Genomic DNA, 72,089 nt, shown 5'->3' with positions numbered 1-72,089 from the left:
GAGGTCTCACTGATTTGGTCTTCCCCTGGCTGTCAGTGACAACTTCTGAGGAGGGCTTTAGAAAAAAATGGTTTTGAAAAGATTGAGTCAGATGATCTCTAAGACTTCGTCCAGCTCTAACATATCAGGAATGTATTCCGTGTCATGATTCCATGAATAATACCGAGTGCATGGCTTATTCCTCAGAGCCCTCAGCTCCTACTCATGAATACTCTGCCCAAACCAGTATGTATTTGTGGCAGGTAGAATAGACCGACTTACCAAAAATCTGTTTCTGCCTTTCTGATTTGCCTTCCTGGCTGGCTGAAACTAGAGAGTAAAAAACTACACTTCCAAGATTGCTTTGCAGTTTGGGTTCTGGTGATGAATTAAACTCTGCCAGATACATTTGCTCAAGCATTAAACTGCATTTAAGTGGGGAGAACGGTGATAGTGCATGCAACATGCATGCACTTTCTTTTGCCAGTGTGAATCTAGCAGGTGCAGTTTGGCTCTGGAGTCACTATTTGCAGTGATGACTTCCTGATTTGCCAGCTTCCTGATGTGGCAGAGACAGCAGCTCCACTGGCAGACCAGCTCTGAAGTGCTGTCCTGAGCCCAGCATAATGTGAGGAAGGGCAGAACACGCACACTGCAAGTCTTACCTTCTATGCCCTACTTTGGGCTCGTTCCTCCAGCGTTCCAATGATTTTGTAAGCGTCTAATTCTCTGTACTAAATTCTTTACTGCTTGAAATAGCTAGGATGATTTGTTTTATCAGTTATTAAAGCCTACCTGATACAGCATCCACTGGCCTTTATAAATATTTTACTAACTTCATTTCTTCTTTGAGATTCTCAGTGTCTCCAGAAGAGTTACGGGCCCACCCTTCCCCTGATGTTACCCTCTCCTGCCATTTCTCCTTTGTGGACGGCATAGAAAATCTTGAGTTTTCTTGGGAAAGAGAAGACATCAAAGAGGAATATGAGGTAGAAGATGATAAGGCATATGACCACTTTCTCAGGTACTATGATTTTTTTGAAGTTTTCCCCAAGTTGGTTTACCAGTGTCGTAATAACACTGACCAACTAGAGGATCAGAACTCCTTGTATGAGGGAAGAGTCTCTGTGGATTGGGCTGAAATTTCTGAGGGGACTCTAGCACTTTTACTAAGAAATGTGGATTTCATGGATGAAGCCATCTACAAGGGCTCAGCCATCACACCAAATGAAAGAGGCAAAAGTACAATTAAGCTAATAGTAGAAGGTAATGGAATTTATTGGATTAACTTGGTTTCAAGCTCTGTCTCTGTTTATAGGGATACATTTTAAGTTTCCTCTTCTGGTGTTCTCAGTTTTTCTCTTCTCAAGTTATTATAGGCTCTTTTCATATCCATCATGAGATCAGGTATGTGCACTGTCAGTTCATCTTAGCTGAAAATACCACTCTGGACCAAAGTTGCTATATCTGCACCTGTCTATATTACCCATTCATTCAAACAGAATACATATACAAAAACCACCCCAACAACACAATGGCCTTATTCCAGACTCACCAAACCAATTATAACACTGAAAACCCAAAATGTTACATAACATAATTCTCCTCTGTGAAAACCCTGAGATATGAAATGTGGTTTAGTGAAAATAGCCCAACACTGGGAATTAGGAGGCCCAAGTTCTAATTCTGGATGACTCTGACAACTCGTTTAGCTTTTCTGGGCTTCATTTTCTCACTGTTAAGACATGGGATTGGACCAATGGATCTCCATAATGCCCCAGGAATGCTCACCCTTCTAGGGATTACATGGAGAGGGGTCTTCTCCCCACCAGAGATCTGCGGGTAGAGGGAGGCATGGCAGAATCCCTCTGGAGAAAGAGCTGGAAGAGATGGGAAGCTGGTGGTGAGAACCATTTGTTATCTTCTGTAATTCTCAGCAGGGTGTCTGAGGTCAGCTGAGAATCTGCAATGAAGCCGAGAAGAGGGCATGATTCCACAGGTAAATACAGCAGTGGTAGGTGAGACCTCAGGACAGGAGCAAATGTGTATTGTGATTTTCTCTCAGTGCCTAAATCAAAAATTTAACTATGGTGAACCTCAAGATCTGTTGCCTCCAGAAGGAGTAATGTAAAATCTCAGAGCAAGATTTCTGCTAGCTTGATCCTCCTGAGGCTGAAATAAAAAAGGAACTAATTATTTTGTTAAATTTTCCAACCAGACTTTGAAATGCCCCAGGTGCAGTTTGATAGGATTGATGATGAGGACGTGGCAATGTTCATCTCTAAGGGCTGGGACCTCATGCCCAATGTGATCTGGTTTGACCCAACAGAGAGGGACCTGAGCAACCACAGTACCGTGGAGGTCCTGGAGGAGCAGATGAATGGCTTCCACAGGGTGCTGTCTGTCCTGAAATACCCTGTCAAGTTAAATGAGAAATATGTCTGCTGCGTAACAGAGACAGATGTGAACAACAAGCCCTTCAGAATCATCCACAAATACCCAAGTAAGTGAGTGAAAGCAGGGTGTATTTCACCACAAAGGAAGTATAATAATAATAATAATAATAATAATAATAATAATAAGAAGAAGAAGAAGAAGAAGAAGAAGAAGAAGTAGTAGTAACAATTACTTGTTATTTCTGCAAGACAGGATTATAGACCATTTTTATTTTCTTCTCTGTACTTGTCTGTCTTATGTAACATTCTGTAATGAACATATATTATCTTTATAGTCCAAAAAAGCTATACTTTAAAAAATCTTTTTAAACATTTTTATAAAATATAACTCACATGCCATAAAATTTACCCATTTAAAATGTACAATTCATTGTTTTAGTATATTCACAGTTGTTCATCCATCACCACCATCTAATTTTAGAACATTTTCATTACCCTAAAAAGAAACCCCATATCTATCATCAGTCACTCTCCATTCCTATCACCATGTCCCCTAGTCATAGGCAAACACTAACCAACTTTCTGATGATATAGATTTGCCTATTTGGACCTTTCATGTAAATGGAATCATACAATATGTGGTAACTGACATCTTTCATTCAGCATGTTTTCAAGGTTCATCATGTTGTAGCATGTACTGGTACTTCATTTATTTTTATTGCTGAATAATATTCCATTGTATGGCTATACCATATTCTACTTATCCATTAATCAGCTGGTGGAAATTTGGGTTGTTTCTATCTGTTGGCTACAATGAATGATGCTGCTATGAACATTGGTGTACAAATTTTTGTGTGAATATATGTTTTCATTTATCTTGGTTTATACCTAGGAGTGGAATTGCTGGATCATATGGTAAGTATTTTTAACCTTTTGAGGAATTGCCAGGCTGTTTTCCAAAGTAGCTGCTCCATTTACACTCCCACCGATGAAGGTTCCAATTTCTCAACATCCTTGTCAGCATTCATTATTGTTTTTTTTTTAATTTTAGTCATTCTAATGGATATGAGTAATACCTCATTGTGGTTTTGATTTGTATTTCTCTGATGGCTAATGATGTTGAGCATCTTTCCATGTGCTTATTGGTGATTTGTATATCTTCTTTGAAGAAATATCCATTCAAATCCTTTGCCCATGAAAAAAATGAGTTATCTTATTAAGTTGTAAGACTTCTTTATATATTTTAGATACCAGTCCCTTATCCAATGTATGGTTTGCAAATACTTCCTCCCCTTCTGTGGGTTATCTTTTCACTTCTTGATGATGTCTTTTTAAGCAGTGAAGTTTCTGATTTTTATAAAGTCCAATTCATCTATTTTTATTGTCATTTGTGCTTTTGATGTCATATCTAAGAAATAATTGCCTAATCCAAGAACACAAAGATTTACTGCTGTGTTTTCTTCTAAGAGTCTTCTGATTTTGGCTACTATATTCAGGTCTATGATCCATTTTAAGTTAATTTTTGTGTATGTTATGAGATAGGGGTCCAACATAATTTTTTATATGGAGATATTCAGTCTTCCCAGGACCGCTTATTGAAAATGCTATTCTTTCTCCATTGAATTGTCTTGACTTCCTTGTCAAAAATTACCGGACTGGGGCACCTGGGTGGCTCAGTTGTTAAGCATCTGCCTTTGGCTCAGGTCATGGTCCCAGGGTCCTGGGATTGAGCCTGACATCAGACTCCCTTCTTGGGGGGAAGACTGCTTCTCCCTCTCCCACTCCCCCTGCTTGTGTTCCTTCTCTCACTGTGTCTCTCTCTGTCAAATAAATAAATAAAATCTTAAAAAAAAAAATCACCTGACCATAAATATAGGGGTTATTTCTGGACTCTCAATTCTATTCCACTGAACTATGTATCTGTCCTTATGCCATGCCAAAATGTCTGAATTGGTATGGTTTTTAGTAAATTTTGACGCAGGGAAGTGTCAGTACTCCAAATTTGTTCTTCTTTTTCAAGATCGTTTGGCTCTTTTTTTTTCAAGTTTTTTTTTTAAATTTTATTTTAAGTAGGCCCCAATGTGGGGCTTGAACTCCTGACCCTGAGATCAAGCGTTCCATGCTCCACCAATTGAGCCAGCCAGGTGCCCCTGTTTAGGCTATTCTTCTTTTGATATTTCCATATGAAGTTTAGGATTGACTTCTCAGTTTCTGCAAAAAAGGCATCTGGGATTTTGATAGGGATTGTGTTGAATCTATACATAATTTTTGGAGTACTGCCATCTTAACAATATTGTCTTCTAATCTATGAACATAGATGTCTTTCCATTTATTTAAGTCTTAATTTCTTTCAATGATGTTTTGTAGTTTTCAGTGTGTAAGTTTTGTCCTTATTTTGTTAAATTTATTCCTAGGTATTTTATTCTTTTTGATGCTCTGCAAATGCAGTTGTTTTCTCAATTTTATATTTGGAATGTTCTTTGCTAGTGTAAAGAAATACAATTGATTTTTGTTTGTTGATTTTGATTCTTGCAACCTGTTGAATTTATTTATTAGTTGTAATAGTAATTTTTATGGATTCCTTCCTATTTTCTGTATACAAATCGGGTTATCTATGGATATAGTTTTTTTTTCCTTTCTAATCTTCATTACTTAATTTCATTCTCTTGTCTAAGTGGTCTGACTAGAACCTCCAGTACAATGCTGAACAGAAGTGAGAGTAAACATTCTTGTTTTGTTCCTGATCTCAATGACAAAGCATTCATTTTTTAATTATTAAGTGTGGTGGTAGCTGTGGATTTTTTGTATATGGACTGTTATCAGGTTGAAAATGTTGTCTTACATTACCAGTTTACTGAGTGTTTTTATCATGCATGAATTTAGGATTTTTCCAAATGCTTTTTCTGTTATCTATTCAGATGATTGGGTTATCTTTGTCCTTGATTCCGTTGATATGGTATATTACACTGATTTTTGCATATAGAATTAACTTTGTATTCCTGGAATATATCACATTTAACCATGGTATATAATCCTTTTTATATGTTATTGGATTCTGTTTGCAGGTATTTTATTAAAGATTTTTGCATCTATATTTATAAAAGATATTGGTCTGTGGTTTTCTTGTGATGTCTTTGGTTTTGGTATCAGGATAATACTGGCCTCATGGAATAAGTTGAAATGTGTTCCCTTATTGTCTGTGTTCAGTGGAGGAGACTTTGTGAAGGATTGGTGTTAATTCTTTAATTCTTCCAATTTGGGGTTTGTTTATTTTCTCTATTGCTTTCCTATGCTTTATTTCATTTATTTCACTCTAGTCTTTACTATTTCCTTCCTTCTGCTTGCTTTGGGTTTAGATTGGTTTTCTTTTCCTAGTAACTTAAGGTTGAAGGTTAGGTTATTGATTTAAGATTTTTCCTCTTTTTTATTTTTATATATTTTTAAAGATTTATTTATTTGAGAGAGAGAGAGAACTCGAGCAGGGAGAGGGACAGAAGGGAGAAGGAGAGAAAGAGAGAGAGAATCTCAAGCAGACTCCCTGATGAGTGTAGAGCTGAATGCTCGGCTCGATCCCACAGCTGTGAGATCACAACCTGGGCTAAAATCAAGAGTCAGAAGCTTAACCGACTGAGCCACCCAGGTGCCTCTCTTTCTTCTTTTTTAATGTGGGCATTTACAGTAGTAAATCCCTCTGAGCACTGACTTAGCTGCATCCCATACATTTTGGTATGTTATGCTTTCATTTTCATTCTTCTCAAAATATTTTCTAATTTCCTTGAGATTTCTTCTTTGATCTATTGGTTATTTAGGATTATGTTGTTTAATTTCCACATACATTTTATTTCCTAAATTTCATTCTGTTATTGAGTTCTCATTTCATCATATTTTAATAAGCTTTGAAAATGTGAAGTGCCAATTCTCCAATTTTGTTCTTTTATTACTTTTTTACCCATCCCCCCACCCACCTCCCCTCTGGCAGCCACCAGTTTGTTCTCTGTATTTGAGTTTGTTTTTTGTCTCTTTTTTTTTTTTCTTTCGTAACTTTGTTCTTTGTTTTCAAAGTTGTTTTGGCTATTCTGTAGAACCTTGCCTTTCCATATGAATTTTGTGACCAGCATGTCAACTTCTGATCAAAAGCAAGGTGAGATTTTGGTAGGGAGAGCAATGAATATGTAGATTAATTTGGATAGCATTGCCATCTTTACAGTATTAAGATTTTGACCCATGAACATATGATAACTTTCCATTTATTTAAAGGTATACTTTTTAAAAAATGTCAAGTAAAATGTGGAGGCCCTGAGGTTAAGTGAACTTAGAAAAAAGACCGCTATGTGACACACTTAGAGAAGTGGAGTCAACTTTAGTATAATTTTGCTATTGTTGTATTGTTGAAGGGTGTAATGGCTCAAGCCCATCCTCCTGCAAGGAAGAAAGAGAAGAGAAAAAAATGAGGAAGAGAAAGAGAGGAAAGAAGGGAAGACAAGAGAGAGGGACAGAGGCATGGAGGGAGAGAAGGCAACATGTATTGACAGGTCAGATAAAGACAGAAAATGTTTATCTCACTGAGTGGCTTGCAGATCTTTCATGATCTTAGCAAGAAATATTCAGTGGAGCAATCATCCAGCAACCAGAGTAGAAAAGATTGAGGATTGATAATAATTGTATCTTTTTCATGGTATTTCTTATGAGGATTAAAAAATTTAATAAAGTTACATTTCCTAGCATAGTTCCTGGGCATAGTACACTAACAATAAATGTTAGGTGTTACTGTCATTAAAAATGTTCTTGTTTTTATTTTTATTACTTCAACATATTAAGAATGTTTGTTTTTAAGAGGGTAGGATTATAGATTGTGTCATTTATGCTTTGCTCCAGAGTCATAAAATCACTGACTAATAATGGGCAAAATTTAACATAAAAATCATGAAAATCTGTTTAAATAAGCTTATCAGGCATAATTGAGTATAAAAAGACAAAAACAAGAAAAGGAAACTCCAAAAAAAGCATGTTTATTTTATTTTACATATATATTGATGATGGAAAATTCAGACAATAATGCATGAAGAAAGAATAATTTTTTCCTTCCTATGAGTTTATAATAACAAATACATATTTTCCTAACTAGAGAAAAAATACAAAATGGAGGAATTATACAGGCTTCACAGAAGAGAAACAGATTCATATAGTAAAAGATCAAATAATTAGAACCTTACCCTAAGATGAAAAGATTAAGAGATTATTTTATTTTGGCCTTAATTATTTAAAGGACATTTATAAAATAGATACTGACTTGTTTTTCATGGTATTTATGGAGGAGATAATAAAATGGCATAGTCATAAATTAAAACATCAAGATTTTAAAATATCATTTAAAAGTTTTTCAAAACTAGAGTAGTTTAATGAAAAAATGGCATTGAATTTCTAGCCAGGTCTGTGTGTGTGTGTGTGTGTGTGTGTGTGTGCAGTGTGTGTTCTATGGGTACAATAAACATAATAGTGAATATTTAAATAGAACTCTTAGTTTCAGTTGCTGTCCTAGGGTTTTACATATATTTGATTATTTAATCATTGTGGGAACCAAATGAGGTAAGCCATATTATTATCCACATGTAAGTAGGTTTATCAGATTTAGTAAATAAAAATAGAGGATGCCCAGTTAAATTTGAATTTTAGATAAACAACAAACATCGCTACATATGGCCAAAATATTATTTGTTATTTATCTAAAATTCAAATTTAGGGCACCTGGGTGGCTCAGTTGGTTAAGCAACTGCCTTTGGCTCAGGTCATGATCCTGGAGTCCCAGGATCGAGTCTCACATTGGGCTCCCTGCTCAGCAGGGAGTCTGCTTCTCCCTCTGACCCTCTTCCCTCGCGTGCTCTCTATCTCTCATTCTCTCTCTCTCAAATAAATAAATAAAATCTTAAAAAAATAAAATAAAATTCAAATTTAACAGAGTGTCCTGTATTTTATCTGGCAAACCTATATCTAATTGATGGGAAAGCTGAAGCTCAGAGATGGTGGGGTTGGAGCATTCAAACCTCACTGGAAGAACAGAAAGAAACTAAAGAACTATCACTCTTTCATGCTTTCTGTGTTTATCTGTAGAAGAGAGGGAGCTGGAACCATGTTCTTTGGAGGCCCCTTCCTCTCCTATTGTTCTGTGTCTTTGGGAAGACAATTGGAATCATTCATCTATTAATTCAACAAATATCAGTAGAATGCTTTGTTGGTCCCAGACTTTGACACTGCACCACGAAGATAAACAAGACTGAAGTAGTTCCTGCCCTTTGTGCTGTGGACAGGTTAGTGGGGAAGACACAGATTTAAATGAGTGCACACTGCAGGATGAGGGAATTACGATGGAGAGAAATTGGGTGCAGCAGGAGCACGCGGAGGGCCTCCTCACCTGGTTTAGGAGGATAACATTGAGTAGGGTGATAGTTCTCAAGCAGCGCCCCAGACCAGCAACATTGGCACCACCTGGGAGCTTGTTGGAAATGCAGATTTCCAGGCCCCACCCAAGACCTACTGAATCAAAGACTCTGGGGGTAGGCCTAACAATTTGTGTTTTAACAGGCCTCCAGGTGGTTCTGACCCACTCTCGAGTTCAAGAACCCCTGATAGAGGGCATCAGCCCCAAGGAAGGTAAAGACACTCAAAGCATCTCTGGCTTATCCCTCCCCATGAGATGGAGTGCCATCTCCTCAAAGTCATGGGCAGCAGGTTAGGAAAGCAGAGCTGCTGTCTCCTTGCTCCATTCCAGTAAAACAAGGATAATTAGACAGACTCAGAGATTTAAATGTCTTATTTTGAGTTGTCCTTTCCCTTAAAGGGGGAAAAAAAGTGGGGGTTACTTATTCCTCAGACTATTAAGCCTTTCCCACATATTCAGAAATTGTTAGAGGTCTTTGACCATTACAGTGGGGGCCACAGACTCTTTTCTGAGACATTACAAAAAGTTATTAATAAGCTGACTTCAAAGAAATCCCTGTTTCGTGTCCCCCTAAATGTCAACACCTAAAAATGCCTGATGTCCTGGAAATGCCTAGAAGACTCCTATATTTTACGTTTCTTCCTTTCTAACTCCCTTCATGGACTTATTTGTATAAAGCCCTTTGAGATCTGGCGTCTGCCTATTTTTCCACCCTCATAGCTTGCTAGTTTTCAACACATGGCTATTGCAGTCACTTTCAGCTAACTGACTTCTCATGGTGTTTAGACTGTGTTTAGTTTTTCATTCAGCCAAGTCACTGCAGAGAGCTTACATGCTAGTAGTGGGGTGAAATAGGCAGTAAATAAATAGATCATTAAAATATGTAGTATGTCACTATATGAGTCCACTTATATGAAATACAAAAATGGGCAAAATTAGTCTATGATGTTAGAAATTAGAATAATGCTTACCCTTGGAGTGTGAAAGGAGAATGGTGGCTAAGAGGGAGCATGAGGAGTATCTGGAGGTGTTGGTAATATTCTGTTCATTGGTCTGGGTGCTGGTTACATGGTTGTATTCAGTTTGTGAAAATTAATTGAGCTGGATACTTGCATGCACTTTTCTGTGTATACATTTCAATATAAAGTAAATATGTAGTATATCAGATGGTGAAGAGCCATATAGAGAAAAATAAAGCAGGGAAAGCAGATTGGAAATAGGAGAGTGGAGGAGGGGGGGAAGGAGGGTTGTGATTCTATATAGGCTGTCCAGAGAAAGCCTTACTGAGAGGCTAAATTTTAGGAGGTGAGGGAGCCAGGCCTTGGGATGGTCAAGGGCTGGTGGATTTGAGGAATTAGGAACAGCAAGGAGGCTACTTGTTGGAATGGAGAGAATATGAGAAGAGTGTAAGAGATCCTATTAGAAAGATAACACGAGGCTGGAATGCATGGTGCTTTGTAGGCCATTGTAAGCGTTTTGACTTTTGTTCATACTATGAGAAGAGATGGAAAGCTATTGGAAAGTTTTCAACAGAGAAGTAAAATGACCTGACATATTTTAAAAGTATCTTTCTGGCCAGTTTTGAGAGAAAATCCAAGAGAGACAAGGAGGAGAGCAGGGTGACCAGTTGGGAGATTGTTATAATAATCCAGGTAAGAAAAGATGATGACTTGTCCAAGATGGTAGTAGTGGAAGTGGTGAGGAGAGAATGGGTTATGTACATATTTTTGAAGGCAGAGCAGGTAGGTTTTGCTGACAGATTAGATGATGGGTGTGTGGGGAAAGAGAGAAGTTAGTGATGACTAGTTTTTTGCCCTGAGCAACTGGGAGAGTGGGGTCACCATTTACTCTGATCAGGAAGTCTGGAGTTTGGTTTGGGATGTATTAAGTTAGAGATGCCCATTTCAGACAGTTGAGAGGCCATGTTGAGTTGAAGGTTGGATATGAAATTGGAGGAGTTTTGGAGAGAAGTCCAGGCTGAAACATACAATTGAGAGTTGTTAACCTATAGATGGTATTTCAAATAATAAGATTAGATGGGCTTACAAGGGAGCAGTCAAAGATGGAAAAGAGTAGGCGTCCAGGGACCGAACCCTGGGACCCCCCCGCAACATGTATAGTTCAGGGAGATGAAGAGAAACCAGCAAAGGAAAATGAGAAGGAGAGGACAATAAAATAGAAGGGAAACTAGGAATGTGTTGTGACCTGGAAGCCAAATGAAGGAAATGTTTCAGGGAGGAAGAAGTGATCACTTATGTCAAAAGCTGCACACAAATCAATAAGAGGAGGACGAAGAATAGGTCATTTGAGAGAAGGAACATGGGTAGCTTTGGAGGACTAAGAATAGATCACTGGAGAGCTAACACAGAGGATAGTTTGCTTCGGAGGGGAGCAGCAGAGAAATGTGTGTTAACCGAGAAAATTATAGGGTTTCACTTTTTCTTTTATTAGATGAGAGGAATAACAGCATGTTTGTATGTTGATATGTTGAAATGGATAGGGTAAAGTTGATGTAGGAGATGGGGAAGAATTACTGAAGAATGTCTCTTGGTAGGCAGAGGGATGGGGTCTGTGCACATGTAGAAGGGTTTGTCAAGGTAAGATTATGTAAAAGGAGTAACGCAGAGTACCTGGGCACGGATGAGAAAAGTGAATTTTCACAGTAGTGGGAGCTTGTAGAAATTCTCTTCTGCTTGCTTCTAATTTTCTTAGTGAAATAGGAGGCAAATTATCAGCTGAATATGAGGCTAAGAATGATGGTATTAGAGGTGTGAGGAGAAAGAATGAAATAGTCATCTAGGAGAGGAGAGGAGAATATAAAGAAACATAATGGGCTTCCTGGGCAGCACTGAAATTACGTTTGAGGTTTATGGTAGTAAATTTAAAGTGAGAATACTTAGCGTGGTTGTATGTTTTTCTCTAGCCACATTCAGTTGCTTGTGTGTGGGCACAGAAAGGGAGGAGAGTAGGGTTAGCCAGATGTTGGGATTTTGCCGTGCAGGTATGACAGAGGAAGACAGATGTGTGCTAGCAAGTGATGATATACTCTGTCAGGGAATCTAAGCTGGGTTAGAAAGGGTGAGGGATGTGAGGCAAGGGAAAACATGGTGAGAATGTGGTAGAATCATTGGGTTCTAGGTCCTAATGGCAGCCAAAGAATTTTTCAAGTCCAGTACTAGAGATAGTGAGCAGGATAGAAGGTAATGGTTGGAGAGTTTCAGCGCCTGAAATTGAGATAATAGAGTCATTGTGGTTATTGCTAATGATAAAATCTAAGCTCTGACCATGGAGAGGGTGGCTAAGGTAAAATGGAATACTAGGTTCTTGGAGGAAAGAAGGTCCAGGTCCAAAGAAGGTCAATGTGTTGATCATACATGAGATAGTGATACTAAGAATTATGACAGAAGTAATGTTGGACAGCTTGGCAACATTAGCTGACCAGCAGCTAAAATCAAGGAATGGTGGTGGGGAACAGTAAAAAACTGTAACATGGAAGGGTAGTGAACAGAAAAGTCTAATGGGATGAGATTTTAAGCTAGAAGTGTGCAGAGAGGAGGGAGAGAGAATGATCTGGAAGCCATAATGAGAAGGAATTCACTTACATCATGTGTATGAAGGATGTTAGAAAGAAAACCAGCACCACTTGAAAGGGCTATAAGGGAAGAAGTGTCCTCAGAGGAAAGCTAGATTTCAGTTAGAGCAGGAAGGTGAGGGAAATGTTAACAGAAGTTGAGAATAGACGGGCTTTGCTGATGAGTGATAGCAAGTTCCAGAGGGCACAGTAGAAGGGATTCAGAATTTGGGAATAGGTTGGAAATAGGGTCAGAAAAAGGAGGTTAAGAGCCATATGGGGCTCAGAGTGAGGATATGCTGGGGGTCTTGGGCTTCTTGTTGTGTTAAATATGAATGGGGAGAAAGATAGGATGAGATGAGATATGCTTGTCTCAAGACAGACCCTGATGGCAAAGCAGTGAATGTTGTGGAAGGAAAGAGGGCGAGGGTGTTGTTAGGAACACACAGAGTTCTGAGGTCCCCTTTTCACTCTCTGAGATGAAGGAATGGAGGCCAGGTTGGAACAGACTTATCTGCAGCATGTGGAACTCTGGGAGTCCCTTTTGATTCTTGTGGGTGATGGCATGGAAGCTGGAGAAAGAGAAGCAAGACAACCATATGCAGTAGCTCCGGTTGTGCATATTACAAGTCAAGGGTACTTCATCTACATAGACTCTACTGTGACTGACACTCAGGAGGGGTGCAATGTGAGTGCCCTGGAAAAAAACACTCTCCACAGCACCTAAGATACATTATATTTGTAAACTTTTAACACTGCAGGGATTTGTTATTATTTATCTTGTCTCAAGGTATGATCCTTCACAAGCAGGAACCATCTCTCTCTTTTCTGGCCCCTTAAACATAGTAGGCTTTTGGAATCGGTGGTGTTAGCTCTCAGTTCCCAAGTCTTATCATCATGGCTCCAGAGATGCAAGATAACTTGGAACCTTAATATGGAAATGTGCGACCCCTTTATTCCTTTCCCCAGGTCACTTCAGGAGCATCCTTCTCTGTTCTCCCTCTGTGGACTCACTGGCAGGTAAACAGACCCCACCCGGGAGTAGTTCCCTCCAGAGGATACTGAAATGTGCTGGGATTTGCTGACTGATGACGTCAGCTCTTCTTACACGTGTCTCAGTCCCACAAACTTAACGGACGCAGTCGTGCCATTTCAAGGCCCTACACCTATTTTACCTCTGTTCCCCCCCTGCCCCGAAAGTTGGTAGGAAATATCCTATTTACTTCCCTTTTCTCTTTTTGCTTCTCTAAGTGTTCCCTAAACAATATTGTTGAATTGATGAGTGAGTAAATCGGAATTTTGCCTTACAAATGAAGGAGAACTGCTATGGTGAATGGGGATTGAACGCTACTGCTCTCAGGGGGAACAGAGACAGAGAGAATTCATTTTTCTCAACTGTTCTTTCCTGTGAGACTTTCAGAGATGCACTGTAGCTGAATGCAGGGTTTGCCTCTAGTACAAAACCCCAGCCTACCACATTTTCTTTCTTTTTTACAGGGAGAAAGTATCTCCATATATATGACTACTATAAAGAGATTTGAGTAGCATCTGCCTAAAGACCAAACTGCCTTGCCTTTAGCCAGCTCCTGTTTTTCTCTTGTGGATGATATTCTTTTTTATTCCAGGCACCTGTCATACACAGAAAAATTAAGGAGGGAACAGGTCCAGTGTGTTGGATGTTGACTGAAACTATAGAGCTCCCCTATTTTGTCTCTCTTAGGCCTAAATGTCAAAGTCTTGTTTCTTTATCTCTAATTCTGTTTTATTTATAATATTTTCTTTCTTTTTTTTTTGAGTTTACTCAATTATTTGAGAGAGAGAGAGCATGAGCAGGGGCAGGGGCAGGGGGAAAGGCAGAGGGAGAGGGAAAAGCAGACTCCACATTAAGCAAGGAGCCCAGCACCAGTGATCCCAGGTCCTGGAGATCATGACCTGGGCTGAAGACAGACACTCAACCATCTGAGCCACCTAGGTGCCCCTCTAAGATTTACTTTCATTTGACCTTATGCCTCTCACATGTTAAATGCTCTGAGTAGAATTTAAAAATCTTAACTGCAAAAAAAAAAAAAAAGGATTAAAAGCCTGATGAGCTGTCTATATTGTATATGTTTCATTGATGTGGTACTTCAGTGACAATCTGTTGGAGAGTTCAGGCAGAGCGGGTTTCCTCTAAGCCACTTTTTCCTGTTTGGTAATGATATTACACGGGCACTTTGCTGATAACAAAGCAGGACCCGAGTAAGGGACATCTTCCTAAAACTGGTTATGGGTGGGATCATTATATTTGTAAAAGCCTTCTCTGGGTATTACTGGGCAAAGGCTATGGAAATCTTGGAAAGTCAAAGAAAGTGAGACTAACTCTTGAAATTCTCTAACTTGCCCAGTTGATTTCAGTCTTTTTTATTCCTGAACCTCACCTTCAAATCTCTCCTCTCGCTATGCTCTTTGCACAGATTTTCCCCTTTGTTCTTTTGGAAGTGGTATGGGTTGGAGGATGATATCTGTCCTGGGCCTTGTAGGAGTCAAGATTAGGTTATGGGAGAGAGGAGGAAAAAGCACGTAAGAGAAGAGCCAACACAGAAAACTGTCTAAGAACCAGACATTAATTGGCTCACAGCCCAATTTTCTTGAATCAGTGGATTGGGGTGATAAAATAATTTCAGTGGAGATAAGATGTATATCTCCTTCTAAAACCTCTGTGTAGAATGTCACAGGAAGCAGGCACACCAAGGAGATTGACATCTGCATTCTGAAGGTAAGTTTTCACCAGGCCAAAATTTTGAGATGTGTGCTGGAGGTTGTGAGGGACCCACAATGGCTGGCATGACTCTTGGCTGTATCATCTCTGGGGAGACCAAGTTGGACTGGGGATCACATTTACAGGAACTTCAGAGGCCTGGCCTGAACCGCACTCACGTGTCCGCTTAAGCAAACAAACAACAAACTGAAAGGATGTGCAGACAGTTATTAGAACTAAATGAACTTATGAATTACTTATATGTGCTCAGCAATTACATAATAGAGAACACTAATTAGGAATTAATGATTCACATTGATGTGATGGTTTTTAAAATAAAGGGAAACATTGCAGCAAGGTAGAATGAGTATGAGAGGACCCAGCTTTGAATCCTGACTCTGTTCCTTGCTAGTTGTGTGGTCTTAAGACAAGTTCCTGAAATTTTTTGAACTGTGTGCTCCTTATCTGTAAAATCGCTTTTTCACAGGGTCGTTGTAAGAATTATAAGAATATCTAACAGGTGAAAACAATTGATAATAAAAAGGATACCTGACCCTTATGTAGCACTCTCTTTACCTGACCCTTACGTAGCACTCTCTTTGTGCCAGAGACTATTCAAAAAAATCGTATACTCATTGAATTGAATCCTCAAAAAAAAAAAAAAGAAAGAAAGAAAAAAGAAAAAGGTTGAGTTGAATACTATTATTATGCCATTTTAAGGAGGAACCAGGCACAGAAAGGTTAAATAAATTCCAGAAATATAAAAGGCCTGGTCAGGCAGAGGCAGGATTCAAACCCAGGAAGCCTGGCTGTTAAACATATATTACATTGTTTCACAATAAGGTATCAATCGCAAGAACATTGTTTCGATACAGGTCAGTTAGAAAGAAGTTGAAACATGAAACTAAGGATGACTGGCATTTATGAAAGACAAAGAGTATGTGAGAATATAAACACTACTGGCTACCAGCTTTAACTGTGGAGTCTGGTGGAAGAATTTTGGAGCAGACATTTTGTTTTGAGTTGTCCCTGCTCCTTGGAAAATGACAAATTCTGCTAACTTGTATAATTTAAAACTAGGCTAGGAACTAGAAGGATAGAGAGTCCCTTTTCTCTTGAAGGCAAAAATTTCCTTTCAAACATGTTTCATCCTTTTGACAATTTTATCCAATTTTCCTGGTTAAATATTATATTTTTATTCATTAACAATCTTGTCTCTTATTTTCCTGACAGTACATTATTTTTACAGGCCCTAATTATTGTCCAGTTTCTGGGTGCTCATATCTGACCACAGCAGGTCAGATAAGACCTGTGCATTCCAGTGATAACCAGCGTGGTGCATTTCCTGTTCCATTCTCCTACATTCATATGGCCCGTACCCTGGCAAGTTGTACTACTCTGTTCCATATGTGCATGGTGGTTCCTTCTCAGTTTTGATCTCTCCATTGGATCCATGGTATCATTTCCCATCTGAATTGTCTACACGCTGTATATATGAATCTCATATACAAGTCCTGCCCATTATACCTTTTTTCTAACTGTGTACACTTTTTGTTAATGATGCCACGAGGAAGCAGAAGAAATAGACAAACCCAGAGTTTTTCAAAAGAGTTCTCTCTCTCTATGATGGACCCTCCCAACTCAATATATTTTTCCCTTATTTCCTCACTTGATACATTTTCCATAAACCATCTTGTCTACACAAAGGAATACTATCTCTACACAGTCTGTTCCCAGATCTGTACCTCCAGCCAAGAGCTCTTCCAGAAACTCTCTGTCCACCTTGCTCACAAGGTATCTCTATTTGGATGTCTTAAGGCAACCCAGATACAACCCATGCAAAATCTAATTCATCATTTTCCATTCCTTCCTTCCTTCCCCAGCTAAGTGCCTTCTCCTAGTCTCTTACCAATCTCTGTAAACGGCATGACTATCTACCAAGTTGTCCAAGCTGGAACCTTGGGGTCATTCTTGACTGTTATCTCTTCTTTAACTCCCATAACTAGTCAACTAACTCCTGAGCCTTCTGTTAAGCCCCACTTCCCATTATCTTAATTCAAATCACCATATTTCTCACCTCATTCCTGAAGTAGCCTTCTATCCAAGCTACTACAGCAAGGTCTTGCCACCCTTGTGACAAAGGGCTAATAACAATATATGAAGAACTACTACAAACCAATTAGAAAAAGATGAAAAGCCAATAGAATAAGGAATAAAGAGTATGAAAGAAAAGGGCAAGAACCAATAAATCACAGAAAGATGAAATTGATCTCACAAAGGGAGTAATAAAATAAATTTAAAATAAAGCAAGAATGAATTACCATCTTTCTTCTATAAGAGGCCCAAAGTTTAAAGACACAGTGCTTGCAAAAATGTAGGTAAATAGACATCAGTGTCTATATTTTTGGTGTGAATGTAAATGGGTGCAACTTCTTTGAAGGACAATCGGTAATTCTAAGCAAATTTATAAATGTACACACCCCTAAGAGGATGGATGTTTTAATTGTATTTTCTTTGACACAATTTTATTTTTTTTTACCATGTGCATATATTGCTTTTTCAATAAGAAATGTGTTAAATAATTTTAAAAAGTAACTTCTGTTGACAGGAAGACCCTCTCATGATGCAAGATGATCACGTCACACATCCATGCTGCATTTACTCCAGGGCTCTGATGACATCTGCTTGGAGCGATCCACTCATTCATTCTTTTTCTTTCCTCCCTCCTTCCCCTTATTTCAGAGATAATTGGAGAGGACTGATGGGGATTTGATACAAGTGCTCTAAAACTAAAGCTAATCAAAGTAATTTGTATTAATTTGCACAATTCATAATATTACATTTTGATTATAGGACACTTACCATTTGAATTAAGGTTCTTTCAAAAGGGCTATTTTTATTTTTTTTTAAGATTTTATCTGACACCCAGAGAGAGAGAGAGAGAGAGAGAACACAAGCAGGGGGAGCGGCAGGCAGAGGGAGAAGCAGGATCCCCCGCCGAGGAGGGAGCCTGATGCGGGGCTCGATCCCAGGACCCCAAGATCATGACCTGAGCTGAAGGCAGATGCTTAACCTATTGAGCCACCCAGGCGCCCCAGGTTATTTTTAATTCATTTTCACTTCCTACCACATACGTACTGTAATAGCAGTGACCCAGAACATGGTAGAAGATTGGGAGAGGCCAGCCAGGATTTAAAAGTGGTTGTGGACAAGGTACTCTTCAAATTGCGTTTAAAATTTCCTTCTGAGAATAAAAATTTGAAGAATCAAGTTGATTAGTGAGACCAGTAATCTATAGCAATAATATAACCAGAGATTGCCTTTTAATATTTGATTAGCATTTGAATAATACCCCACATCCAATCAAGGTAGTCTGGCTGTAATTTTAGAGTAAGTCTTCTTCATAGAGGACTGAAATGAAGAAAGCTTAAGCCTCATCAACTGGAATGAGCTGTTTTGGGAGACAGAATTATTGGGGTTATGGAGTGCACAATAGCTATATGACTTGGACAGGGAGGTGGAAAGCAAGTATTGGTCATATGTCTCCAAGATGGAGCAGAACAGAGGGTTCTAACTAGGCGACATTCAGTTCACTCAGCAATGTTTATCCTTATGGGGTATGTATCGGGTAAAAGCCACTAAGGCTGTCTGGCCAGAGCCTGGCTCCCTGTGTCACTTTCCCAGGTTTACTTGGCTTCTTGGTTTCATAAGAAACAACCAGTCTCATAAGACCTTCAGGGGCTTTAGGAGCCATTCAGTTTAACCTCTTCCCAGTACAGGAATGCTTCCTGACTTCTCATCACTTCCTACTCCAGACCCACCATCCAGGATTCTTTTAAGTAAACTTGTTCTGTCGGTCCCTGAGTGAACTTGCCCTCCCAGTGGCAGTCCCAGATTTTATTAGGAGAAACTCTTCAGGCCTCTTTTAAGGCTCCTGAAGGCCAAATCCACTTTTACGAGGTAAATGGTTAACGTTTTCACAACTTTATTTGGTCTTAATTGGGGGTGAGGGGAGGAAAACAATACAATGACTGTTTTAATTTCTTTATTTATCAATAGTATCCAAAAAAGGGGGGGGGAGGGAAAAAAAAAGAATCAGGAGTTACAAAAACAAGTTAAATGCAATATGGAAGCCTACTAATACAAATACATTTCACAAACACATAGGCAACAGAAACCTGTTCAAATTTGCTTCTTGAAATTTGATTATTCAAAAACTTAAGTGTAAAGGAAAGACATTCAGATTTGTCCACATGGGCTTATTATTAGCAGGTGGAGGAGCCCTGCTTTCCAAAAACAGTGATGGAGTCCAGAGTCATGGCATGTGAGAAGGTTTCCATGAACACTGAATCTTAGCAGATGCCATAATATGTTAATAAAATCATACACACACTGAGAAAGCCCAAGGAAGCTTGCAGTCTAAGCCCTGTGCTTGTAGAGAGCTGGAGGAACTGAACCTGGTTTAATCCTATTTGCTCCATGCAAAGCTCTATGCAAGACTCCCCAAACTAGGCTATTTAGCAGCTTTCCATGAATGGTCATCAGATTGTGTGATTCTATGGTGCAGACAATAGCGGCCCTATTTACAGGAGGAATGCAGATTTGCTCTTGGGAATTCCATGTTGCAGGGTTGGGTAGTCTTAGATGGCAACCACTGTCCTGAATGTAACTGGTGAGGAGACACTCTGGGTTCTAACTTTAAACAAACTGGTACTCCTGCGCTCTCTCTCAGTGTCCAAAGGCTGGCAAAACTCAATCAAGGTGTGCTCTTGGGAGTTCTCCGAGGCGACTGGACAGGAAGGTGCATTTCAGTATGCACAAGTGGGGCCTGAAGAGAGCTTTTAAATGAGATGGGATGTATATAAAAGCTCAGAATTCTAAACAAAATGGGATGTTCTCCTTTCAAAGAACAAGGAAACTTGTTTAGAAGGAATTCCACATTCAAGCACAACTTTCTCAGAGTCTCCTGGGCAGTGCAATCTACCTAATTTCCCTCTCATGGTCTGTAATCTGCTTTGTGAAAATGAGATCTTACGTCAAGTGTTTAATCTTTATTGTTCCAAGTGCATCTTAAACATGATAAATAGTGGGGTTAATAATCACAGAGTCCAAAAGATAGGAATGATAAATTTCTTCCCAATCACAGTTTGAAGACTCCATTTCTATCCCCCCCCACCCCACCACCTCTTTAAAATGTGAAACCATCTTTTGTCCTCATCTTGAAAGGGAAAGCTACTTCTGTTTCCAAGAAGGTTAAGAATGGAGCGCAAAAGTGAAGGCAAAGTGAAGTGGTTCTCCTTCCCATTCTCTTCCTGGATAGACTTTACCCAAGAGGGTTCTACATCACAGCACAACCCGTGCAGCCCTCTGGAGTGAGGTCAGATTTGGTCATCTTGTTTTTAGCCATCTGACCCTTTTGTTGTAACAGTAAGTTTTAATTTATCCTAAGGAGAAGGAAAATCATAGGAACCTGTATCCTTCTGGACCGATTATCCGAACCACAGAATTTATAATTTATCAAATTGAAAGGTTAATGCATTCCTACTTGCTCACCGAGGAAACTGAGGCCCAGAAATAGGAAGAGACAGGGCCAAAGTCACTCTCCTAGTTAATGGTGGCTCAAAGAGCATATTGATAGGCTAAGCCTTGCTTGGCTATACTTGTCTCCATCCTTTGGAATACTGATTTGCATGAACTTATCAGAATAAATGGAAACAAATTAGCTTTTTGGACCTTAAAAGCTTTGTAGGGAGACGCTTCATAGTCCCCTGACTTCTGCCTGAGGCACCCGCTGGCAGACTGCTAATCCACTGGAAGCCAGGGGGACAAAACTCTGAGCTGCATCTAGTATGTGGCAGGGTGGGTGGAGTCTGGGTTATAGCGGTCCCTGCACCCGAAAGAACCCCAAACCCTCCCACCCCTGAAATGGTAGGACTACTGAAAAATAATTACAAAAGCTTAATTTCTAGTCAAGAAAATAAAATATTAAAAAACAACAATAATATAATGATAATAATTGAAGAATGAAGTCAACTTGCCAAAAAAAGTTTTCCAGAAAAATAGCACCTTTGGTAAGAAGTTTAAAAATTTGGTTAGGTCTCTAAGGGGCTCAAAGTATACAAGTATCTGCATCATTTGTGTATACCCTCCCAGAAACTCCCAAGTCTAGGGGACACCAGGTAACAAGAATGGCTGTGTAGCTAGAGGCAGTGGTTGGAGCCATGAGAGGCACAGACGCCGGCGGTCTGTCACGCCGATGGCAACAGGAAGGGCTGGACGCGGAATGTGTTCCTCTCCACTGAGCTTCCCAAACCCCTCCTCTGGGGCAGCCTGCAAAGTTCTGTCTGGCATTGCCTGCACTCCCGGCAGCATGTTTATAGCTGTGGCAGACTGGGGTTCAGATCTGGGACTGACCCTCTCCCAAGCCTGATGCAGTTTCCTTACTTGTCTCCAGCCCCTGAGCACCATGTACAGTTTCTCTCAAAGCACTCCTAGAAATGAAGGCTATGGCCCTTCCCCTCCTAGCCAGCCACCCCCATTTCCTTTATTGCAAAACAAATAGACAAAATAAAAACTCATTGCTATACAAGCAAATACTGGTGATTGGGCGATTGCAGCAGACACTTGCATATACTGGACTCAGCGCTGAAGTGGAAGAGAAGGTGCCAGCTCTGGACACCCTTCCCAGGTGCCTCCTCTTTAGATCTCTTTGGTGCTCGTTTTCTTGGTCTTTTCAGCTGTTTCCTTTGAGAAGCAGGAGAAAATAAGCATTGTGAATTATAAAAAAAAAAAAAAATCACTGGCATCTATCTAGTCCTCAAGATTTTATATAGCATCCACAGAGACATGCTTCTGCTAATTTTAGTTCTGTTTACTTGTCTGTCTCTCCTGTGGATGAGAACAACCTGAGGGCAAAGATCACGTCTTATTTGTGACATGGTCACAGAGGGGCTGTCACTGAATTAAGAGCTGAGCTCATTTGAATGCCTATGAAACCACAGGTCAGACATGATTATCCCCATTTTAAAGATGAAGAAAAGGATGCAAGTACTACAAGATGTTCCAAAAATTCCAGCCCAGAGAGGGGTTAAGTGCAACAGGCTCTTGAGGCAGACTGTCTGAACTTCAATCGTGGATGTGCTACTTTCTGGGGGACTTCGGGCAAATTGTGAAAACTGTGCCTCAATGTCTTCATCTACAAAATGAGGGTAATAAAGCACCACGTCTTACAACATGTCAAATTTCTCCAAAGAAGCCATTCTTCCTTATGGCCAGTAAGCACATGAGAAAGTGTTCAACATCATTAGTCATTAGGGAAATACAAGTCAAAACTACAAAGATATGCAACTTCACACCCACTGGGATGGCTAAAATAAAACGTAATGGACAGTAACAAATGCGGTGAGTTTGTGGAAAAATAGGAACACTGCTGGCTTGGATGTAAAATGGTACCACCACTTGAAAAACAGTCTGGCAGTTCCTCAAAAGATTAATCACAGAGTTGCCATATGATCCAGCAATTGCACTCCTAGGTATATACAGAGACCTGAAAATGTATGTCCACACAAAAACTTGAACAAGAATGTTCACAGCAGCATAATTCATCATAGCCAAAAAGGGGAAACAACCAAAATGAGCTGGTGAACAGACACACAAAATGTGGCAAATCCATACAATGGAATGTTATGTAGCCATGAAAAGGAATGGAGTATGGACTAATGGTGTAACAAGGGTAAGCCTTGAACACATTACGCTGGGTGAAGGAAGTCACACAGAAAATGCCAAATAGTGTATGATTCCATTTGTATATGTCCAGAATAGGCAAACCTGTAGAGTTCGAAAGTAGATGAGTGGTTGCCAGGGGCTGGGAGAAGAGAGAATGGGGAGTCCCTTCTAATGGGCCTGGGGTTTCTTTCTGGGATAATGAAAATGTTCTGGAATTAGGCAGTGGTGATGGTTGATAATTTAGTGAATATACTATACTAAACCACTGGATTGTATACTTTAAAAGGGTGAATTTTATGGTATATAAATTGTATCTCAATAAAAAATTAATTAGGAAATAAACACCAACAGTGCCTGGCATCTAGCAGACACTGTTGGTTTCCCATCCGTAGTCCCCTTAGCATTTCAGGACACTGGCATGGCTTCTTCCTGCCAACACCTGCACCTCTTTGCCTGAGCCTTCCTCTGGCTGCTGGAGCCGGCTCTGCCCACACATGTTGGCAGGCCAGAGATGCCCGGGAGTTCATGCTGCTGCTGGTGGCCCTCGCCAATGGCGCCTGGGAGTGTGTGGAGGAATACCCCCGCTCCCTTCCCCCTCAGGCATGAACTCTGGTCCCAGCCCTCCACAGCAGCACCAAGCTCCACATGCCTCCAGCGGTAACATGCCTGGATATACACTCTTTATTGCTTCCTTCCCTTCCTGGGCTGGCTTCCCAACTCCCCTTCTGGTGTCTCCTAGGATTGCTAAATCAACTATTTGTACTTGAGTCCTTGCCTTAGCGTCTGCTTTCTGAGGGAACTCACATAAAACGCATAAAACTGTTACCTATTATAATTCACTCCCCACTGTCTACTCTGATCATTTCCCCACCCCAGAGGAAAGGAATTCCTATTAAGTTCTTTTTTTCTTTTATGTGGTCAGACTCATCTGGAGACTCAAGGCTGATGAAATATGGAAAAACAGAAAGCTAGGAGCTTCTGCTTTGGCTTAAAAAACTGACAAGAGGTTTCTACGTTATCAGCGACAATAATGACAAAATGCGTATAAAAAACCGTCAATAAATATGAGCAATTATTATTTTTGAGCACTTAATAATTATTTTTGAGTCAAATACTTCATCTCAATAGTTGAGCAGCTCTGTGACTGTTAAATTCCCTCAGAACTTAAGTCAGAGAGAAGGCGTGCATACCAGACCCAGTCTGCAGACAGGTGACATGAGGCCCAATATCCTTTGTAACTACATGATAAGGCAGCGGGAAGACAGGCCCTTATAGCCTGCATATCTGGGTTTTCTCTCCAGCCCTTACCAAAGTATGTCAGTGAATCGCTATTCTGCCAAGAGCCTTTTTCCCAAGAAGGCCTTCAACTTAATGACACAGAACCTGAACAGAATTCTTATTATCTTCTCAAGTCTCCAGGAAGCAGAACCTCTAAGTTCTCTGGGTTTGTCAATCCCAGGCTGTTTTCTAACCAGCTTGGCATTAAACCGAGATCCTTTCTGCTGTGGTCCACATTCACTAATCTCCTGCTCATTGCCCCCAAGGAGCTCCTAGTGTTCGGGTCTGGGCACCGCTCGTGACAGGAAACAGTACACGGCTTTAGATCCTGCTCATTTGCAAACCACTGCCAACCTATCTGCAGATCGCCACCTGCCTAATTCTTACCTATAAAGCCATTTACCAAGCTGTAGCCTTCATCTGCTGGGACCTGCTGGACCCGGGAAGGACTCCATCAGGAACTGTCTATATCATGGTTTGCTACTGTGGGTTTACCATTCAGGACTTACTGTATGGACCAGAGTGGCCCCTTGCTCTCATGCAGCATTAGGCAGTATCTGAATGGGGGAAGGGCCTAGTGGTCAGCAGATCCTGAGCCAGCATGGAGGTGGCAACTCACCTGGTGCTTCTGGAGCTCCTGGACATATCTGGTCATCTCCTCCTCTGTCTGGGTCTGGGCCCCCTTCTGATTCTTTCCTGCAAGAAGAACCAAAGCTCACAGCAGTGGTCACTGAGGGAAGTCAGTTCAGGCTCCCACCAATAGCTACCTTGTAGGCTCTCAATTTCCTCTCCCATTTAACCTATGGAAGGAAGGGTGAACTGCCTGCATTTCTGTGAATATGAAGTGTCCCAGTGCAATGGACACCTTCAAAGTAACACACTGTGAACAAAGCAATCTCCTTCACTTTCCTCTGGCCTCAGGGGAGCCTTCCCCCCTCCAGCGCAGCCATGCCAGGGGCAGGGCCTGCAGGGAAAGCTATGGGGAGTATCTGGGTCTTGACTCAGGAAGATCCTCTAGGCCAGTGATTCTCAACCATTTCCACACCCACAAAATGTCCTATAGAACTTTTCGAGATACGGTTGTTTAAATTCTACTTTTAGATTCTGATTTAATTGTTGTTGGGCACCAGGATTTTATAAAGGCTCTAGGTGATTCTAATGTGCAGCCAGGGTTGATAACCACTGCATCTACAATGTTTCCCAAATTTACAGTGTGGCTAGAAAAAAATCATAGAATATATCCTAAAAACGTAGGTTCCCGGGCTGCCCTTTTGTGGATTCTGACTCAGTAGGTTTGCGAGGGAATCTGTACATTTACCAAGAACAGTGTTTGCTGTGAGGAAACACCACTCCACCATGCCTTCTCAAGTTTGGCATTACTCTGCCCCTCACGGCAGTTTCCCTCAGCTCTAGCTCCACCTGGTTTCACGTCTTGACGCCCCTTTTTCTTTGTCCCATTGGGATTTGTGATCTAAGACCAGATTGCCTTTCAGGTACTGACTTTGGAATACGGCCTCTACAATGTCCTCTCAGATCCATGACCCACCCACCAAGACAGGTTCACCTTGGGGCACTGCCATCCCTGGTGCTCTTTATACCCACAGAGGGCCCTGAACCTGGGCCATCCAGAGAGGGAGGACGAGTTGTCCAGTATGGCTGTGGAAATGGGCACTGTCTCATGGAGACGATCATTTGGGTTTTGTCTGATGCATGCGATGGGGCTCATTATCCAGATGGGCATGCTTGTTCTATAAACGAGCGATTTAACAATTATCTGTGTCTTAGAAATGGATGGCTACCCTTACAAAGCCAGACCAGGCACAGTTAGGTGTGAAGAACTACCACAGGGGGTTTTGGGGAAGATAAATACAGGATGCTCCCTGATTGAGGCATTCTGGGTCCTATTTTGAGATGTTCTCTCTTGGCTTCAATAGCTACTGTGTGCTTAGCCTGGCTACCCTGACTTACAGTTTTGACTTCCAGCAATTTCTAGTTTCTAAACAGCCTCTTCCTGCTCTTTCATTTGTCTCCGGAATTGTGTTGGCTTCTTGCCTTTCCACACTGAGAAGAAACTTGGTCCCGGGCAGTGACAGACTAGGGATCCCCTGGTAGGACTGAGTTCCATTTGTACTGCTGCTGCTGCCTAGGCTTCTTATCTAGAATCACCCCTTCTGGATCTTTGACCTCTGTCTCCCAGTTACCATCTTATCTGACCTCCCTGAACATGATCCTAAGACCAGTCTGCTTTTTTTTGGTCTCAGTTTTTTTAAGATTTAATTTTAAATTCACCCCATCTGGCGTAAATTTTGGGTTTGGTTCTTGCCAACTCACCTTTCTTCTCAAACCCAATGTGACTCTCCATTCTAGACCTGGCTTCACCTTCACTGTCTTTCCTCTAATCTGAATGGGTGCCTGTGTTTTTCCTATGACCTGGCTCTGATTCAAGAGTTTCTTTTGATCTCTGGCATCATTCCAACATGCCATGTGGTTTCTGCACTTGTCCCCCAAATTCTGACATCTCTATCTCCTCAACCCACACTGACCATGTCTCAACTTTTTTTTCCTTAGGGATTACCCAAGTCTGTTAATTCAAAGAGGGCCTATGAACATTTCTCTTTTTTCTGCTGGGTATGGATGGCAAGGAGGAGTCATTTTGTCTTCCAACCACCTGAGTGTTTTACATAGAGGATTTCCTAAGCTGTCCTAAGGATTAAGTGGGTAAAGTGCGTAGGAGAGTGCCTGGCACACAGCTCTAAGTATTTGCTTTCATTATCATTATTGTTACTGTTATTATTATTCCAATCTCATATCAACATTTGACCTTGCCCTGCATCTTAAACCTCTCTTCTGCCAAGCCTCTGGAATGAGTAGTGACCTTAATGCATTTGGCAGAAGTGCTTTGCCCTCGATGCTGCCCACTGGGCGCTCTGACACTACACATTGGAGTCCGTGACTTGCTCCCCAGTTTCCTTGCTCCTGGCCACTGCACTCTTCTCCATCATCCCCACCCCGACTTCTCCTATGTTGAGTTCACAAAGGACGCTCTCTCCCCGCCGTTCCTCCCTCCTGACTGAGGGACAGCGCACCGTCACATGTCATGGCTGTGCAGACCCAGTTTCCACAGGCACAGACGCAACGGTTACAGTCCACCTCGGTCTCCGCTCCGTCTGCGTACGTCTCATCCTCCAGGGCACACTCTGTTGGGACCAGAAATAAGGGGCATCGGTTTAGAGTGAGGGTGGAACAGGACCTGCTGGCTACCGTCTGTGTACTTTACCCCTTTCCCAGATAGCCCTGCTTTGGCTTATCCTTCAGAGGCAACATATCTGGGTAAATGATGCCATCGATCCAAAGATTTCTGGATGCTAACCTCGGCATGTAGATGATGGGCTAGGGCCCAGTCTAGAATTGTGGAAGGAAATTTTCTTAGCAAGCTCTGGAAAATTCCATCAAGTATCTTTATCTTGGCCCTCCCCAAAGGCCCCCATTCCCTACAGCTTCATATTTCTTAGGTTAAGCATACTCTTCTCTGGAGGATTGAAGGTCGGGTTGAGGCATTTGAGGAACTCTTGGAAGCTGAGTTTCCAGTCAGCATTTTCGTCAGACAGTTCAATGAGAGCATCAACACAGAGCCCTCTGGAACAAAATACAGGAGAAATGTGTCAGCAAGACCTCAGCATCACTCCCACAGAAAGGAACTAAACATCGGGATCACACACATCTGGGACCTCCAGGAGGCCAAGGGGGCGACTGTTAATTGAAGAACTTTCTGCACTGCCTTCCCACAAGCATCATCCATCCTGACTCCTGTGAGCATCCAACCTTTACTTTGTTATACTTGATGTCAGATTATTCCCACTGTTCAAATGTGCCCAAGAAGACTAAAGTTTCTTGAATGGTTTTGTCCACTTTGATTGACAAATGTTCTCACTGCCAATGCCCCTTCCATGAGCAATTGCCTTTCCCCATGGTACTGGTTAAGTCAACCAAACTAGGGAAATCAAAACAGAAGGGAGCTGAATAGATGATAGGAATGGAATGTGTGATGGAGTTCAAGCAGGCATCGTCATTATCACTATTCTAGAAAGATAAACGTATGTTCGGAAAAGTTTTATGGAACCCCAGTTCCCTCATGCTCCTCTTGGCCTGGATTTGAGCCCTAGTTCAATCACTTCCTACCCAAACAGCCTTGAGCTAGCTCTTCAACTTTTCTGAGCCTGTTTTCTCATCTGGAAAATGAGGACAGAGAGGCCTCCTTCACTGGGATATTAGGAAGATCAAACATTGAACTTGTAAAATATTATTTAATTTCAAATTATCAAAATATGAAGGATTTTCAAATATTATACTGTAAGGTCTTGGACTACTAAGAAAGAATCATTCCAGAATCTGGGCTTCATGCTTTCTATTTCTTCTGAACAAAAGAGGTGCTGCTCCTATTTTTAATTCTTGCTGATGTACTGGAACCACACCAGAAGTTTCTTAGGGGTTAATTTTTATTAATATTTACTCTGGAATAATATCAGAAAAGAACAGGGACGTGCTCTCATTTGTGACAATTAGGGTTCTCTATGTGAAATTATCTTAAAAATCAGAACTAAAGCTATTTTAGACTTGCAGTTAAAGAATACAGTAGGGTAATTCCTTCAGAAAATTAACCATTAAAACATTACCCATGGTACTCAGAAACACTTTTGCTCTGATGTGACCTTGATAATTTATTTTAAGATTACATTCCATTGCTTGCAAGTTCTGGCCAAAAACAATAACTATTTGATCAGATACCAGGGGTGCTCAATATATTAGTTCATAACGTTCACAAAACAGACCAGGACAGAATTCCTATTTTGCTTTTTACTTTTCATTTGCACTGGCTGCTCCCTGTAGGGAGGAAGGGGTTCAAATCCCCTTTCCTAACCAGCCTTCGCGTCGTGGACCACTCCCTGACCCCTCAACTCCACTCACCTAAGCAGTTTGTTGTTCTCCTGGTCTGTGTAGGTAGTGATGTTGATGGCAGTTTCATTCTGCTCCACAAATTTCAGTAATTCACTGGAGTCCAAGCGAGAGTCACCATTATCAACGTTCTAGAAAGGGGATGAAGAGCTCTTTCAGGAACATTTTGTAGAACTGTCTCCCTCTCAGCTTGACCCCTCTTTGGTTCATCTTGCTCATTCCAACCCTGCCCCGGCCTCAGAGCTACAGCAACACAGGCTTAAAGATGTGAGAAGGCACCTGCACCCCAAGATGAGAGAGGGCAAGTGTGTGGGCAGAGGCCACCAAGGGCCTATCAAACCCAGACCTTGCTCAGAAGGGCAGCTGGGATACAGGCCTGTGTTTACGCAAGCAGCTGGGGTCCCTGTGGGCGCTCTGCAGCCTCATCCCTGACACTGTCCTGCAGACATTCTCCACATAACATCTGGGTGCAGGCCAGCCACCAGACCCTGTTCTCAAACCTCACTGGACATGTAACAACATTCTGAATCAGAATCTGTGGCAGAGCCCAGGTATATGTGTATATTTCTAACAAGCTGCTTCAGAACAACAATGCAGGTGACCCTCAGAGCTCACTCTGGTAGTCACAAGACCACTTCTTGCTGCTTGATTTCCCTGGCCTGCTCTCATGCTTAACATTCAGACTGGCACCCTAACCAAGCACATCAGTGAAAAGTCGCAAGCATAGGCCCCCAATTGATAACCTGCAGGCAGAGATGGTGCAAAGCTCCCCCCCCGCCACCCCTCTGCTCTGAGCTGGGGGCCGCACTGCAGATGTGTGCACAGTCCTTGGCTTACAGAACACAGGCTGTCCTCAAGACCCAGCTGACGTCCCACGAGCACAAGGTGAGGGTACAGTGAGCTCAGGCATTATCCCCTCTTTGGCAAGATGCTAAACCTAGACCATAGCCTTTGGGGACAACATGCCTAGGCCCCCACTGCAGGAGGAGGGTGTCGAGGTCAAGGTCTTACCAAATTCTAAGTTGATACTGCTGCTCTCCTAAATAGTTCCAATGGGGGAAAAATGTTTTTGAAAAATTCTTCCCCTAGGCTGCCTCGTCTTGCTGCCTTGGGAAATAATCAGCATTCCCGTGTTACTTTCAAGGTGGCTCCCCAGATGGTGTAAGGGCTTTGGGAAGAAAAGTCTGTCTAGGCTTCCGGGTAGAAGGGACTCTCTTTCCATGACTGTCCTGTGTCACATGTGTTCTACTCTAAGGTTGTAAATCTTTCCATGGTATATACAATGCCGGGTGTGTATAAAACTATGCTAGCCCTTGCTTAGGGCCTTTTCGTCATTCTTGTCCCAATTCCTAGCAACAGGTCTCAGATGTTCTCTAGTCCCTGTACATCCACCCTGAGGAAACCGCCTTTCACTGTGTGAAGGCTTGATTAACTAATGGAGAGAAATGAAATAAGGTTGGCCAGGGGTCATTCTTAGCAGTGCAGGACTTTCTTGAATCTAAATGTTCCACATGCTGGACAGACAGAAGCAACCCTCACAGACCCCAACACCATCACAGCCTGATGAGAGAGTCACGCAGCCATGGCTGCAGACCCAGGGCCACACGGCCCCTGGGCCCACCAGGAACCTGCGACTATGGCCCAGGCAGCTCCCAAAAGGCAGCGCTAGGTGCCCACACTGCACATTCAGTAGGGCCAGAATCCAGGCCTGGAGCTGAGGGGAGAGCCAGTCAGTCTGCACGCTCATCTCAGGAGGGACCAACCAGGCCTCCCCAGGCCAGCTCTGTATGTGGAATCCACAGGAAAACAGAGGTTTGGTACCTGCCCCAGAAATATCCTGGACTGCCTGGGGGCCTGCAGTCGCTCACACACAGCAGCTGTGGTGATGGGGGACATGATCCCAGAGTAAGGGAGGTAAGAAATCTGGCTCCGATTGTGGCCCTGGCCACCAAGGGGGGTCTGCCACCAGGAGTCCAGCGTGTGTCTATGATGTGATCATGACAGGCTCTCTCTACCTGGGTGTATTACACTTTCACTGGAGAAATCATGAATGAATCACCAGGTGAAGTGAGAGTCTGGTTTTGGTCTTATCTCAGTTCTGGTTAGATTTTCTTTTCAACTAATTTTGATGTAAGGAATACCAGTTGGGCTGGAGGGCAGTCCCTGGTTCAGAAAGTTTCTGTGAGATACCACATCTCTCACCAACAGGCAGTTATCTGCCTAGTGAGAAGGAACCTCCCTTTGAAGACTGCACCACACAGGACTCCAGTAACCACCAAAAAGTGGATAGTGAAACCCCTATTTTCTCAGAGGACACTGCCAGAGTGTCTGGGAAAAGCAAGCGTTGTATGAGTCAGTCATGATCAAGCTTTTGTGGTTAGGAGTGAGAATGCCCTAGAGGAAACTACTTTCTCAAGGGGTCTCAATTGGAGAAGTTACTGCTGGAGCAGGTGGAGAGGTGTGAAAGGGGTGTGGGGCCCAGGTACTTGGGAATCAAATCAGTAGCAGGTTCCACTGATGCCTGAGGCAGGGTGCCTCCAAGGGGCCACTAGGAATGATTACAAGGTCCCAAGAGGCCCCTTGGAAAGAGTGTTCTGGGTCTCCTGGGCCTTAGCAGCCATGGCCAAGTCACTGCACACAACCTGGCAGGTGCTGCTCTGAAAATCCATTTTCTTCAAGTTACTTTCTGCTCTTGTGTGACTCTCCTGTCTTTGCACTATCATGTGTTTCTCTGGAGATGAGGAATTACCCTCTGCCCCAAGGGCTCTGTAATGCTGGTGGAGTGAGACAGAGGATAGCCTGAGAAGAGCTGTGCCAGGTGTGATCTCAAACATGTGGAACCCAGAGAGACATACTTTCTGCCTCAGGAGAAACAACTTGCTAAAGACAGGAACACAAGCGAAGTCTTAAATGACCAAAATACCCAATCCAGTATTTCTCCATCTGTGGGGTCCATAAAGTCAGTTAGGAAGAGGAATCCACAGACCAGCCTGGTTCTGACCACATGTGATGGCCACAGAACCACCGAGAAATCCCTCATGTGTCTGGGGTTGCTTGTGAGTCCAGGCTGGTTATGGCCTGGGACAGCAGGCCCTGGAGACACGTGGGAACATGTCCATCCGTGGGTGAGCATCTGAGGGCATCTACCTAGAGATGTGTGTCTGTAAGTAAAGGGGGTTTTTTACTTCTGTGGCAATGTGGGTATCTGAATGTGTGTCTATGAGGAGGCTGTGTCTCTGTGTGGGGTGTGCATCTCTGTATGTGGGATGTGTGTGTGGTGTGCATGCTTCTGCTTATGGTATTTTTATCTTTGGGTGTGATGTACATAAGTGTGTGTCTGTGTCTTGTCAGTCAGCTGGAAGAGTGTCCTTAACTGCTTCTTCTAACAATGTCTTAGGCTATCTGAAAAATCTCCATGCCATGCAAGCCCTACTCATTGCTAACTACTATTTCCGACTTTTATCAAAGCAGCATCTCTCCTGCCCCTAATTGGAACAACCTGTCTCTTAAACTAAGTGATGGGACAAGCAATATCTAGGTTCATGAAGAATCCTGGACCCATGGAATGCCAGTCCGTGGACTCTTCTCAGGTGATAAGGAGCTCCACAGGCCAGAGACGATCAAGTTAAGGACTCGGAGAAATGTCAAGCTGGGTGGGAAATGCCTGGGTCTGGGTGAGATCAGAAGGTACACTGTATCAACAGCCAGCTCTGTGAGGTAGAGGGTAGGGAGATACGTATGGGGTAGGGGGATACAGCCTGGCCATATACATGTGCATTAGGTCCCAAAGGCTTTACTGCTGGAATCCCACTGGTCAAGCTGGTCAGCAAGCAAATGTCATAGCTTCATGGAATGGTGGGAAGATGTGATCAGGCAGTGGGAGAGGAAGTCTCCCTTTGTCTGTGGCTGAAGAGTCTTTGACCCCAATTCTGGATTACCTTAAAGTACTTGTCTAGGATTTCACTGTAGTTGCTGCCTTTAGAGAACCAGCCATCTGGAACAATCTCTGCTTCCAGCCACTGGATAATGCGACGCCGGAGCTCATCGCGGTTGGACTGATAGCAAACAACTGCAGGAAAGGGGAGGGAGATCAGCTGAGTGGTGAGGACCCCAAGGTCACCCTGCATCCCTACATGGGAGGTTCAGTGCCTGGGGCTCTGCATGCGACAGCTCATTGAATTTTCACAGCACTCCAGGGACACAAAATTATCACACACATTTTATAGGAGTCAACCCAGGATAGATAGACAACTGGAAAGTGACCAAACCAGGATTCAAGCTTATGTTTCTAAAAAACTTGTAAGAATTGAGAATATTGAAAAGAGAGACTATGTTGCTTAGGTGAGAAAAACATCGGCAGAAAAATAAAGGACATTTTCATTAACTTCAGGAAGCTAAGGGGGAAAAAATCTATCGATCAATAAACAGCTCTCCTGGCTCACAGATGAGCTGAAATAGTAAGTGCATGAAGGAGCACATTATAATCCTTCATGCCACCAGATTTTACATTCTCTCTCTATAGCTTTTTCCTCTTACCAACTGGGTCTATCAAAACTCTCCCACTTAAAATTTTACACTGTCTGAATTATCCTTTGTTCTAAAACACAGAAAACAAGGTCAAGAAAGGGCCATGCTGAAACCCTGCTCTGGACAGCTGTTTCAAGACACTTGGCAGTAACAGGTGGGACTGAGAGTTGGGTAGATGGGGGACAGGGAAGGAAGAGCTTTGGCAAGTGGAGATTCCTAGAAGACAACACACAGTGGGATGTGATAAGGGCCCTGAGCCAGGGGAATGGAAATCTGGGCTGCCACTTCCAAGCTGTTTAATGCTGGGAAATTCACTTAACTTCTCTGAGCCTCGATTTCCTCATCTATGAGGTCGTTACAATAAGGTCTACCTCACAAGATTATTGTAAAGATCTAAGGAAAAGCATATGCTAGAGGTTCTGTAACTATAATGATGAAATTTTAATTTTGATTCATGGAAAACCATGGAAAACCATGGAAAAAGTCCTACTGGCATTTCCAATTATCTCCTTTCAAAAAAAAGTTGTGCCTTCTGATTCTGTTAGTCCTGTGCCATCAGCCTATCTTACAGAGCATCGAAGGAAGGATTCAGTGGCTTTCCTGTCCTTTTAATGCAATCACTACTCAGCAAAAACGGAAAACACAGCCAACATTCTGACTCAACCAGCCACTTCAAATGTCAAGCACACACACACACACACACACAAAAAAGCAGTTTTGCCACTTTTCTGAGCTATGTTGAGGAGTGACCAGTTCTGGGTCACAAGTTCTGACACACACATCTTGTGAGCTTCAGCAAGGAATGTGAAACACAAAATTCCCTCACAAAAAGAATCTCTTCCCTAAAAGGCACCCTGGAGAAAAAAACAGGCTCTCACCTGGGCTGGCAGATGGACTTATGGATTTCTTCTCTGCAAGACAAAAGGAGAAAATGTGTAAGGCCAAGTGAAGACAAAAGAACATTTCTGTGTATTCTGCTCGGATTACCATCATCCCACGTTAAGGGGGCCGCTTACAATCTTTTCATCATTTTGTCCTGGGTCCCTGTCTCCTTTCCTTCTTCCAGGGCCTAAGTATGGAGATCTTTTCTTCCCGGCTCTATTTGACATTTTTGGGCCACTGAGTCAGGCTTCCTGGTCTCATACCTCCTCCTGTTAGGTTGAGGGGTTGGGGATGGGTGGCTGGGACTTTGAGAATTCACATGGAATCATTACAGAGAGGAAAATGGAGTGGAGACCCACATGTGGAAACAGTTTCTTGTTTCACCAGGGCAGTTCAGGCTGGGAGGGGCTGAGTGGGACTGTGGCTCGGCAGGGAGCTTGTGTCTAATTAGCAATGAGCTTAAGACCCCCTCCCTCTTACCCTACTGGCAATGGTTTGAGTGCAAAATAGGGGAAATATATAGACCAGGGCTGAGAGGTGCCCAAATTTAAAAAGTGAAATTCGGGGTGCCTGGGTGGCTCAGTCGGTTAAGCATCCGACTCCTGGTTTTGTCTCAGGCTACAATCTCGGTCATGAGCTCGAGCCCCGTGTCGAGCTCTGTGCTCAGCGTGACATCTGCTTGAGATTCTCTCTCTCCCTCTCCCTTTGCCCCCACCCTACCGTACTCTCGCTCTAAAATAAATAGAATCTTTAAAAAATAAATAAAAAGTGAAATTCACGGGCGCCTGGGTGGCTCAGTTGGTTAAGCCACTGCCTTCGGCTCAGGTCATGGTCCCGGAGTCCCGGGATCGAGTCCCGCATCGGGCTCCCCCTTCTCTGTGGGGAGCCTGCTTCTCCCTCTGCCTCTGCCTGCCACTCCCCCTGCTTGTGCTCACTCTGTCTCTCTCTCTCTCTCTCTATGTCAAATAAATAAATAAAATATTTTTTTAAAAAAAGTGAAATTCACCTGCTTTTTAAAAAGGCATAGAGTTCATTTAAACATTTCCTTATTATTGTTGATTATTGATGTGGTTCCCTATGCACTGCAGACAGTACTGGAAGCTCCCCTGGGAGTCTGATGCAGGAAACCCTGGGCACAGGTCTGGGCAAAGCCAGGATTCAGGGCAAAGCCAGTAGGCTCATGAGCGCAAGAGCATGCATCTCCAAGTAGCTGGGTGGTCTCTGTGGCTTTGGGTGCTGTGGCCCAGTGGAAAGGAGTGTGGGAAGCCAGGCCACACTGCTGCATCCCATGGCTCCTCTGGCTGGAGCTGGGAGATGGTGGTAACAGCACTCCTTACCTTTGCAGTGTCCATCATAATCGACCTGGATTTTGGATCCAGTGAGGCAGGCGTCTCGATGCAGCTCACAGTGGTTGAGGTAGGTCTTGCCGTTGCTGCCGCACACAGGCCTCTTGTGAGGTTTGCATTGCTGAAACAGACCCGAGGAGGAGGTCTCTGTGGTCAGGGTGCCAGGACGCGCACGCGCGCACATGCACCTTGTGGCTACATCCTGGAGGGAGCCTCAGCTCTGGCATCAGTGACTCTACTCCGTGCAGCCTTGGAGGCACCCCATCATTTTACAGCCCTGCATGGCCCACTGTGCTGATCCCGGTTCAGGGCCATCTCTTTCATTCAGTGAAGACTCGAGTAGACCACCCTGACCCTAGCGAATCAGCAGGAAGGGCATTTTATTAGAAGTCAGGAATCTGGACACTCTAGAAAAGTACTTTAAAGCTCACTTTGGAGAAAGTCATGTGATGTCTTTGGATGATCTCAGGTCCCTTAAAACACCAACATTCTAAGACACAAGAGCCAGAGCTGAGAGCGGGGGATGTGGAGAATGACAGGCAGGTGCGTGTGTGTGTGCGCGCGCACACACACACACACACACATACACCCAGTGCTTCAGTTCTTCTGGGGTTTAACTAGAAGGATGTTTGCTCTCTCACTTTGTGTAGTATTTGGGGGCCGTTTTGTTTTCCTCCTGATCTCGCAAGGGCTGTTGTGAGGCAGGGCTGGGGATGCTGGTCTTTGTGAAGTATTGCAGAGAATCGTTATGGACAGGGAAATGGACTAAAGTTCACTTGACAACTCGGTTCTATGCTGGCTATTTAAAGGGCCATGGTCACAGGCAAGCTTGGTTTCTTTAGACGTCTGCGGTTTTTGAAAGATGGTAAGGGGGAAGCAAGTTCAGCTCAGCCCTAATGAAGGCACCAAAGCCAGAAAGACCAGATGTGGTAAGAAGGAACACAGAACACTGGAGCTGGAAGGCAGCCCTGCTTTTAGATGAAAATTTTAGATGAAAATACCAATGTTTAGGAAGACAAACTTCATTTAACCAATATTTATTATTGAATTCTTACTAAAAGTTCTACATGCTGGGCAAACATAGTCTCTTGTCTTTGCAGCATCCAGTGGAAACTGATTTGCTCGAAATCACACAAATATATGTGGTCAAGGTGAGACTACACAGCAGGTTTCCTGACTCTAAGTACAGGCTCATGTCATCACACAGTGGACAGCTACACCTCTGGGGAGAGCCTCCTAGGGTTCCCAGTGGATCTGGTTTTCATGTTTCTAAGTTGGGGGACTTCCTTTCTGAGACAATGGATCAGATCCTTCACCTGGGGACTACATTAGGTGTATTTATTTGCATAAAGGCAAATATATTTCTAGGCTTCTGTTGGTTTGACAGAAAGGGGAAGGAAGGTATTTATGTTTGTCTGAAGAGTGAGAAGTTGTCAGAAACCTGCTTACAAAAAAAGTATTTCTCAAAAGCTCACGTTGCTTTTTAAACCTCATTAAAAACAAACAAACGAAAATTCCTAAAAAAACTTCATTTCATCTAGTAGTTTTCTAAAAACGTGCATATCCTTTGACTTGGCAAGCCCTAGTGGGAATCAATCCTATAGAAATAAAGGCTGCAGCATGAAGGATATTTGCACAAGGATGTTATTGTTTGTAGTGGCGAACAACTCAGGAAACAACCTAAATGTCCACCTATGGGAAAATTACTACATAAACATGATGCTATTACAAAATATTTATTTCCACTTTTGTATAAAATAGGGGGGACCCTATATGTTTATAGGAGCATAGAAAAACAAGTGGAATAATATATATTGAACTGTTAACACTGGTCATTTCAGACTAATCGGATTTGAGGGTTATGGGGAAGATTATGAATTTTATGTTTATACAAATGTCTGTATTATTTGACTTATATAAAGCATTATTAAAATTTTGACTTAAAACTAAACATCTTTTTAAAAAAGAATATCCCTGCATTCACATTTGGTTTTTAACTTCTGGGATGAAAATCCCTTGTTCTTCAGATAGACATGGTATGCTTTTTATAAAGGTGATGAAATTGTTGGCCCTGCCCTGCTGACTAGCAGCTCCAGCAAGGTAGCCATTTGGCCTTGGCTATTGTCCTCTGGCTCCTGATCTCAGGGCTTACCTCAATGCAGAGGCAGGTGGGCTCTCCCTTTTCTGTGACTGCACATTCCCGGCCGGCTCCACAAAACACATTGGCACAGATCTTCGATTTGCTCCTGAGTTCGTCCTAAAACAAAAATCATAAAGGAAACCATGTCACGGAGAAGAGCCTGTCATGGCATAAGCCAATAGTTGTGGCAGTTACTTTCCAGACTCAGGTCTTGGTCTGGAGTTGCAGCTCATGGTTGTTGAAAGTTCCTGAAACAGCTAGAAGCCATCCCCAAGAGCCAGCCCCGGACTTGCTAGCACTGCTCCGGCCCAGGCCCGGCTACCTCGGAGTCCCTCAGATCGTTTCTTAAAGAGCAAGAGACTCTTTCTTATGTGCTTCCTTTCTTTTAAAAATGGTTACTCAACACCCCTGATATTTCAACACTAAAGTAAAGAGCTATAAAGGCAGACTCTGTCCTCAAGAAGCTCCGCGACTCTCTGAGGAAGCTCCCAAATAGAGATTTAGAAAGCAACACGGAGGTGCAGCAACAGGAACACCAGGAGCCGAAAGGGAGAAGGAGGGCGAGAATCAAGGGAGGATTTCTGAAGATAGGATGCCTTAACGAACTCCTAAAGGATGAGAAGAGTAAGCCAGACAGAAATAGAGACACGTGAGAGAAACATGGCTGTCGGAAGGACCAAAATCTCACTGGGTGGTGTTTCGAAAGGCAAAAGAAGGATAGCTAAACCATCGGGAACACGGATTTGCTATTATTCAGTATGGTCTTATTCAGCCCCCGTCCACATCTGCCCCTAGCTTCAAGACCAAGAGGGCCAAACCACCCGACAGACAGTAGAATTATCCTCAAACCACTTGTGGTCAGACATTCTTGTTTAGACGTGCTCAGCAGAACCTGCAGGCAGGGAATGGTCCCAGTCTATGCCACTGAAATGAGACTGGCTGTAGGCACTAATCTGTCGGTGACACATTCCTTCTCTCACGTTAATTGGTGGCTAAAAAGCAGCCCCACCTCAGGTGTCATGCAGGCCAGCAGCAGTGGTGGTTGAACAAAGGAGAATGTGATTCCTCCAGCCTCTGACTGCTGAGCAGGCAGTCACCACAGGCCTCCCCGCCCCCGCCCACCGGGGTAGCACTAACTGACAAAACCAACAAAGATGGCAGGAGCTGTGGGGGGGTCAGTAAAGACAGAGGGGGGACCTCAGATTCCACCCTTCAGACCATGTCTACCATGTCGTGCAGACAACTCACACCCACAAAGCTCGTAATACTAAAAATCTCCTAGTCGGTAAATGTTTCACATCCAAGAAGAGGTCAAAGAAAACAAAAAGCAAAGTAGATATTGAGAGCCGAGGGCTGTGCCCAATACAGCCGGTCTGCTGCCACCTGGAGGCTGCTTTGCGAACTCCAGGTTATTATTGTCTCTCCTCAGCCATCTTGCCTGTCATGCAAGGATCCCATTGGTCCAGAAACTCGGGCCATGCTCACATTTCATTGGTTCATAGGCTGTTGCTAAACCCATTCTTCTTTAGATGTTGCTAAGGCGATTTCAAAAAAGCTGGCAAGCAGGGAAGAAAAGAGGAAGTAATTCCCAGAATGCTGGGGTGACTGGAGCGCTGTTGTTTCCTAAACCAGGAGTGGAGATAAAATCAAGCATATTCTCCGGGCAGGGCCCTCCTCACTGCGCCTGGGAAGGGAAAGCAGTTCTAAAAAGGAAGAGGAAAAGGCTATTGCTGACCAGTGTAAAATATCTCAGATAAGCAGTGTAAAATATCTCAGATAAGACCACCTTCTCTCCCCTTCATGAAGCAACACTCTAACCAAGAGATACAGACAAATAAATTCATAAAAAGGCATGCCCCGACACAGGCCTACGCTCAAAAGACACCAGTACACAGCTCCACCGGCAGACCTTTTACCACTTGGCTGTGCATCTGTAACTAGTCACTTTAATTCTTTGAACCTCAGTCTCCTCATCTGTAAAATAGGGGTAAATACCAGCCCTGCCTTGTGAAGATGAAACGGTATATTTGGAAGGGCATCATAAACTGAAAGCAAGCAGAGCTTCTTGTAGAATAGCCTGTGGCACGCACAGAGCTCCTTTTACCTTCTGTTACTGTTTTTAGTGAATAATAAAGAGGAATTTACTTCCAGGTTGAATTCAACCCAAGTCATTTTTCCAGAAATAGTTCTCCAAAATCATTTGAAGAAACAGATACTCTTTATTTAAAATATAAGGCCTCATATTTGAGCAGTCCAGTTCAAATTTACAAAATGTTTTCACACATACGATTTCATCTCACTGTATGAACAACCCTGCAAGGACATGTCGATTATTAACCTCATTTTATCGGAGAGGGAACTGAAAATCAGAAAGGTCAAGTGACTTGCCCAAAGGTCCCAAAGCTAAAACTGAGAGGAGCTAGGATTCCAACCTGGACCTTCAGACAACAGATGAGTAAGTTCCCATTTATCAATACCTGGCACTCTTCTAGATGATTTGGATTATACGTTATCTCACTTAAGCCCTAGGATAACACCATGAGTTAGACATCATAACATTCTCCATTTCACAGATGAGGGAACTGAGCCTTAGAGGTTAAATAACTAGAACATGCCAGAGCTAAGAACCCACCCAACCAAAGGGAAAGCAGTTCCTTCATATTTGATTTACTTTCATAGTGAGAAAATTGAAGGTTAAGGAGATTATGATAGTGATGTGATTTGCATAACTAGCAAATGTGAGAAGGTGCTTCCAAGTGTGTCGGAGAGCTAGATTTGAATTCCTACATCCCACCTCGGCTCCCTACTTGCCATGGCCATGGGCAAGGTACTTTCTTTAGACCTCAGTTTCCTCACGTGTGAAATGGGACCACTCATCCCCGCGAGGGGTGTGTGAGCCCATAAAGGAGATACACTGCCTGCAGCAGCGTGCCCGCCCCACAGCTGAGAGCTGCCATGGTTACTGCCTCTCATTCAATTTCCCCACTGAGCGCTGTTCCCACCTCGGATGTCACGTCCCTACCCAGCCTCTGTTACCCTGAAATGATAATACTGAGAGCGGGAGGTCTGACTGAATGGAAAAAACCAAGGGCTAACAACCCGCCTCCTCTCCCGTTTAAGACCAGAGAGAAAGGGGGGCCGCGCTAGTCACACAGGCATCCCTCTTTGCAGGTGGCACATCTGTCGATAGGTGGCAATCTCTCTCTTTGTCTCGCAGAACCCGACGCCGCAATGCGGAAATGCCGCCTGGACTCCCGCAGCTCCACCCTCCCAGCCTGCGAGCTGTGGGGCAGGAGGTGGGCGAGCACCGTACAGCCACAGGCAGCAGGATTTTTGCCCACTTGGGAGAGAATGCTCTACCTGAAGCCCTCCAACCTCCCCAGTTCTTCCCATTCACAGGCATGCTTTCACACGGAAAACAACAATGAACATTTTCTACCTAGAGGTGGCCTCTTTGTACCATGGAAAGCCCCTCTCCAAGCCCTATGTTCTTGGGGAATGGGATGTCAGGAGCACCCCTGAGGTTCCTAGAAAGTTCTCTGGCATGGTAGGTGGTCTTACCCCTCTGCTGAGTGCAGGAGAAGAACATCTTGAGAGGAGATGCATATGGTATAAACATGTTCCTGCTCCAGGGACGGGGCAATCAGTGGCTGCCTTGTGGGGAGGGGTGTGGCGAGTGAGGCGGAAAAGAGGCAGGACAGCAGGTGACATGGAGAATGTGGTGCTTTGCAATATTAATTTGTGTCTGGTCCCTTCCACCTCAGAAATTCTGACGCGAAGTGCAGGGCAGCCTGGATGGGAGCGGCTGGAGACAGGGGAACCTGCCAGGTGGAAGGTCATGATCTAGTGGGGATCACAAGGGCCTAGGGCCCAGTGCTAATACTAATTAGAGCCCCTACAACTGAGTGAGGCTCTTCACAGCTATCTCTGTCCTCACAACGTCTGTACAAGTTTCCATATTTTTAGTCCCATCTAACAGATGGGGAGGAATTCGCGAGTTAGCAAAGCTCGGTGACATACAGAGGCCACGTAATGGGGGAGAGCCGAGTCAGGACCTGAGCCCGGGGCCTCAGTATTCCCTTACAGGGAACAGTCAAGGGAGGGAGCTGTGGGCAGAGGGGGCAGCTACGGGGGCTGGCCCGGGGAGAGGCCCCAGCGCAAGGCAGTGCTTTTAGGAATCAGGTCCCAGGGCTATATGAGAATGTCATCTATGAATAGATAACCACATTGGCATATGAATTTGCTCTAGGAGTGGGAGGTCACAGGTGTACAAACCCCTAAGTCTAAGGGTACTTGTGAAAATGTGATTAACTGAATGGGGCTGGGGAGGGGGGCCTGTTCTGGAAGTGTGGACACTGATATGTTGATAGAAGTCAACAAAATACTTGCTTCCAGTGGAGAAACACTGGGTTTCCAGCTTTGACTTTCTGCACCATCTCTCTGACCTGCTTCTATGTCATTTTCATTAGACATTGCAAACCATGCTCTGGGGCTTTGGTTTCATGGTTAAACTTCACAGTGCAAACTCCCCGTGGTAAAAGACTGACTGGGAACATTGCTAACTTTTACTAGGGGAAAAACTTTCTCCCTGAGCAACTGTTAGCCATTGCATGATGATAATACTTTATACTAGTACAGCAATTTCAATTAGTCTGTAATTTTCACTATCATTTTTAATTTAATAGGATAAGCAGGCAGGGGTTACCGCTAAAGCACTTCCAGACTTAACATCCAATGATAAAGAAGAAACTGAGGCTCAGAGCTACATGTGACTGGTCCAAGCACTCACAGTTGCAGAGCTGGGTCCTGGCCTAAGGTCTCCAGACTTTAATTCCACCCCTCTTTCCACAAACTACTTTGCCTCATTACAAATCAAAGCTAGAAAAGGTGTTGCTATGGATCCAAGGTCTAAAAAAATAAATTAGTTTTGCAATTAAAAAAGATCCTCTGCAAACAAAGTGAAAAGCAAGTTATTTGCAAAACCACCAGAAGAGGTGATGGTGTGTCTGAGTCTCCGGGCCGACCAGCATTAAGTCTGAACACAAACTACACTTAGAATGTTTAAAAAAAAAAAAGTCTTCTAAAGTCAAACAATTTCTGGAAGAACAGTGTGCTTTGGCAGGGGAGGGAGCTTATAAGCAAAACCATAAAACTGTCAGCTTAATATATCATCATTTCACTAAAGTGAACTGGATCGGCTCTGTACCCTCCATCCTTTTCCTCCTTCCCAACTTTCTTTAAAAAAAAACCAAAACAAAACAGAACAGCCTTACTTATGCCAAGGTGGAATTTTGGCTCCACTGGGCACTATTTTGTGACAAGTGGCTTTGTTGACAGGAGAAAGGCCCTCCTTGCTTTGCCAGAATTAGTCATGGAAACTTCACAGGAACACCAGGGCCCCTCAGATACGCTGAGCACGCTGGAGCTTGGGACAAAGGAATTCACAGAACTGGGGAGAGCCGGGGGAGGCCTGGGTGGGGCCCAGGGTGGGACGCTGGCGGCTCTCAGGCGGCATTCTGGACTGGAACCCAGTAGCACAGGCGTGAGAGCGCCAAACCTCTTCCAGACCTTGAGATCTAGTTGGAGCGCCATGTGACCTTGTTCCAGTCTCTCCGATTCTTTTGCTCTGAAAAGGAGTATCTTGCTGCATCGCACCTGCGCTAAGGAAAGAGGTGGAAGGCGATTTCTAGCAGCTGTTCTGAAGCACGTGACAGGAGCCTCTGCATCTGCAGGGTCAGTGGGCATCCCTAGATGTGTCCCTCACCTCAAGGAGAATGCACCAGGGCCACATCCAGGTCCAATGGACCCTGAAGCTTAAACGATTTGAGGGGCCCTCCTGAGAAAAAGAATACACGATTATGACTGCAAAACTGGCCTTGTGAGTAAGGTCTGAAACTAAAGCTTAATTAGCTCACAATAAATCTGACTCTCCACCTACCCTATTATTTTCTTCATAAGCAAGAAGGCTTTGCGGCCTTTAGTCTATTAGAGCCCTCTTTAATGTTTTATACACATATAGCTTATCTCAAGTGAACTCCAAGTGCCCGCACATTTTGGCTTCTGACACACCTACCACAGTGCCCTGCCTGAGAAAATCCACAATAAATGTTTTTTACATTAAATTTCACTGCAGGGGTGGGGGGAATTCAAGTTAGTGTCAATGTCAGCAACCAGTGACAGTGGCACTCAGGATGTTTGGGGGAATGTGTGGCTGGCTTTCATGACATCAAAATAAGGGATGAATCACCCCAAGGGGATTAGTTTTAAGATAAAAAAAATCAAAAATCTATTATGGATTTAAGAACTACCTAATTCTCCTTTGTACTAATTTTTTTTAAAAAAAATTATTTATTTATCAGGGAGAGAGAGTACACAAGCACAAGTGGTAGGGAGAGGGGCAGAGGGAGAAGCAGACGCCCCGCTGAGCAGGGAGCCAATGCGGGGCTCGATCCCAGGACCCTGGGATCCTGACTTGAGCTGAAGGCAGACACTTAACCGACTGAGGCACCCAGGAGTCCCTTTTATATAATTTCTATGTTTAGCTTCTATCTTATGGGATTAACATGTTCCTGACATTTTCTTCTCATTACGTGATAATGTATTGTGTGTCTAGAAATTACTACTTTCAAATTTCCAATGGGACAAGGCTGTTTACCGTAACCATTGTCTTAAGGATTCTGTCACATTCTCTGTGTTTGCCTTGTCAGACTGAAGGATCTAAACTGCCACCTTCATAGGGAAGTTCCCTCACTTTCCCAGCTGCACATTCACCATCTCTGGAATGCTTCCCACTCCATATACTTAGGTCTTTCTTGAGGTGGCCCAGCCCCAGCATGGCAAACTAGATGCTTGGTTTATGTAAGGCTAAGCTCAGTTTTCTGTGAGGGACTTGGCTAGTCATAGTAGAAGTACTGCAGCATTTAGTAAACACAGAGGTGGAAATATGTTAGGCCCTTTCACCCAGGACTGAGAAAAATTGCACATGGGTCTATGAGGTCTGGTTTCATCCCTGTTGGCAGTGAGGAGGCTCTGACTCCAGCACCCCAGGAGGGCGCCTCTGCTCTCATGCTTTCAGAGCACGGGTCACAGTGATGCACTTGGTGTCCCTGTGGAGTGCCATGCTGTCTCCCCAACTTAGGCACATCAGTGAAACCACACTGACTGACAGGGTTTACCAGGCTCCCCAGGATCTGTCTACAGTTCTCACAGTGATCCCTGGAGTTTCCAAGATATCCTGTCAGTCTTCCTAGGAAGTGCTTTTGGTAAGGCCCCTATGTACAGTTTTACCCTTCAGTTTCTTTAGAATTCCTTGGTGGGACCTTTTAAGTCAGACCACTTTTTGCCCTGAATTAGTCTGTTAGGTTTGATCATGGTATTCATTTTCCATTCTCCAACCATCTGCCTATGATTTGTCCACTTTAAAGGGCAATGTAGGGGGTATGGATAGTCTTACAGTCTTCTTCAGTAAAGGCCAGGGCAAGGAATTAAAATCCACTAGACAGCATATTTGATAAATGCCTATAAAAAAATCATGAATGAGGGCGCCTGGGTGGCTCAGATGGTTGAGCGTCTGCCTTCGGCTCAGGTCATGATCCCGGGGTCCTGGGATCGAGTCCCGCGCATCGGGCTCCCTGCTCCTTGGGAGCCTGCTTCTCTCTCTGCCTCTCTGTCTCTGTCTCTGTCTCTCATGAATAAATAAATAAAATCTTTAAAAAAAAATCATGAATGATAACAGCCTGTGAATAGTGTGATGCAAGTTTCATGTAATAAACCTGAAAGGAGGACAGGATGTGGCCTCTACCTTCTCAGGAGTCTCCAACCTCGTCGGGGCGATGAAACTCACAAATGCAGATCAGTGCAATACTGAGTAGAGGGGGCTGCCGACTCCAGGAGATAGGACTTCATGGATGAGAGGGGACGTGAGCTGAGCCCTAAAAAATGGTAGGATCTGGATGGAAAAACTGTAGGTTTTTGAGCAGGAGGGTCTCAAGACCAGTTCGGCAGTGGTACATGGGAAGAAGTGGGTGAGGCGGAACTGGCAGGAAAAGGAAACTGGGTAGAAAGTGCCTGGGATGATGAAAGTCTCATGTATGGTAGTGGCATGGATACAGAGAAAGGAGGGAATTCAGGAGAAAATTCTAAAGAATGAGATCTGGCAACAAACCAGATAGAAGAGAGGAAGGTGAGAATCCAGGGAACTGCCAAGATCCTTGGCTTTGAGAGCCTGAAGGTTGGCAGTGTGTCTTCCAGAGTCAGAGACCCGGCAGAGGCCGAGTGGGGGAGGGGTCGGCGATGATGAGTCAGTAACGGACTTAAGTCTGGGGGGACAGTACAACATCTCACCGACAGTTGAAAATAAACGACTAGAGAAGCACGTCTGCACATGATCCATGTCAGAGTGAGAAACGGGGTCAAGGGAACAAATGAGCTCAGGAAGCAAGGGTGGGAATGGAGGGCTGAGGGTGGCCAAGGAGCAGCAAGAAGAGGCTGCCAGCAGACCACCTGGGGGCTTTCTGCAAGCCAGCAAAGGTGCCTTCCCCTCTAGGCAGATGTGAACCCGGACCAGGTTACGGGGCTCAGCAAGCAGCGCAGGTTGGATTTCAGCCCCCTTCACCTCCTCTAGCAGTGAACAGCCTGCACGACTGTTATGAGGACTCTGAGGGCAAAGCAGCCAAGAAAGCAGGGCAGGCACATTGAGAAAACTAGGAGCAAAATCAGGATGTCTAGAGAGCTCCAAGAAATGGATGATGAATGCCACTGTATGAGAAATGATTTGGCAAATGTTGGGATGAAACAGCAAAAAAAAAAAAAAAAAATTTTTTTTTTAAACCTCTGCCGAAACCTGAACAGCCAGACCAGACAGAGGCGGTGAGGTCCTATGGAAGGAGAACTGATACAGGAACCTGGAGAGAGGCCCTGGACATATCTCTCTCTGCCTCCACACTGTGTGACTTAGGGGAAGGTGCCCGACTTCTCTGGGCCTCCGTTTCCCCATCTATAAAAGGAAAGAATTGTAGATGATGCCCAAGTCCCTTAAACTATTAAGAGTCTCTTAACTAGAAAGCACAGACATTTGCCATTTCAGATGTTCTTGAGTATTAAAACTTTAATCTCCCAAGGAAGTTAACCTAGACCCCCAAACTAAAGACTGGTTATGTATAGAGCCTTCTGTGAGTGCTTCAGGTTTTTGCTGAGTTTTGGTGGTGGAATTAAAGTTGGCTTTTGCAGTCAAAGAATTTTCATAAGCAATGCTTTTTCATTCCCTCCTGGGTCATGACAGGAAGTCAGAGGAGCCGTAATGGGACCCCAATTGAGTGGCCTGATTTCACTCTTGGTTGACTGGTTGGAACCCTCTACTCCTTTTGAATGCCATTAATGACATTTTTATTCTATTTGTGTTTGCCTTGCAAGAAGAAAAGGGAGAGAATGGCTAAAGGAAATTCACATGAGATTCACAATTCTTCATTCCTGCCAAGAACCTGTCACTGAAGTATGTCTGGGACTGCCAGGGCTCACATTTACTCAGCATCCATGCTCTAATTATTTCCACATGTAGTTCAAGGCAAATGGTTGATTAAAAGTTAAAAACAAAACAAAACAATACCCACACACCTAAATCCCAGTACCCTCCACTAAGGAAGGAGGAGCTCTAGGGCAGCTATAGGAGACCTCCGAGAAAACGTTTTGGAAATGTCCCCTATAGTGCCAGGCACATCAGACCAACATCCCCACACATCCCCACACATCCCCAGCACTCCATCCCAAGCCAGCCCTCCACCTCCCCAAGCTTCCCCAAGCACTGAACCAAACACGATTCACATTCTTTGAACTTCTGAGTGGAATGTAGGATTTATTCCTTCTATGCTTTGGTAGAAGGCCTAAGAGATGGATATAGGCTAAGAGCTACAAGTTCTCTCCATCCCTTTTGCCCTGGGTTCTACTGAATTTAGGTAGACTCTGGGTAGTTCCTGATATCACATACTAGGGAAGAAATCCAGTGTGCAGAGAACGGGGGTACCTGCCCCAAGCTGGAGAACAGTCTCCATGTATACCGCTCCTTTCCATAATCCCAATTTGCATACGGCTCCCCCTAAAACTGAAAGTTAACTCACTGTTCCCCAAGGTGGTTCACATGACCTGGCACTGATTCAGATGCCTGACACTGTCATCTATGACATCTACTTGGCCGTATTTAACAAGGTCTTTGGCAGTGATTCAGTCTTCTTCCTGTGTCCTGGGTGATTTCATTGTTTATGTGGCCTCAAGATCCTTGACCTCCTCACCTCCAGTAAACCTCACTTCAGGAGGTATCTGTGAGTAGAGCAGGTAACTGCAGCAGACTAAAATAAAGGGCACAGGGCTCTTGAGGTCTTACATTTTGAAATGAAAACTCATTACCCTTTGAAAATGTCAGCACCGTGAAGTATTGTTAGATGCTTCTTTAACTTTAAAATGGGCAAAGAATGAGAGAATGTCCCACAAGACCAGCTAAAAAAACAATGTCACCATCTGGGAAGTCTGATTTATTGTCTGAATTACACAAATTCTTCCTGTCCTTCAAGGGTCAGCTCAAGTTACACAACTCCATCCTCAGTGACCTTTTCCTCTTGAGTGTTATGAGCTCCTCCTTCCATCTCTAAACTTTCATTCTTCTCTGTACAAACTCATTTGGTCACTTTTTTAAAAATGTAATTGATTATGCAGATTTTGTCTTCCCAGATGAACTGTAAGTTCCTAGAGGACAAGGCTTTAAAGTCTGTGTTCTAAAGTCTTTCACAGGTCCAGGCAGAGTACATTGTGCCACACCATCAACCTTTGTTGGAAGTATCTAAGAGCAACTGAGCCACACTGCCTTAAGGACCTAGAGCAGGGGCAGAAAGACAGCCCCCTGGGCCAATTCCTCTCCTGGGGCTGCCTCCTTTCAGGATCAGTTTTTTTTGGGGGGTGGGGGGAATAGCCTAAAGACCCCTCCCTTCTCCACCAGGCCATAAATATTCAGCCTGTAATTTCCCGAATGAGAGATTGTCTTTGACCCACAGAAAGACATTGGGGGGTGTGTGTCGGGGGGGGAGGTGAGGTGGACAGGAGAGCAATGGAGGATGGAAATGGCTTTCAGTCATTTCCTTTGTCCACAATTAATGTATAATCTTGCAGACATGACGAGGGAATGGGAATGGGAAAAGGGGAAAGGATGGAAGAGGAGGCAATGTGGGAATGCAGGGTACCTCGCAGGGAGGCAAAATTGGGTGGGACTTCAGAGTGTAGGGTGGAGGTCGCCAGAGAGCAGCCTGCTGCCTTGGTGACCTCTGCAACGGAGAAGTAGAGAGAGACAAAGATAAGCAAGAGGGGCCAAGAGAAATTGTGAAAATGGGCCTATTATCCAAGGTAGCTGTTTTGTGTTAACTCTTCTCGGGAACCCTGCTCCTACACTGTCTGCAGTAGTAGGGAGCATCATGGTCCGTCTGCAGAGACAGGAGGAAGAATACATTGCCACTGCCCTATCCTAGCCCCTCCCCCATGTGCAGAAGATTCTGCGGGTCTCCAAGCACTCCCTTCTGGCTCATCTACTAGGCTGACCTTACTGTGGGCTGGAATACACTGAAATGGCAGTGGCCAGGGAAGGGCTAGGCCTCTGCTGTGCCCAAGCATTTTATTTGCTGGGGTGCTGGGCATCTTGAAAGGGACTGCGATGTCCAACCAAGAGCTGAGACCATGTGACAGATGGAGGGGGCAAGGAGGCAAGATAGCAGGGAGGTGAGGGTTGACTGGAACAAAGTGGAGCGGAGAGACCCCAGAGACCCAGCAGAGCATAACAGTGTGAATCTCTACTTTAAAAACACAGACAAAGCCCTGGGACTCCGGGGGCAGTGTGGCTGCAAAGCTATCAAGTTTCTAGCATCCCAGCAATTATTCTCCAGCCTGTGGCACGCATGAGGGGTTAAAACGCAGCAAGCAACTCCACGCTAAATGAAGTCACCATATGTGTGGCTCCGTATGGTTCTAGGAGAAGCAGACAGATGTAATTAGAGGGTCTTAAGACACTGTGTTGCCATGGCAACTGTTGGCCAGGAGAACCTGGAGTCCGAGGAATACAGTCTTCCAAGGAAATGCCAGAGGCAGGTGGTGTTCATCATCCTCAGGCTCCACAGACAAGGCTTCTTCCCCCGCTCCCCGGCCCGGTCCTACACTCTTGGGGACCCTCCCTCTCCAATTCCTCCTCATCCCCACTTCCTATGCCCCAGATAGGCACTCAGAGCAACTCCAAATGCAGACGAAGCACTCCCTTCAGATGGCATCCAAAGGCAGGAATTAAGGAGAAGTCGAATCTTGGGAGAGTTCGTTCAGGAGACATTGTTCTCTGGGCAGTCTCTGGTCCCGGGGGCTTTCTAGATCTGAGTGTGGGTATCACGAGGGGAAGCTGCAAGCTTAATTTACATATCACTCTGGAGTCCAGTTCCTCTATGAGGCGGATGCTGGATGGGCACCATAGGACAAGTAGGGGTATGTGAGCTTGAGCAGGAGGATGTCTGCTCTTAGTAGGCAGCCGTGCATTTATCAGCCAAACTGGAACATTTTGAAAGTAAAAGGAGACCTTTAAAATAGATATACTTGGACAACAGGCGGAGACTGTGACATCTGGTCACCTCAATTAACAGGCTACCTAAGGGGAAAATTACTACTTTTATTTTACGGAGTGGAAAGTCTAACCTGGTGTCTATGAGCCCCCAGAAACCCAGCTATGGATTTTGGGACTGGATTTTCCTAGAGCATAACCTAGGAAAGATGAGAAACTCAAAGAAAGTACTACTCCGGGCATGAACTGCCTTAATCTCTTGATTCAATTGCCACATGAGGATATTCATGGTGTTCTGCTGTTGCAAAACTGGGGAATCTGGGCAGACGGGACCACTTTCCTTCAAAATCTCGGTCATTACAAATCCTTCCAACTGCTTCTCTAAAGAGAGAAACATTCATTTCACACATTGTTGCCAAAGAGGGATGATTGTCTACGGATTTATGGCAATAATGTGGTCAATAGAGTGGGATCATTCCACAGCAGAGAGACCTAATAAATCTCCCCCTGACGAGTGGAGGTTTCCAGGTGTACATTCTTACACATTCCTTAACAACTAAACCAAAAACAGTGGCTCAGGGATTCTGTGGTCCCAAAACCCAGGGAAAGCCTAGACTCTCCTAGGGAACCAGCAGAAATGACTGTATTTTAGGCACAACATAACCAGCCCAGAAATTATAAGAATGTGGTTCAGCCACAAGCTACATTACAGAACGATGGGATGTGCAGAGGGTAAGGCCCACCCAGGGTGCATCCCCTAGTATTTTCTCAAAGGCTGTGGGAATCACAGCCATTTGATAAAAGTTCCTGGCAGTTCCTTGACAACCGTGACTAGTAATGGCCCTCATCTCTCAACCCTGGCTCAAGGCTGGGAACCACTGGGGCCAACTTGCCTTACTTACCTGCACCTAAATGCAGACAGGTTCTAGATACTGGGGTGCAAAACTCTGAACTTAATGTGTAGCTTTCCCAAGATTTTTGGGTGGCAGTAAAGGGCTCCTTACAACCTGTAAGCATCAATTAACACCATGGCTCTCTGCTAAGCGTGTATGCTGGGAAGTCCTGACACCCACTGCAGGTCCCCTGCATTTTAATAGTCCAATTTCGAGAGATATTAACCTTTCTGGAACAAATTAAGAACTTGATAAAATCAATCCCTTTGAAAGAAAAACAAAAACAAAAACAACAACACTGCAAGCACAAGTGAATCTGCATTTCCTTATCACTGTCCAAAGTAGAATTGGACAAAACCTATTTCCAAGCAAGTAGTCGAGCACAAGAATACCAAACATCAAGTTGGATGCTGGGGACTCAAGGAAGGATAAAGCACAGTCCATGTCCCTAAGCTGCTGACAGTTTAGTTGAGGAGTTGAGGGGGTGGGAGAGGGAGAAGGAGAGAGAGAAAATCCCAAGCAGGCTCCACACCCAGCATGGAGCCTGATGCAGGGCTTGATTTCACAACCCTGAGATCACGACCTGAGCCAAAATCAAGAGTCCGTCACTTAACTCAATGAGCCACCCAGGCACCCCAATACATGGAATTTTAAATACCAACACAATCTAATAAGCGAAAACTCAAGACAATGTGTAGCTCAGTGTGATTTGTGGTTAAGTGACAAGAGTCTAGAGCAGCACTGTCCAATAGCAATATAATATCAGTCGCACAGAGGATTTGAAAATTTCTGGTAAAATTTTAGAAAGTCAAAAGAAACAATTATTTTAATAATTTGTTTTACATAAGCCAATATAGCCAAAATATTACCATTTCAGCTTGTAACCAATAGCATCAGTGAGACATTTTACATGCTTTCGTTCATAGTAAGTGTTTGATACCTGGCATGCATTTTTCACTTATAGCACATCTTAATGAGACTAGCCACACAGCAAGAGCTCAATATCCACTGGTGGCTCATGGCTTTTCCTACTGAGCAGCCCAGCTCTAATAAGTTCTGGGTGCTGACATATTATTGAGGGCTGAATTGAGGAGGAGAGTTTAGGGAGAAAGAATAAGACTTTCTTTAACTAGGAATGTCTTATAGTGGTGTATATAATTGAAGTCAACAGCTATTTGAACACCTCGGTAAGGCAGCATGCTTGGCTGCATGGACCAGGATACTGATGTGATGAATATCCAGTCCTTTCAACACAGGCAGGTGTCCTGGGCACTTAAGCCTAATTCTGGCTCTGCTTTTAATGCCTATGGACAAGTCACCCTTCTAGTCTCCTCCGTAAGATAAAATAGGTGCCACTTCCTTTAGTACTTTGTATGGCTTATCTCACAAAGCAGTAAGGGGCTAATCAAACTACTTATTTTGAAACTTCCCTTAACTATTTAAATACTTTTACTTTTTTTGCAAAAAAGCCCATGGACAAATTTGGCAATATAGTGGATATTTCTCAAAACTTTTTTTCTGTTTCTTGGCTCAACTGCTACACCCTGTTGCTGCCAACTTTCAATAATATTACACACACACACACACACACACACACACACACACACACACACACACACACACACACACTTTTAGTACCTTGAGATTAAACTCAATGAAAATATGCACATTCTATTCTTGAGACATTCCAGCCTTGCATTCTTTCCTTGGAGCAGTTGGGAAGTCACGGCGGGGGCAGCGGCGGGGGGGGGAGCTGTAAAACTTACTCAGGCTGGCCAATCAGCCTTATCTGAGTCAGGAGACCCACCAAGGACAGACTGCCACGTATTCTGCTCCACTGTAATAGCAGAACTCCCTATTTTTGCAAAGATTAAAATCCTCTGAGACCTTCAAACTGTACCAACAATGCACAAAGACCTCTTTCTCTGTTCAATTTGCTTTCCCCCCCGAGGACTACATTAGAAACTCTACACAAAAACCTACTAGCTTAGTTGCTACAGATTATCATTTGCAGTAAAAACACTTCCTTAGTATTATGTAGCTGTTTAATTCTCAAAGCTCTGTTCTTTAACTGATTAAACACTAGAGAAATGCCACATATTTAACTGCTTTTGGTTACCCTGACTCCACTGAAAAGTGGAGCAACATGTTATGGAAGTCAACAAACTGGTCTATGGGTCAACAGTAAGGGAGTTAAGAGAATAAGGGGGCAGGTAAGTAGGGATGTCTGCTCCTTAAAACCCCACCAACTGCTAATCACTGGGTCATTGGTGGAACTTCCCCCAGGATAAAAGATACCTCTGAGATCTAACGTGCAAATCCAGTGACACTGTATTTCCCATACTGGTGACATCAGAGTTGCCATTAAAATGAACAGGAGACAGAGCAAGAGCAGAAAGGATCCCCCAAAATAAAGGTCTCAGTAAATGATGATAGTCAGAAGACAAAGTGACCAGAGGCTCTGGGGCAAAGAATCACCAACAACAGAATTTAATTTAATGCTTTATTTTATATTCCTTGGGATATTAGCTCACTCTGGGAACGATGCCCAGTTAAATCAGAATTGCTGTTCATGGGAGGAAAGAATAAAAATATTTACTATTTAGTAAGCCTCTGCTTAAATTCCAACTTCACCTGGAGCTGAGAGAGTCAGAATCCAGGTGTCAGACTAAGCAAGCCCAGCATTACTACCATGTCCAAGGTTAAGCAAAGTGTTGATGGGCAAATGCTGTCAACCATCTTCCCACGTACACAAATACTTGCAGAATCTGATATAGAGACCAGAGATTATAGGCAAGATACTGTGCATCTTCTCATATGACATATGAGACATTTGGATTCATTAATTAACCCATTTGACTGGTGGATCAACTCAACAAATATTTACTGAGCACCTAGTATATGCTAAGCCCAGTTCTAGGTGCTGGGGATTCATTGGTGAATGAGACAGAGAAGGACCACATCTTGAAGAAGTACATATTCTAGAGAGAGGAGAGTGAAAACAAACACAATTAACAAGATCATTTCAGATTGTGATGTACATTTAGAAGAACATAGCATATGTTTGACAGAGAAATCTGGGAGAGGGGACACCACTTAGATTGGATGAGGGAATGCTCTCTTGAGCTGAGACCTAAGGATGAAAGGAGCAGTTCAGACAGCCGGAAGAAAAATGCAAAAGTTGTGACACAGGGCAGAATTTGTTATGTTCCCGGAACAGAAAAAGGCTAGTGTGGCTGTGACACAGGGTCTAGCAGGGAGAGTGGTGAGAGGTTAGCTGGGGAAAGCAGGCAAGGCATGGAGTGTGTAGGACCTTGTACACACTGGTAAGAATTTTGTATTTTATTCTTAATGAAATGGGGAACACTGGAGGAGAGTGATGGGATCAGACATGTGTTTTACAAAGATTACTCAGGCTGCTGTGTAGAGAATTAGAGGGAGAGAGGCAAGAAGGACAAAGGGGTGAGCAGCTAAGAGGCTACTGCAATCGTCCAGTGCAAAATGATGGCGGCTTAGTCTAGGGCGGTGGCGATGGAGACTGAGAACCGTCAAAGGGGAGGCAATATATTCTGACAGTAGAGCCAACAGGACTTGCTGATGGACTAGGAATGGATAGGAAGAGTGAAATCACCGAAAGAAGATTCCTGGGTACTTTGAGTTGATAACCAAGAAATACCTCAGCCCGTTCTTTGTAGGTATGGACATGGCCATGCCAATGGTCCAGTATGGAGTCACTTCTGGAAGGATCTTCCCTCAGACTGGCCCTGGGGTCCAGGTAAGTCCCATGCCTTCTCGATAAACCTGCATTAGTTTAGGAAGTGAGTTCAGCAAGCCTGCTAAGACCTGGTGTCAGATGTAAATAGACTCTGCTTATGAAAATCTGTCCAGAACTGATCCGTGTTCCCAACTGTTCCATGGAACACAGCATTCAAGTATTTATAGTATTTTTGGAAATGGTGCCCTATGGTGAAATGTCTGGGAAACACTGCTTATAATACTCTCCTCCTAGAAAAGAGAATAAATGATGCACATGAACACTGTCAAGTTCTAAAAAGTCCTGCAACTAAAGAACCACTTAACCTAGCACATAGATTAATATCACTCACTACACTTTGAGAAACAGGGGTCTAGGCTCTGTATGTCTCTCCCTGTAGTCTGACTGTCCCCTGGAATTCAAGCAAAATCAAGAAGAGCAGCTCCTATTTACCGAGCACTTACCTTGTGGAAGGTACTGTGTATTAATATCTCCCTAGCTACACACACTATATACAGGTGCCATTTTAATTGATAGCTTTTTTGTTATCATTTGTTCTTGTGAGTTTTGCTTTACGGACCATGTGTTCACTTAGCAAAAGCAGACATTATCTCCTCTGATCATATAAATCAGCAGTGTTCATTCACAGTATTTACTCATGCAGCGCTTAATATAAAGACCAGAAATTCTTCACTTTATCGCCCCATCTTCATTTACTTACTCCACTACAATTAAGAGTGAGAATTTCTCACTCTCGTCACTGCCTCCCTCTTCCTTCAGGCCTCCTCTTCACTAGTTTCCTTCTTCCTATTTATTCCACTTATTTCTAAGACAAGAACCATTTGGGGGCAGTTCACATGCTTTGAACATCCTTGGGCTTAGAATTCCCTACTTTCTGTTTCTCTCTCAAAGAAAATGTCATGGCTTTCAGAATATGGCTGGCACATCTAAACCCTCAGACTGGGGGGTGCTTGGGTGGCTCATTCAGTTAAGCATATGCCTTTGGCTCAGGTCATGATCTCGGGGTCCTGGGATCAAGCCCCACGTTGGGCTCCCTACTCGCGGGGAGTCTGTCTCTCTCTCCCCTTGCCCCATAATAACCCTCAGCTATCTGGAAGACAAACACACCACACACACACACACACACACACACACACACACACACACACACACACACTCATTTCATCGACCTCAGCAGAGAGAAGACTTTTCCTGGAGTTAAACAATAGATCACTGGGGAATGGGGAGGTCTTTACATTCCTGGCTACTGTAACACGAGTCATTATGGTTACTAAATGACAATGCTATTTACTTTACACAGAGCGAAATACTCGTAGCATTATCTAAAAAAATAACCCAATCACCAACTGAAATATAGCCACTGGGGAAGATCGAAGCTCACTCTAATCCACCAGCAATTCAATGATGCAACTTAAGCAGGAAATGAACAGCCTTCTATTTGATCAAATGTGTAAAGAGAAATTAGTGGGAAAATGCAATGACCTAGCTGTAAAATGACCAACACAGTGGGATTAACAATCCTCAGCATTGGCTGTTCTTAGAGGATTTCACATCTTCATGGTTTCCTTATTTTTGTCTAAGCAAAGGAATGCCTACATAGGGCATGTGATGAACACACATAAAAACAACTTTTATAGTTTATTATCCAGGTTGTATTGTACATGCTTTTTTCTTTAATTAGTTTTTTTTTATTGAAGTATAATTCACATATTAGTTTCAGGTATACAACATAGTGATTTGATATTTTTGTACATTATGAAATAATCCCTACAGTAAGTCTCATTACCCATATATGTACTTTTGCAGAAAACAAAGAAAAACACAGACAGGTGCCCAGTTGTATCTCTCAGAGATAAAGGTATTAACTTGGTACTTGTCCTTAAGCAATATACACAATATTGTATATATTGTGTATATTGTGTATACAATACACAAGTAGTTTAGGAAAATAAGTCTGCAGTGTGAGTACTGAATTTATTATACCCAACATTTAGCAAAGACTTCAGTGTCTGGCCTCTTTACTCAGAACACTTCCCAGTGCTATTCTCCCTTCTAGTCCCGTCCCTTCAAGAAAGGAAGTTGAGAAACCCCTAATGAACTCACACCTGAAGGAGGGGGTTTTCTTTGACCATTAGCCAACCCTTCGTACCATGCAGAAAATCATGCTTCTGTTGAACATGATGCAGACACCAATTAATGCATAAAGTAGAAGGCTTTACCCTTAAAATAAATAGCTAAGCCAGGAAGTCTGCTTCTCTGCATGTGGCTGTTGGCAAGGCTAAGGCCACACAGGATAAGAAAGGAGAGAAAACAGAAAATGCCAAGGATAGAGGACTAGACGGGTAGGGGAACAAAGCACAAATGGACACATTCCTGAACGATTCTTAGGACTCTGAGGGGAAGCCAGCTGAACTTCCGGCTTCTGACATAGACCTCAGCCTGCCCCCAATCAACTGTAGTTATCATAATTATAGCATATAGTGAAGACCCACAGATAAGGCCGCCCTTGGAGGAGTGAAGCTGAGCATTCTGAGCATTTGTGACATCTGCCTGCATCCCAAAGCAGGTTTTTGTGAGCTGAGGCAGGCCACCACAGAAATCCTACCTGGGTCCTCCCGATAAGGACCATGGCCATGAAGGGAACTCAGGTATGTCTGAGTCTGAGCTCAGTTCAACAGCTTTTAGCTGCTCTAACAGAAACTCCACACATTTATCAATTTCTTACTAAGCTTTAGATGAGCCAGGTATCCCCATGAGAATCACCAGAAATTTTTCTGACTGTTATTGAGTTCTTTCACCATTTTATCTTTCTCTGTTGCAAATATGCCACAAACTTGGGTCCTTCTCCATAACTGAAAATTGTTAGCCTAACACTAACAGAAGCTAGCAGGAGTTGCTAGCTATGGGATTTGAAAGGAAAAACGGTATATATCTCTTACTTTTGGAATGAGGTAGGAAATGAATGAATGAACAAATGAATAGCATACATTGATTACATTAATGTTCATTAACAAGCAAACTTCCCACCCACAAAAATAAGCCCTCCTCATCACTATTTTCTATGTGCCTTGGTTCAGAAAGGAATCAGGACAGTATAATGGAGATCAAATACTAAACTAAATTAAAAGAGTCACATTAAGGGAAATTTAATAATATACATGCTTCTCTTCATAAGTTCCGATAGGAATTTGGGGTTCTTTTTGTGAGGGGAAGTATACTGAGCTATAGGACGACAGTCCTATTCTCTAAGTAGTGAAATCTAACTCAATTAAGTAACGTCAATTAAGTCAATTAAGTAGTGAAATTTATGTGTGTCTGTGTATACAGTCTATTCTGCAGCACAGCCAATTTTAATTCAATTCTGACACTGTTACAAGTAGATTTATCAGGAAAGCCATGCAGGACCGATAATGTAGCATGCTGGGCTTATCTAGCAGGATTTCGGATTTGGACTGCAGTCAAGGTATCAAGTCTTTAAGTAGGACTAAAACATCTGTATTGGCCTCTGTTTCCTTTTTGAGTTCACCCTCACAGGTCACTTGATTTACCTGCTGAGGTCAGGGCCAAAGAGGTCAAGGTCAAGGCCTCAGCTGTAACAGCCCTGAACTGACTTGGAGAAGGGCACGGGAACCAGGGCAGCAACTTCATCAAAACCTGTTCAGGAAGCCCAGGATCCTGGTCACAGGAGGCCAGAGAGCATGGTGAGAAGGCAAGACTCATTCCAGAAAACAGAATTAGGGTCCACACTGCATTTCCAGACAACTATTTTTGTGAGCCATTTCAATACTGCATCATTAGTTTTAAAAAGAACATTTACAAAGGTCAGAAGAAAGTTTTTTTTTTAATAAGTTCAATAAAAGTTGCACACTTTAGAATTCTGAGTTGGCTTCCATTTTAGAAAAATTCTTTGCTCAACCCCAAGGAGACCCAGCATCCTTCATTTCTTGCCCAGTGTAATGTTGAGCAGCTGGTTTCTGAAGTGGAAAATCAAGTGATTCCTTTCTATAGAGTAAACAGCATTTGGGATTCCTGGGCATGCAGACTGTTCAGGCGCCACATGCTGCACTATTTATGTTGCACTCGGCACACGCAGGAGGAAGTACGAGACACAAAAGACCTACTGCTTTTAGTCACTCTTTTCTTCCCATTCCTGGGCCAGTGTCTCTTTTCAAACTGTCCCCCCTTGGGCCATCAGTTAAGACAATAGCTAATCAAGTATCTTAACTCCATTAAGAATATTTTGATAATCCAACCTCACATGTCTGCCTCCTTTCCTATGGATAGGATTTGTGGGCTGGGTTCTAGAGCTCCCCTGCTCCAACCCCCGTTATTTTGCAGACGAGGGGTCTGGTGACTTGCCCAAGTTCATACTACCAGCGGAGGGCACGAGGCTCCTGACCTGCATGCCCCTCTCCGGCCTGAGTTGTTCCCTCCAGCCCATCTCCAGCCAATGAGAGGAGGCTTGTCTGAAGCCAGCTCACATCCAGCATCTCTGGAAGCTCAGCCACAGCTTCAGCCAACGCTGCTGGCATTTCTGCGACTCCGAACGGCTCAAGACAGCTGAAACCTGACAGTCTCATAATTCACTCACCTGCTTCTTATGTGTGCAGCTCAGGCTCCCCGCCCCCCCGCCGGGGCCCCGCCGCCCAGACAGTGTGAGGTGGACTAAGAAAACAGGGGAAGTGAGCAAGGAGAGGCAACCCAAGTCAGAGCTACAGAACTGTGCGGATCGTGCTAAAAAGGCACGGTGCCAAGCAGACACTGTCTAGACTTTAACCAGCCCCTCTAGAGGGGGGTGCGGGAGGAGGGGAAGTGGGGCCAGAAAGCCTGCTTGCTTTTTGTTCAGTGAATGCCAACACATGACACAGCCTCTGACAGGCTCCGGGATGGGAGTTCACTCAGTCTAAGACATTTCTTCCTTGGGGCTGGAATTCAGCTGTGGGCTGAGGGAAGTTGTGCCAATCCAGCGATCAGAGAGGAGCTGGGACTGCTTTTCTTAGTTCCTGGGGGAATCGTAGTTCCCAAACTAGATGGAGTTGGGCAACAGCCCAAAGGAGCACGTTTGTGGGTACAGAAGAACAGATTTTTAAAAAAAATTTCCATCTGTCTCATCTCAGCTAAATCCATGAGGAAAACCCACAAAAATACAGAACTGGCTTTTGATGGAGGCCTGTTACAAAAATTTTGTAAGACTACTGATATCGATTTATAAAATGTACAGATGGAGAAATGGCCACCATGGTCCAATAAGCATCCCACATCTGAGAGAAAATGTTGGGTTTGGGGAGCTCCACGTATCGGTTACAAAGAAGGTAACCCCTCCTCTGCGGGGACAGACAAGCTCTACGCCAGGGTGCACAGCGTGCAGGATGGAGTCACCCCACTCTCCTTGGCCAGCAGCGTGAAGAATCGTACCCACAGCAGCTCAGCTTGGAGCTCAAGAGCTGTCTTGCAACTTGGGCTTCTTCAGTGTGGAACAGTTGTGAATGCATGTGAAGGACAAAGACTCTGCCTGAAAACATCCCCTGAATCACTGAACACAATGCGCCAGATGCTCTGTTTGAGAAGCCGCTGAACCGGAACCAAGTGGAGGTCATACCTCTATCTATGTGGTCCACAGAAGCATGGATCCAGACACTTACTCGAACAAAACACGAAGAGGCCTGTACAGGCTTTTGGGTTGGGGTTTTGTTTGTTTGTTTGTTTTTATTGTGTCCATGTTACCTAGCAAAAAATGCTTTGTTGGGTTTGTTTTCAGAGTCCCTTTTAAAAATAAGACACAATGGGCCCAGCACACAGAGCAAGGGCTTTGAGAGCTGAAGTCTGGATGTGTATCCTGGTTTTACTCTTTACTAGGTGGCTGATTTTGAGTAACTAACTGAATTCTCTGAGCCACGGTTTCTTCATTGATGAAGAAATGAAGATTATAATAACTTCTTATCAGGTTGTGAGAATTAAATAAGACAGGTTCTTTCCCTCTCCTCCTGCTGTTGTCTGGCTAACTACCACTCGTTTTTCAGGGTGCAGCTTGGGGAGGCTTCTTGGAGGCCTTCCCAGACTCCCCGGTGCTGGGTTAAGTTCTCAGGCCTGTTCTGGCACTTACCACCCTGGATCACTCTGAGCCTCTGTCCCTGTCTGTCTCCCCCACTGGACTGCAGGCTCCTTGGGAACAGGGTCTACGTCTTAGTCACAAGTACTAACTTAGTGCCTGACAGAGAACAGGGTTGTGATACATTTTACCTTTGTCCCTTGAGTTAACTTTTTACCTTTGTGAAATTTTACTTTGTCCCAGATGGGGGAACCAAATACTGCATGAAAACTTTATGCAGCGTTGTCTCCGAAGAAAATGTGAACCTGGTGGTCTGTGAATGTTTTGGCAGCTCCCGAGGCAGCCCGAACCCTCCAGGCTGACCTCTCTGTAATGGTGTTGGAGGACGATGAGAAAGAAAAGGAGAGACAAGGAGAGACAAGAAGGTAGAAGAAGGGAGAGATGAAGAGGAAAGAGCAACACGGGGAGCAATAAAGACCCAGCTCTGGGGTTTGGGATCAGTGGCCACGTGAGGCTGCAGTCAGGGCTGGCTGCCAGACACAACAGTGCCCAGCAGAGGACTCAGGTTTGTGTGCAAAACACCTAGAGTTGTTGCCTTGGTTCCCAAAGGGACAAATCACAGCCTGCTCCAGGAAGACTCCCCTACCCTATCTTTGAGAGTAGGTATTTATGTTTCAAGTAATAAAAGCAAAGGGTTCTATTCCTTTGCCTGATCATATTTTCCAAACCCCAAATTTAGAATTTGTGGCCCAGTAACAGGTGTGCTATGGGGACGACAGCAAGAATATACGAAAATGACCATCCCACAAAAAAATCCAAGACATCTGGTGGCCACCTCCATATGTAAGAAGGAGGGGCACAGGTGAGAGAAAAACTGAATGTGGAAAAATTCCAGGAGCTTTAGTCCCTCTTTTCTGCTTTTTTCTCCTTCTTCTTCCCTTTCTGGTACTCTCCCTCATTCATTCTGTCTTTAGGGAGAACCTATGCTGGTTGGCACAGCCCACAGCCGGTGCACGGGAGGTGCTCAATGAGTACCTAAATTCTTTTCCTGCAGGAAGGATAGGGTTGTGGCTTCACAGAGGAAACCCTATCTAGAAGTTTGAAAGCAAGTTTGGCTCAGTAGAAGCAAGGGCTCTGATACAAATTCTGGGCGTCAAAGCACCCACTGAAAAAATATCCTAGTTGTCTTTTAAAAAGCAGGTGATCCTTAATCTCTGGAGAGAGTAAAAGAGGCAAGGAGAGTTTTCTGCAAGCCATGGGCGTCTTAGTCACCAGCACTAACTTAGTGCCTGACAGAGAACAGGGCTGTGATACATTTTACTCTTGTCCCTTGACACACTTATACCCACACCCCCAGGGTTTTGGAGCTCTTCCAATAAATAGATGCCACAAGAATGATACTAATAACTAACACCACATTCTATGTGCTGAGCCACTCTTCTAATTGCTTTACACGTAAGAGCTTATTCGATGCTCACAGTTAACCTATGGAGTAAATACTCTCTAGTAAGCCCATTTTATAGATGATGCAGGCCCAGAGAGGTTAAGTATCTTCCCCAAGATCACAGGGCTAGTACTGAATTCAAGTAATCTAGCTTCAAGGTCCTAGAGCTAAACCATTATGCTATACTTCCTCTCAAGAATAAACCAGTAAACGAAATACAGTGACAACCTGAGCCAGCAAACAGGTTGTACAAATATAGACAACACCTAGTGGATATTAGTATGTAAATTGAAAATTCTCTTACTGAAATCATTACAGAGTCAAAAACAGTCTTTGCCAGCGCCTAGGAGGAGCTGGTAAGAGGCACTTTTTCTCTTGCAGGTGTTTGGTGTTGACTATGTTCCATGAGTAGAGGAAACCTTTTCCATTATCTAATTGGATAGATAGCAGAGAGATTGCCATTATTCCCATTTTACAGATGAGCAAAGTGCGCTCATGGAGGTTAAGTAACTTATACAAGGTCTCACAGCTAGACAAGCACAGAACTCAAACCCAGCTTATTACCCAGAACCCTTGCTCCTAACAGAAGCTGCAAGTCAGAGATATTAGGTGGCTTAAGAAAGGGGCAGGGCAGGACCTCGAAGTCAAGGGCTCTTACTGTATAATGTCCTTCTTAGTAACGAGAAGGTGCTGCAGCAGGGTCCATGTAAAAGATAAGACTTGGAAACACCCAGATATGCGAACAAGAGAAGAGAATGAAGAAAGGGACTCCGTGGAAGGCTTCAGTGACATGAATATAAGAGAAAAGTGTTAAGCACTCCAGGAACAATTTCCACACAGAAAGCTGCCACCTACTGGACCGGCTGGTGACGTGGTCAAGGTAGACAGGTTGCAAATGGCCCAGTGACTCCTGTGGAGCCTCTCAAGTTCTGAGAAGGCATTCATCCCACTGCTGCATTTCAGGGTTTTCCAGACCAGCAGCCAGAGGTGAGGAAGGGGGCAGTAATTTCTGTGAAAGCCATAAACCTGGCCCCCTAAATTTGGCCAGGTCCATTTGAGCCGTACAGGACTTATGGTAATAGCAACTCCTTCAGAATAGGGACCTACACGGTATTGCCTTTTAGTTCCACATTATTCTCAATAGCAGCATATGGGCAAAGGGACTGGCATAATGCCTGGCACTTCTGTAGATCAATAAATTACACTCATTTACTATCACTGAACGACAGAATCAAAGACTGGGGAAAAGACAAATTTTGCCTCAGACACAAAAATTTAAATCTTGAACAAGGTAAAAAGTAATGACAGAGGCAGTTTCCTTATATCAATTCAAGCCAATATCCCATGACACATGTATGTATAAATCAGGGCCTGCAACATGTCATGGCTTTTGCCATGTGTCACATGACTTGTTTTGGCAACAGTTAAGCTGGTCAAAAATAGTGTCCGGGATTATTCAGGGAACATTTTAAGGGTCATAAATTCAGACTTAATTCTGGGAATAGCTTATTGGTGATGGCTTCCAAATGAGCACATAAAAAGTCTGTGAAGAGATTTCATGGAAATCCTCCAACCACAGAAGAAAATGCAGATTTATAGGATATATTTTGTACTCCAACTACCCAAAGAGCTTTCTATTAGCAAGTTATTGCCAGATGGCTGCTAATGCAGGAGCTGTTATCTATGACAGTAGCAGCTCATAGAGCCTTAGCAAGAACAACTGTTTACTCCATCAGAACAGCCAGGAAAATTCTCATTATCATATTCTTGTTGACGGCCAACATCTAATGGCCTCTAAGGGTTTGGTTCCCTTTAGGATGTTCGAATTTGTCTAAAGTAAAAAGCTTGGGCCAGGAATAAAGTGCTGGGTTGTTGTTTTTGTTGTTGCTTTTTGAGTTTCAGCTATTCACTACCCTAATCACACCACCTATTACCCCACGTTTTCTTTGTTTCACATAGTCCTGAACTCTGCCTTCTAATCACCTTAATTTTGCTTAAAGATATACTAATGTTTGTCAGTTTGGATTGATGTTTCCAGAAGGAATGGCAAATATCTTTTATCTCACACACAGACTAAATAATTGCTAGTGGCTACCCAGCCACTACACTGCTGAGGATTTTCAAACCTTCTCCAGACTCGGGAGGACAGAATTCTAGGATTGATTAGCAATGTCTGTCATGGGTAAGGGAGAGGGTAGTGGTGACACACATGCCATGTTTATACCATCGCTGCAGGCCATTTATCTCATAGTGTTGTGAGATACTTATTTTTATTGCCTACGGTGTCTAGTAGGTTCACCACATATATCTGTTGATTGATAATTTCTCTGGAAGGAGGGATAAAGTGCTGATTTATCTTTAGGTAGTAGAATTTTGTTAATTTCACTCTTTCCTCTATTCTCTATATTCTCTAAGCTTTTCATGAGCATATTACATTTTCATATTTTATCAAAAAATAGCTCATTTTTTAATTTAAATAGAATAGCATGTATTAGGAGGGTAAATTCCTCCTGAAAAAAAGGAGGGGTCACAATAATCCTCAAGATGGATTTTAAGGCATTTTGTTATACTTCTCTAGAAATCTGTACACAGTTGTGAGGATAATGCAGAGTGGAGAGTGTTCTGCTTTTTAAATTAAATCATAATCATTTGCCAGAGATTTAAAAATTTTTGTAAACACAACTTTTAGTGGCACATATTGTTGTTAATCCTTAACTCTTCTCCTGTTGTTGGATATACAGATTTTAAGTTTTTTGCCATCATAAATAATGTAATGGACATCTTATGCAGTCCCTCTGAAAGTAATAATGGCCAGGGCAAAGTGGTCAAAAAGAATTATTTGAGTTTCTTTCCTTGATATAGTTTCTCAGTGTAGATTATATTGAGCCCTGGAATATACATCTGCAAAATATCCAAGTCAGCTCCCCCAAAGCTGATCCAAAGTCTGCTAAAATGGATTCATGTCAATAAAGACTGTATTTAACTGTGCTTGCAATATGTCTGTGTAGTTAACAAGAAAAATGATTTTCTAGTATAAACACTGTTAAGGACAAGCTAAAAAGCTTACAATAATACCCAAATTGCAATTATCATATGGAGAGGGTCAATTTACCTTTTCATTAATTGTTAAAGGTTTATTGTTAAAACATGAATTAAAAGCTTGCTAAATGTTACTAGGACCAGACATGAAGAGACCAGACTAATTAAATGATGAGTGATAAAATGTAACTCTGATCATATCTACTGCTCACTCGTTTCATTGTAACTGTTTCTACATACCATGAGTTCACAGCCTGCCTTCTGCACCAACTCCCTTAGTCTTTTTTTAAGATTTTATTTATTTATTCATGAGACAGACAGAGAGAGAGAGAGAGAGAGAGAGAAGCAGAGGGAGAAGCAGGCTCCCAAGGAGGAGGGGGCCCGATGCGGGACTCGATCCCAGGACCCTGGGATCATGACCTGAGCCGAAGGCAGACGCTTAACCATGTGAGCCACCCAGGTGCCCTCCCTTAGTCTTGATTGGGTGGTGGCTACATGGGTGTAGCCATATGTTAAAGTTCGTCAAGCTATACCTTAAGGATTTGTGCATTGTACTAATGTAAAAAAAAAACGTTAAAAATCAAGGGAAGCCCTCTGTTAATATAAAAAAAGCAATAATTATACAGGTATTTGTTTGTCACGTAGTTAAGATATTACAGCTGCCACAGTTTAGAGCATCTGGACCATCATTAGATTCTAGCAACCTGACGGCAGAGATCATGTCTTGCACTTCATGCATGACTCTGTAGGGCGTGCTTAGTCCGTGGCAGGGATACTGGCTGATGGGCCCTGTGAAGAGAAGGCATGTGCTGGTAATGACTCATTCCTAGAGAAAGCACACCAAGCCAAAGTCACAGGCACCAGAAGACAGCACCTTAGAGAAAATTATGCATTGACTTGCATGACAGTAATCATCTGGCTTACAAAATGAATCCATCTAAGTGTAAGGTTTTCTTCAATCCTATAATATCTGGTGTCATTACATTAATCCTACTTATGGCTGCTAGAAATTTTGTCTTGATGTCCAGTTATTTGAAGAGGAGTAGGAAAACAACACTGACATTTTCAATTCATGATGTGTGACCATTGGTATTTACAGTTCATCTTTTTCTTTCTCTGTTTTCCTAGAAACACATCTTTCCAACTCACTGACTTTGAAGACTTTATTTTCTTCTCCAGGACATTATATCCATTGCAGCTCATGCCCTCTGATTGCCACCTCACAGCTCCTCCCCAACCAGCTCCTCTGAGCTTGAGAACTGTCTCCTGCTTTCCATCGCCCAATCTAGAGATTTCTATGGGAATTGTATCATGTCCTCTTTCTAAAGACAGTTTCAGTGGCCAGGGGCCTCAGTGTGCAGGGTGCTTGCCCATCTGTTTTGGTTATTCAGCAGAGGCCCTGCTATGTTTTAACATTCTAACTTCTGACAATGGTCTTGAGAATTACAGCAAGTAGTTTATTTGCCAATGGATAAACAAGATATTAGTTTAGTGGTTAATGTACAAGATGGATATTAAAATCCTAGTTCTGCTGCAGATCTAAGGAGGAGTCAGAGGATGTGGGTCAGACTCTGGTCCTCCCCGAATCCACCATTAGAATAATTCTGAAGGATATAGAGAAGATCCCACATCAGCCAATAAAACTCCTAGCAGTTGATTAACTTGTACGTTGATAATAGGGCGTAAATGAGAAATGTGGCTTCAGAGGGACAATGACCTAATAATCCTCTCGTCTCTCTGGGTAATTCTTCTTCCTCTTCTTCTTCTTCTTCTTCCTCCTCCTCTTCTTCTTCTTCTTCTTCTATTATCTTAAGTGATGCACTCACAGTTCGTAGGTCAAGTTTTTCCTTACTGGAGTGAGTTTTTGACTTGTGCATCAGTCCCCTGCACATGTGACTTATCATGGTGAGTCTATAAACCTGGGATGCTGGCAATCCAAGTGCTGGCAGACACAACCACCGAGGGAGAGCAGAAGTGTGCTTAGGTGCTTGCCAGGCTGTCTTTCAGAAGCAGGCAGTTGGGCCACAGGGTCCCCTCCAGCCTGCCATGTTAGAGTGGACTTGGATCCACCTACTCAGACTCAAGGGCACATGCTCTCATGCCTGGACTGTCAAACTTTCCTAGCCTCTGTCCACACCTCTCACTGAACTGCGGTAATTTTCGGTGGGAGGCGAATGGGTGAAGGAGAAGGAGCAAGTCCACACAGCCCCCTCCCAACAGAACTAGAAAAGGGGTAGCCTTGTAATTGTTAGTTGAAGCACTCCTTCAAGCTGCTGCCACCCCCCATTCCTCACCCATACAGATGCTAATATATGCTCTTCAACAGACCTGTGCCCCACTCCCCAATACCACCTCTCAAGCACCACCTCTCAAGCGTAGACTGTAAAGGAGCCTATGAGTGAGCTCAGGTGGACGGGGCAGAATCTGGGGTGGGGCTGCCAGAAGGCATACATTGGTGATAAAGAGTATTAAGACAAAGAGAAAGTAAGAAAGAGAGGAAACAATCAAAAAAGCAAGTAGTGCCAAGTGAGAAAGAGACCATGGAAAACATTTGAAATATAACACTTTCCTTAATGAGATTTGTTAATAGTTTCTCGAACCTAACCAAATAGTATTTACAGACTGGTATTAATAATGATGACAACCACCTTTTCCCAAGCTTGGGACACCTCTGATTCTGGAGGTCTACTATAGCAAAGGCTTGGCTCCTTCCAATATCAACATGATTTGTCAGGGAATCTCATATCTAAAGAATATGTTGAGTTGAATACTTGTATTAAACCAAAAAGCACCAAGAAAACTAAGTTCATTTTCTAAATTTCATTTTTAAAAATATTCAACAATATTTGTACAACTATAGCCCTAAAGTCTACTAAAGTGGATTCATGTCAATAAAGGCTATAAATATCATTATTTGGCTTTGTTTGTTGTATGTTCTTATAGCTAGCAAGGAAAAAAATTCTATTGCAAGCACAATTATAAGACAAAAGACTTAAAATAATATATGAATTGCTAGGGTTAATTTACCTTTTTATTAAGAATTAGAGGTATATTATTATTAAACATGGATTAAAAACTTGCCACGTGTTACTCAGGCCAGACATCAAGAGACTGGATTGATTAAAAGATAATTCTTGGGGCACCTGGGTGTCTCAGTCAGTTAAGTGTCCAACTCTTGGTTTCAGCTCAGGTCATGATCTTGTGGTAGTGGGATAGAGCCCCATGTCAGGCTCTGCGCTCAGTGTGGGGTCTGCTTAAGATTCTCTCTCCCTGTCCCTTCCTCTTACTCTCCCCCCTCTCTCAAATAAATAAAATCTTTAAAAAAAAAAAAGATAATCCTTAATAATCTGGAGCCCTGAAATGTAACCATGATCACACCTACTCCTCCTACTCCTCAGGTACCCTGAGTTCGCAGCCTACTTTCTGCTCCAACTCTCTGTTTTCATGCCTCAGAACCTCTTGATTTTGTCTGGGAATTTGGTGGGAGAACTCTCTGCTCTTCTACCCAAAGCAGGAAATTGCTGCTGGGGGAGCTTCCTATAAGAGCAAAACTTTTCCCTGCAATGCTGGTTGGGGGGAGGGGTATAGCGCAGGCTTCCTCGAATAGATCCTGGACCTTGGGTCACAGGGCCTTCAGCCTTCAGCCTTCAGTCTCCTGGTGCGGGAACCAAGAGCCTCCTCATACCTCACATCTGCATTCCAGTTCACTGAGTGATTTCACACACTAGCTGGCAATTCCTAAGCCTGCCGTAAAACCAACCAGGGATTCACCTCATCCATCATTGGACTGCAGCTGCCGTTTGAGGGCCCCAGCAGGGATGGAAGGGTGTTCCTTAGCCAGGGCTAAATCAGCCAGTGAAGAGAGATCCCTCCCTCAAAATCAAACCCTGGAAAACAAAACACATGAGAAGCAGATCTGGAGTTCAAGATGGGCCCCAAACATTGAGGGAGCTGGATTCAGATCCTTCTTCAGAACTAACTAGCTGTGTGATCCTGGGCAGTTTATCTATCTCCTAAACCTCTTTCTTTCTCTGTAAAATGGGGATAATAAAACTGACCTCATAAGGTTGGGGAAGATTGAAAAGAAATGACATATGCAATCCAATGTCTGCTATGTAAGAAGTGTACCAAATGTGAATGCCTTCTGTGGGATAGTGGTTAAGAACCTGGGGTATGATGCCAGACTGTTTGGGTTCAGATCCCTATTCCTACTATTTAACAGCTTAGGGCACTGGATAAATTACATAACCTCTGACTCAGTTTCCCCTTCATTAAAGTGGGGGTTTCATTATAACACAAAGTAGATATCCAGTAAATATTAGCTATTTTTAAAATTTCATTGTGAGCTTGTGTTTCCAGTGCAAACAATAACATAGTAGTGAATTAAGGGGAGTTTATGTATGAGTTGAAAGTAATACATGTGTATTTTTTTTTTTTAACTCATGAAGACCTTGCATGCTTTTATGATTTTTTTCTGGGCAGACTCAAGCTGTGATGCAAAGGGTGGGGCTAAACTGTAATATGAAGAAAAAAAATTCAAAAAGGGAGAATAACCACCCACCAGGGAGCTATTTCTTTTGTAATGTACATTCCATTTCTTCTCCCTCATGCTTTTTAATTCCTTCCACATTTCCTGCCATAATTATCAAATGTTTGGTTTCTGACCTCGCTCTTCTGGAGACTAGAGCCCAGGGAATTTGGAATTGTTTATTTTCTGTCCATAAACCTTTGAGTTAATGGAGGGGTTTGTGAGTGAAGGGTTTGTTGGTTTGTTTGTAGTGTCTCAGGAAGGTCACTGGAGTTGAAAGGAAAACATTACCAAAAAAAGCGCTGAAATACTTTGACTGGAAACGCGGAGCCCCCAAAGAGCAGAGCAACGGATCTCTTACACTTGCGCAACGCCGGATCAAGGGAAAATTGAGCTTTTAAAGAGGTTGTTATATGGCCCTGATATTAACACAAAATCCGAGGCCACTTTATAAAGAAAGAAAAAAAATGCTGGGAATCAATTTTACTTTATAAAAAAAGAAAAAAAGCATTCCGCCCTAAAGGAAGAATCTCTCCCCTCCCCTTTCCCCGAGGAGCCAGCCTTGGAAGGAAAAAGCCCCCAACTATTCCTAATTTCCTCTTAAGTAAAGGAAAGAACTCAAAGGCGCCTTTTTGAAGTCAGCGGCTGCTCTCGTCGCAGCCTCCGTCCCAATCCGCCCAGCTCGCCTCTTTCCCCCTCCTCACTCTCCCTCCATATTAGCCGCGGTGGGGCTCCAGCTTATGGCCCAAACTACTTTTCCTGATTTGGAGGTTTAAGTTTCGCAAGTAGCATTTGTGCTCGGAGCGCCCCCTCACCCCACGCATGGAAACTCCCAGTCCCACCCCGGGAGAACATCCCCAGGACGCCCTCCCTGCCTGTCCGGCGCGCACACCCAAATGGCCCCGGAGCCCGAGTTCGGACCTCCTCGGCCGCTCACCTACCTCGGCGTGGACCCAGGCGATCGCCACCAGCGCGAGCGCAAGCCAACGTGTCCACATCTGCGGAAGAGAGGAGAGCGAAACTGAAGGCTCCGGGCCCCGCGCCCACCCCGGAAACTTCTCAGGGTCCCGCAGACTCGCCCCCTCCGCTCGGTCATCCTCGGCCACCCGGAGGGGTCGGGCCACCGCGCCCCGCGCCGCGCGCCCAGCTCTCACCATGGTCCCGTCCCGGTCTCCGGAGGGCGCGGGGCAGGGCCGCTGCAGCGAGCTCTGAGGGAAGGTGGGAGCTCCGCTGCTCGGCAGCCTCCGAGGAAATTCGACCTGCGCTCGCCGCCCCTTAAGACCCCTCCTTCCCCGACTGCCTGCCCCCCAGCTCCTCCCCATTCTCCTCCCCTTCTGCAGCAGCGGCCCCCGCCGCTCGCGGCTCTGCTCGGTCCTCCCCGCCCCTCGCTCGGGAGCCCGCGTGCGTCCTGGCGCCGCTCGAACCCCCCTCTTCTCAGGCCTCCGGGACGCGGAGGCAGAGACAGAGAAGGGGGTGTCCGGGGGGCGCTGCAACAAAGGCGGAGAGGTGTGGGGGGGGCCGAAACCCCACCCCCCTGGAGGGCCCGCTGGCTTGCGGCAGCCCTGGTGGGCCGTGGGCGCGGGCTGCGGCTGTGGCCAGGTGGGCGGTGCCGCAGGGGGCTCCCGGCCGGGTGTGGGGCGGGAACGTGCAGGAAAGGGCGCCCTGCGGCCTGGGGAGCCGGAGCCGCCCCCCACGACTGATGGAGAGGGGGCCGGAGGTGCAGAGGGACCCTCACGGCCCAGAGTCCAGGGCGTCACGGCAGACAGAGCGCGAGGAAGTGGGCGCAGGGCCCGGAAGACCAGCCAGCATGGGAAAGG

At 43.8% G+C, this 72,089-nt stretch overlaps 1 protein-coding gene across 1 annotated transcript; it reads right to left on the bottom strand.

The window, feature by feature from the left end:
• Positions 1 to 19,147: 19,147 nt before the first annotated feature.
• FSTL1 (follistatin like 1) lies at positions 19,148 to 71,833 on the bottom strand. The gene is made up of 11 exons (XM_027587014.2): positions 71,427 to 71,833; positions 71,214 to 71,270; positions 37,983 to 38,087; positions 35,822 to 35,951; positions 34,481 to 34,513; positions 33,014 to 33,144; positions 29,088 to 29,206; positions 27,646 to 27,758; positions 27,209 to 27,319; positions 24,742 to 24,818; positions 19,148 to 21,863 (listed from the first exon to the last, which is right to left on the bottom strand). Exons 1-11 carry the CDS (start codon positions 71,592 to 71,594, stop codon positions 21,819 to 21,821), a joined length of 1,089 nt encoding a protein of 362 aa, XP_027442815.2. The 5' UTR covers positions 71,595 to 71,833; the 3' UTR covers positions 19,148 to 21,818.
• Between the last annotated feature and the right edge of the window lie 256 nt (positions 71,834 to 72,089).

Source organism: Zalophus californianus, chromosome 1 (genome assembly GCF_009762305.2).
Source record: "Zalophus californianus isolate mZalCal1 chromosome 1, mZalCal1.pri.v2, whole genome shotgun sequence".
Lineage (NCBI taxonomy): Eukaryota > Metazoa > Chordata > Mammalia > Carnivora > Otariidae > Zalophus > Zalophus californianus.
Note: the sequence above shows the minus strand (reverse complement) of the source record. Positions and strands in the feature narration are given on the sequence as shown.

Excerpts from the sequence above, each read along its gene's own strand:
- FSTL1 (XM_027587014.2), bottom strand. The coding sequence starts at position 71,594 with ATGGGGAGGAGCTGGGGGGCAGGCAGTCGGGGAAGGAGGGGTCTTAAG. Across the intron at positions 34,514-35,821 it reads TTATGATGGACACTGCAAAG|AGAAGAAATCCATAAGTCCA; the intron begins GTAAGGAGTGCT and ends TTTGTCTTGCAG. Across the intron at positions 24,819-27,208 it reads CACAGCCATGACATGTGACG|GAAAGAATCAGAAGGGGGCC; the intron begins GTGCGCTGTCCC and ends TTCTTCTTGCAG.